This window comes from Salvia miltiorrhiza, chromosome 7 (genome assembly GCF_028751815.1).
Source record: "Salvia miltiorrhiza cultivar Shanhuang (shh) chromosome 7, IMPLAD_Smil_shh, whole genome shotgun sequence".
Classification (NCBI taxonomy): Eukaryota; Viridiplantae; Streptophyta; class Magnoliopsida; order Lamiales; family Lamiaceae; genus Salvia; species Salvia miltiorrhiza.
In genome coordinates this window covers 53371414-53443206 of record NC_080393.1, presented here as the reverse complement: position 1 = coordinate 53443206, position 71793 = coordinate 53371414, and the positions used below count along the sequence as shown (strand labels likewise).

Here is a 71793-nt window from a genome sequence, read left to right as displayed (position 1 = left end):
TGTTTGATTCAATTAATTGAGATTGTTTTTCCTTTTTATGTTCTTGTTTTAATTGTTTGCTTTATTGATTGGCCACCAATTTAGCATAATCATAGGTTTTAATTTGATATCGGGAGATGATAATTATTACCTGAACTAAGAACATAGAACACATTTATTTTAATTCTAAAGGGAATTGATAACTGTGAGGGCGTTAATCCTAGGAACTTTTAGGAGTTACATGTTAGAAGTGCGATCCAGGGATGGTAGTCTTGCATGTAATCAACGGTTTGTATGCCACGGGAGTGGGTATGGACTAGTTTAGAGATTGCCTTAGGAATCGTCTTATTAATTGAATTGAACATGTTAGTTATGAGAATCTGTTGAAACCTTTGCCTTGGGAAATCTTGTCTTATCTGTTTCTCTATTTCGCAGCTTGTTTTATTTGTTTCTTGTTATTTATTTATTTAGTTTTAAAAACAAAACTCTCAATTTTGTTTGTCCAGATAGAGTAAGATAATTTGGGATAGGAATTGATAAATTCAGTCTCTGTGGAATACGACCTTGCTTGCTACTGTACACAATTGCACCCGTATACTTGCGGCGTGTTAAATAAAATAGCGAACAATCTTGCACACGTCCTCACTCAACCTCAAATTCACTGCTTCCCGAAGCGTCTGAAAATTTTCCAAGATTAACAACTCATCTTGTGTGTCGGGATGAGGAACATAAATTCGACGACACTGGATATGCCTAAGTTGTTGCATCTTCCAAATATCAATTGGTGCAACTGTAAAAGGAGAATTCTTAATGATTAAAGCATGCAGATAACATAGCAAGGATAGTGAACTAGGAAGCTCCGACACACCCTACAAAGTAAGGTAGCGCAAGTTAACACTTCTTCAATTGACTCTTTTCAAAGATCACATTACAATATTCTCAGCAATCTATTTTTATGAACTCCTCTTGCCGAAATTCACATTCCATGATACTGCGTGCAAGTGGAAATCTGGCGCTTTCTCTCCTCCACCCATTAGCATTGATAAATACAAGGCGACGTTCTGTGCCTAGTACAGGGCCTTGAGTGATCACATGAACAAACCCTTGTTGCTCTGCTACTTTTAAGCATAGGTCTCTTAGAAGATCATGAATATCACAACATTTCATCTTCCCATTTCTACTTTGGTTCGCAACTAATATCAGATTTCTATAGATAAGTTCTTTCAAGTAATCCTCTGCAATCTCTTCCAAAATTGTATTGCTGAGATACGGTAGCCCAAGCACAGATATCAAAACGTTCGATGATGAGTTGATTAGAATAAATAGTTTTGGCAAGAGTACGTAATCTTACCCATGCCACCCATACCGATGATTGAGATGGTATGCAGATTGTATCGATGACCGGTGAGCTGGTCGAGAAGTTGAATCAACTCATCATGAAATCCCACCATACCACTTTCTTCTCTGGTCTGAGCATACTGAGGTGTTGAATGCGTGGGTGGTTGGTCGTCTCTGAATCTCTCTCCTTCAACTTATTCGCCTCTTTGATGATAGCATCCATGTCTTCAATTATCTGTCGCAGATAATTCAATTGGAGACTTGTTTGGGGAGTTTTTCTTTTCAATTGCCCTTTTTTTTCTCTTCAATGGATTCACAATGAGCTGCATGAAATTGATCCAGCATCCACCTCCAACTGCAGCTGCACTTTTCTCTTCAATTGCCATTTTTTCCTGTAGATACAACGAGAAACTCAAAGCTGCTTGTCGATCATCAGTTGAAAGAGGAAGGAGTTGATTGAAGATGTGTGATTCAATCATATCTTCAGCTGTATGAGCTGCAGATGTGATTTGCCTTTCAAGATCTTGTGCTTCTTGGCTAACTCCAACATAATTATAGGTCTCTATGAAATCGAGCGAGAAAGCAGCCTTTTCCTGAAGAGACTGGATGTGATTGTTGTGGAAAGAAGTGGAAAGAGGAGGATGGGTCATCATCTGCTGAATGGTGTTCAAGAGAGAAACCACAGCTGCATAAGCTGCCATCGCAAGAGTAAGAGGATCTTTTTGGTCGACTTTAGTGTTTGGATTGCTAGTCTATCATCCACGCAATATGCGTGGGAATTGTTTTATTTTCATGATGTTAAATAAATTTGCAGAAAATTTATGTAAGAGTTTGATTAAATAAAAAATCATATGTGCATTAATTAAAGCTATACAAAGAAGGCATTGAAAAAAAATATAATGCTTTCTTATATACATAAAATAAAATAGAACACAAATTGAAAAAATCACAAAGAAAAAAAGATAAAAAAAAATGGAGTGAGACAGAGAATCACGGCGAGTTCAACATAATAGTGGATTAAATGGAGAAAACAATGAGAGAGAGAGAAAAAAAAAACGATAAAAATTTACCGTTAAAACTCTATTTTCATACTCCCTCTGTCCCTGAAATAAGTTCATCTTTTTCCTTTTTGGGACATCCCTCAAATAAGTTACTCTTTCTTTCTTTTCATTTTTGAACAACTACCCCACCACTAATAATACTTTATTTATTCTTACTTTTCACTTTTTCACCACTCCCAATACTAATTACTCCCTCCGTCCCAATAAAAATGGCCACTTTTATTTGGGCACGAAGATTAAGAAGGGATTGTTAGGTTTTAATTAATTGTAGTTTATCAAAATCAATGAGTTAATTCCTTCAACTTAACTTCTTCTTCTTCAACCTAACTTCTCACTTCTCATTGCATCTGGCCGCCGGCGACGTTGGCACTGGCGACGACGACGTCGGCGCCGGCGACAGCGGTCGCCCCTCACCCAAAACCAGACTTCACCTTCCTCTCTCTCTCTCTCAAACCAACCTTCCTCAACCAAATCAAACTTCATCTTCCTCGATCTCTCTCAATCTCAAACCAGACTTCACCTTCCTCACCCAAATCCACAATCACCCCATTAAAAATCAAGCACGAAGGAATCTGGCCGTCAAGAAAGGGCGAGTCGGTGCCACCGTGAATCGACGCCGCCATTAAACCCCCAAATAGCCGCCTGAAAGCCCTAGCCCCAAACCCTCGCCGACCATCCTCAGATCTAGCCGTTGACGCCGCCGAGAGAGGCCAGAGTCCAGAGTCCAGAGGTCTTAAGGCGGCGGCGGATCTGAAGGCCGACGAAAGGGACGCGGCAGCGTGCGTCCTGTTTCGGCAATAAAGAGGGCGAACAGGAAAGAGGGAGCGAGAGAGAGAGAGAGAGAGAGAGAGACGTAAGGACTAAGGAGAGAGGAGATGGAGGCGGCAGACGACAAAGAGCCAGATCGGCGACGCTTATTTTGAGGACGGCGGCGAATTCAGACTGGGAAGAAGAAGACCGGCGCGAATTCAGACTGGGTGTGTGTGAGCGCAACGAGAGAGAGGGAGAGAGCAGAGACGAGTGAGAGGGAGGTCGGGGACGGGGCGGCGGCCGGCACTGCTGTCATTCTCCGGAGAAGAAATGAGACAGATGAAGAAAGCGGGAGGGGGGAGGGGGGCAGGGACCGAGTGTTTGTGTGTGTGTATTTGAGTAGTGTTTAGTTTTAGTTAGAAGCTTTAATTAAATTAAATAATATGACTTAATTAAAGTAAATATTTCCATTTTAGGAAAGTGGCCACTTTTAGTGGGACAAACCAAAATGGAAAGGTGGCCACTTTTATTGGGACGGAGGGAGTATAACACTTTTTCACCTTTTCACCAATCCCAATACTAATTATAACATATTTTTTTCCACTATCAATACACTTTACCACTTTTCTTTAAAACCCGTGCCGTCCCCAAAGAGGAACTTATTTTGGGGACGAAGGGTATATATATAAATATGTGAATATATATATTCTAAATTCATATCAATCTAATTAGAAATCTATGAGTTGTTCTGAATAGATATATATGACTAAAAAATGGTGAGGAAATTTTCAAAATTGAATGACATATTATCAAAATGCTTAACAATCCAATAGTAAGGGTTAAGAGCTGATAAAACTGACTTGGAAATCAACTTAATTGAGCCTATTAACCAAAATTTTCTTCATTATTTCATTTTCAAATTTCATATTTTACCATCACTCATTGACAATATCTCACATTAATATAGTTGATACATGTTCTTTTTAATTGATATGTATTATGAGTCGCATCTAGTTTAAACACAAAAATCAGACAAATGAATTCACACAAAATCATTAAATTTAATCAATTACCAATACAAACGTAATTCTTCAATATCCTATAGTAATAAAAAACTTGACCAGCTGAGTCAAACTTTTGATCAATTAATTTAATCAAAATAATAAATACTTATTAATTGATTTGATAAAAATTTCTCAATATACAAAAGTAAGAAAACTCTGCCATCAACTAACCACAAATTAAAACTAAATATCTACCAGAAAAAGGTTAATGCCCAAGAGCTTAAATATGTTAAAAAAAAAAGTATATAGGACTAGGGGTGTAAGTGAGTCGAGCTAGCTCGTGAGCTACTCGGGATCGACTCGAAAATTACTCGAAATCGACTCGATGTTAGTTGAGTCGAGCTCGAGCTCGAGCTACTCGATTAGGTACCGAGCCCGAGTTCGAGTTTCTTGATACTAGACTCCTTAGGCTCGCGAGCCTAATCGAGCTCAAACAATTATATATATAATATACTCCATCCGTCCGCTAAAAGTATTCCACAATTACTATATTTGGCGTCCGCAAAAAGTATTCCACTTTCCTTTTTAAGCCATGGTCCCACCATCCACCTTTATATTTTATCCTTACAAACACTCTTTATTTACAAAAAACCCACCCCAAATTCAATCTCAACCACACATCTCATAAAGTGGTGGGACCCTATCTCCACTACATCAATATCATCACACATTTTATTAAACTCCGTGCCCGGCCAAAGTGGAATACTTTTGGCGGACGGAGGGAGTATTATATATAAAGCAAAATTAAATATATTTCTGAGCCCACAAAATGACCCAACTCCTAAGCCCATTGTAACCCCTACCCTACTTGATGAGGGGTAATATGTGCAGAGCAGAGAAATGATATAAGCCAGAGGAGCGGGCTTCATCAGAGAAACGGGCTCCCGCAGAGAAGTCAGAGGGATGAGCCTTATCAGAGGAACGGCCTACACCAAAGAAGCCATTCTCACCAGAGCAACGGTCTTCGCCAGAGGAATCACCAGAAGAGCGGGAAAATCTCCCGCCTGAGGGCAATTTTACTATTGTGCCCCTGACCACGCAAGACGCATGCTCCAGCAATGAAGTTACTATTTTACCCTTTACGTGTAATCTATAAATAGCTACCAACGTGTACCCTGTAAACTTACGCTATCTTCATTTATAATACTACAACAATCGGAATTTTGTGCGACCAACTTTACTTTCCTCTCTCGATTCTCAAGCAACACTAGGTATAATTCATAGTTCTACAATAATCCATCGAGAAAATCTATACCCGTTCAATTATACTTCACCATCTGGCGTCGTCTGTGGGAATATGGGCTAAGACGTGAGGTTCGACTGCCTGCGCATGCAGATCCGTAATTATGGTTGGATTCGTGTGCGCAGGTCTCAATTGAGCTGATAATCTAATTACCCAACCAAATCCGGACCGATGCTCGTGTTTTCATGCTGATCCACTTCCAATCCTTTAAGATCGATGGTTTTTTATGTTTTCCTTGCATGTGCATGTGGGGAAGGGTATGGGAATTGAGGATCGAAGGTTGATTTGTGATGATTTTGCACGCGATCATGATAATTGTGTGCGGTTATACTGTTTTCTCGTTTAATTCTTATTTTCCTTATGAATCTAACGTGTTTCGCTAATGATCTGTTGACTGGTGCTCTGTTTTTGTGTTTTTGGGATTTTCATGGTTAAAATTACCGAGTAATACGTCTTCTCTTCGGAATTTGACTCCGAATTTATGGGAAAATCTCCATTGTTCTCTCTGCTTACGTTTTAAACCGTGCTCTGGGTTTATTTCCTAGTGCACAGGGGTGTTCTCTTATGGGATCTCTTAATGGCTTCCGTGCCAGAGTTCGCGATATTCCACATTTTGTATTCCGCCGATAATGAATCACCCGATCTGCTTTTTACTTGAAATATCTTCTCACATTTTTCGTGTGTAGGTATTATGGGTTCTTCGGACGTTCACCGCACTTTGGAAAAGGAATTTGACAGCGTTGGGCTTAACTCCGCTGCTCACACTACTGAGGTTCCTACTTTGCTGTTCAACGGCATGCAGGCTAGCACCGCCTTCACCACGCCGCCAGGCTTTCACGCTATCTCAGCTGGCACAGACAGGGCAGAATGTTAACATCCAGAGATCTGCTCTGGTGACACCGGGTTCCGACATGCCAAGCTTGGTCCCCACATCTGGTGGTGGATCGCTAAACTTTGGACTGGCAGAGCAGATGATGGCTCTGCTCAACTACGCTACTGTGCGCCAGGCCTTGGGGACTCCTTTGCTGTCTACCGTCCCCGCTGCAGCTCCCCTGATGGGTGCGATTAATCCATAGGGCACTGAAGTCCCGTCTCTTGTCGCTCTGGAGGTGAACGACCCGATGGCCAACAAACAGGCTGTGATGCCTCGGGAGATACAGAGGGTTCCTGCTGATAGGGAATTGGAGAGAAGACCTGAGGGGAGCCAAGTTAGGCTCAATAGCATCGTCAGGAAGGAGGGGGTTGACGAGTCTGATAGTCAATCCATCACTCCTATGTTCGAGGAGGAAAGGCCGAGGGAGAATGTGAGGCTAAAAAACCAAGTGTCACAACTAAAAAACCAGCTCAAGGACCTGGAGGACTCGCTAAGGGAGAAGTCCTAGAGGGACGACAGGCGCAGAGGTCAGAGAAGTCCCATCGGGCAGAGAAGTCGTACCGGTCAGAGAGATTACACCGGTCAGAGAAATCACAACAGACAAGGAGGTCAGAGGGACAGGAGCAGGAGTACTCCTCTGGGAAGCAGGACCACAGGGTTCATAAGCGCCATGCCCATGACCCACCAAGGGATAGAATGGAGCACGGGAGGAACAAGGATGACAAACGAGCTAGAATATCGCGGGTCCCCACCACCAGCAAGAGCCCTTTCTCCGCTGCCATTCTGGCGGACACCCTGCCAAGAAGTTACAAACCCATTTCTCTGGACTACGATGGTACCACTGATCCGGAAGTACACCTCAACCGGTTCGAAGGACTGGTTACTCTCCACATGTATACTGAGGGAATCAAGTGCCGCATATTCTCCACCACGTTGACTGGCCCTGCCCAGCTGTGATTTGGGATGCTCGCCCCAAATTCCATCCGTTCGTTTGAAGACTTACAAATGCATTTTCTGAGGCAGTTTGCAAGCTCGCGAAGAGTTGGGAAGTCAGCCCTTTCCCTGATGGATATCAAACAAGATCAGAATGAAACACTGCGGGAATACACTGCCAGGTTTAACCTCGCTGCCCTGGAAGTGCCCGAGGCAGAGTCTCAGATCAAGAATTGCGCCTACGTCAGAGGGCTCAAGCCGGGGCTCTTCTTCGATGAGCTACAAATCAGACCGGCCAGGGACTTCGATGATATCATGGCTAGGTTGCCAGGATATTTACAGTTAGAGGATGCCAGGATGGCACGAAAAGCGGAAAATGACAAACACAAGGCTAAGAAGGCCGAGGATACAACAGAACGGTACAACAGAAACCAGGATCGGGCCCCTTTCAGAGGATTGCCCCCGAGGGTACCCCCTACCCAAGCAGAGGGACCACCGCGCCAACAGCGCACTGTGAATGAGGTCAATCATTTTGATGAATATACCCCCTTGAACAAATCTCCGGAGGAGATATTTCATTTAATTAAAAATCAGCCATTTTTTCGGGCACCCGGCACCTATCGAGATGGGCAGCCACAACAGGGCCCTAATAATAAATTGTGTGAATACCATAATGCTTATGGGCATTATACCAAGCATTGCGGGCACCTTAAGCATCAGTTGGAGTTTCTGGTGCGTCAGGGTAATCTGGATCAATTTATTGCCAGAGGGAATGAAGGCTGAGATCAGAGGCCAGAGCAGACAAATGAGCCCCGACAGGACCAGGGGAACAACCGAGACCGAAGGCCAGAGGAAAATCGAGATAATCGCCGAGGAGGAGCAGAGGGTTGGGTACCTCCCTTCCCATACCGAAGAGAGGTGCACATGATCTTTGGGGAAAATGGGATACCTACATCCAACAGGGCCAAGAAACAGGTTGTACGTGCAGTAAAAACCGGGTATTATTCCAAGCAAGTAATGGAAATTACGAGCGCGACAGAAGTGCCGATCATCAGTTTCGGGGCAGAGGACCTGCGAACGCTTATGTATCCGCACGACGATGCGCTGGTTATTGTTTAGCCCAATTTTGTGATGAATTTGTGGGTGTTTACGTCTTATATTGACCTTTATTTTGGTCTCTTTCACTCAGGAGTTGATTGATTTGAGCTTTTGTGCTAATTTTGTTGTCTCAGGATTTTATGCTCAAATTGATTGATATGTGGACAAAAAATAAAGTCAGAATATAGTTGATTGGTCTCAAGAAGAATCGAAGTTCGTCTCGATACGAGTTCGTAGGCAAAAACGGATCCAAAATCCGACTTGAAACGAGGGAGAACGGACCAAAACAAAAACACTGCGCATTGCAGTCTGCGAAAGGCATAGACGGCGGCGCCGTATCACGGCGGGCGCCGTCCACGGTGCCGCCGTCCGTACGGCGGCCGCCGTCACTGGGCGGCAGTTACGTTTTTTCCATTTTAAAGCCGATTTTTAGGGTTTTTGGAACCATTCTCGACCCCAGCAGCCTCCTAGACGATTTCCACTTGTTTTCCCTTAGTTTTAGAGTAGTTAAACCATCAACAAATATCTTTTGGCTTGTAGATTGAAGATCATGTTAGTTTTCATTACATCGGATTGAAGTTTTGGATTGTTCTCGCTGTAAGAATTCAGTTTATGTTTTCTTTGGATTGAATGCTAGTTTATTTCCTTTGCGTAGATCATTGTTGCTTCGAGTTTACTTGATGAATTATTTGTTCTTTATTCTCGCCTAGATAATCGTTGTTTATGATTGATTGATTTATCTAATGCTTTCTAGATTGCTAGTTAGAACCCTAGGTTTATTAGTTCCCTGCGTTCTTAATCTGCTTCCTATTTTTCGCCTAGATAGATTTATATGCTTTCTGTTGATTCTGCATTAGATAATTTTACAAGCTTTATTTAATTACGCCTAGATTTAAAGAGAGAGTGTCAGGCCCAACTACCTGATTAGAGTGTTTAGGTTTCCTTTCCGTTTCGTGTGAGTAATACAGTTAAAGCCCTGCTAAGCCTTCCGTGTGAGACGACTTGAGTCACCTTACCGCCCTAGGACGACCTCGTATAAATTCGAGTCCATCCGCTAGGTGTTTTTGGATGAGTCAAATTTTGGCGCCGTTGCCGGGGAAGGCTTTAGGCATTTGATTGTGTTGCATTTGTTTTCCGTGTTTATTTTTGTTTTTTTTTAAACTCGGTTATTTTCTCCCTCCGGTGCGTTTGATTTGTTTGTTCGTATTGTGTATGCAAGGACGTAGAAGCTTGAAGAGAAAGCTTGCACCTTACTACGACAACATTCATCGACCTCGTGAGGTTCTTTCAAGCCTGGAGAAGGAGTCCGAGTCCAGTTCGTGAAGCCTTGTGGAATCACAGTTTCGAGAGGAAAATTGTGAAGAGAGAATCGCTTCCAACCCCATTCTGGAAGCCGTTGAGGAAACACTTTCAGTGCATTCTGAAAGAGAAGAAGAAGATCGTCCCAATCCTGACCAAGAAGCCATGGCAGAGCAGAATGTCCAGTACATTGGAGATTTCTCCAGGCCGGTTATTGGGAACACTAGCACGTCAGCGATAGTGCTTCCCACGGCGGTCCGGAATTATAATCTGAAGCCCAACGATTCAAACCTGCTGCCGCTCTTTCATGGGATGCCAAGTGAGAATGCCTTACAGTTCATCCGTGACTTTTGCACTCAAGTGCAGACCTTCCCACTGCTGGAACTCACCGAGGATCAGTTGAGACTCAAGTGCTTACCTTATGCACTCAAGGACCGGGCTAGAATGTGGTTACTGTCCCTGCCGCCGAACTCCATCACCACATGGAGAGAGGCGAGTGAGAAGTTCATGCTCAAGTACTACCCTAATCACAAGACACAGGAGATTAGGAGCCAGATAATGAACTTCATGCAAGGAGCTGACGAGCCTCTCCACGAAGCTTGGGAGAGATTCCAAGAGCTCCTCCGCCAGTGCCCGCAGCACCAGTTAGCACCCGTCATGTTGATGCAGTTCTTCTATGACGGGTTGATTCAGACGGCACAGTTTATGGTGGACAGTACAGCAGGGGGCAACATTGCCCGGAAGACAGCTGATGAGCTCAAGGAGATCTTCGAAACACTTTCCGCGAGTTCTCAACAGAAATCAGTTAGAGAAAGGAGGGTTGAAGCCAATGCAGTAGCTCCCAACAATGAGCTTCAGAAGCAAGTAGCGGACTTGATGAGGCAAGTACAACACCTCAGAATGAACCAAGCAGAGGCCCCACCAGTTCACGCGCCACCAGCAGAAGGATGTGGCATATGTGGCGATTTTGGTCATGGAACCAACGCGTGCCATCGAATGGGGGAATTCACACCTGAAGGAGGAGCAGAGGTATATGCTGCTCAGGGCTATCCGGGGAGGCCTCAATTTGAACAGAGGCTCATCTTTAATCAAGGGCAACAAAGCTCCAACTCGGGTTGGAGAAATGAGCAGAATTCGGGATGGAGGAACCAAGCTCCTGGCCAAGGGTCGGGATCAAACCAAGGCAATCAGCTCCCCCGACCTCCACAGCAATTGGGGTATCAGAACCAGCAGCAGTTCTACCCATCTCAACAACAGCCCTCATTTCCTCAGCAGCAGCATTACCCTCAACCATATCAGCAACAACAGCCACCGCAGCAACTCTACCCACCTCAGCAGCACCAACCTCCAGGCCCCTTATTTGAAGAACAGATGCAAGCTAGCAAACAGGCGATGGAGGCTCAGAGTGCTACCATCAAGCGCCTCGAGACTACAATGGGGCAATTAACTGGAGCCTTGAATCAGCTGCAGCAAGAACAGCCAACGGGGAAGTTCCCAAACCAGGACCAACAGCAGCATCAAGCTCATGCCGTGGCGGTAATCAAGGAGAATGCCCCAATAACCATGGGGAAATGGAGAAGCAAAACCGTGCAAGCAATCAAGGCTACCCAATGCCCCAGTGAGCCACTGCCACCTGTCACTGTTGCACCAGAACAACCACCACCCAAGCGAGGAGATCCAGGTAGCTTTATTTTTTATATTAGCTTAGGTGGGGTTGAAAAGGCTTTAGGAATGCTTGATTTGGGCGCGGCAGTCAATTTGATGCCACTTGATATCTTTGAGAAGTTGGGAAATAAAGAGCTGAAATGCACGAATATTAAGATAGAGCTAGCTGACGGCTCCATTAGCAGCCCACGAGGCCTTGTTAAGGATGTAGAGGTGGTTGTGAGGGGAATTAGTGTTTTGGCTGATTTTGTCGTCCTTGATGTGGGAAAAGGGATTAGAGGGGAGAATGGGCATCTCGTGCTACTTGGCCGACCCTTTATGGCTACCACCCAGACTCGCATCGATGTGAGTACAGGAACTGTGAGTATGGCAGGGGCAGGTAGAGCGGTAACATTCTCAACTTTCGATAAAAAACCTACTACCCCCACTTCCTTAATTCAAAGCTGCTCTTATGTTGAAACTTTTGATGCTTTGGAGGAGATCTGTATTGTGCAGGAACTCTTTAATAAGCTGCAGGAGGAGGACGTGATCGTGGAGAGATTTCTTGCTAACTTGCAGGATGAGGCTGACATTGAGCATGAATTTTTGGAAAAGCTGCAAAAGGAAGAGGATATAGAGCAAGGCCTTCTGTGTGCCTTGCTATTGGAAGAGAAGCTTGATGAGGTTGGGTCACTCATTTTCGTTGGATGTGTGGATAGAGGGCCATCCCAGGATATGAGCATGGAGGACTCATTTGGAGGAACCGCAGCTGCAATTCAAGAAAATGTGTTTACAAGGGTGCTAAGGCAGCTGGAGCTTCAATCGGATTTTGGTTAAGGGTTTCTCTTAGTCGGGCTGGTGACTTAAAAACTAGCGCTGCATGGGAGGCAACCCATGTTTTCTTGCTTTTTCTTGTTTCGTTTTTCTTTTGTTTTGTTTGTGTTGTGTTTTGTTGCTTCTGTTGTTTGGAGCAGGTTGTTGCGTTGGAGACTGCTTGTTCTTTGGACGAGAGAGAGGCAGACATCGTGGGACACTACAGACTCACCACTGGATTGGTATTTAAGGAAGTTTCCTCTTTCACCCTTCTTTTTGTTGCACTGAGGACAGTGCCAGATTTTAAGTGTGGGGGGGGGTGCTTGTTGGTATTTGTAAATCCTGTGGGTGTCTTCTTGTTGTGTTCTTGGGCTTTCCTGTGTTGGGGCGAATGGTCCCCTCGTCTTACTTTCTTGCTTATTTTTAAGTGCATCGCATGTTGATGGTGGTTCGCTAGCGATTCTGGGTAGTGCTTCGTGTTGTTTGTTGTCCTTGTCCTTTGTGATTGAATTGTTCCCAATTTGGTGTAATTAGCTTAATGTTTGGATGCAACACCCTGATGAGCAACTCTTGATGTGATTTGTCCGATAGAAGCTAGGGGGAGTGTTTTCATTGCAATTTCCTAATATCTTTCTCTGTGTTGAAATGTATGGTTGGTTGTTGAGTTTCTGATAGCTCTGGGTCTCTGCTCCTCCGATGACATCATTATGAGCATGGGAAACCACACGAGAATGTTTTGGACCACCTCCAAAAATGTCAATCTCGCGAAATATGGCTTATCTATTAAGAGCGAAAATAACTTGACCCAAAAAAAAAGGATGAAAGAAGGTGAAAAAGGAATGAGATATGATTATAAAGGAAATTGCATTAGGAAATTCACCCCTAGAGGAGAATTGGGTCTGATCGGATTGAGTGGTATCATCTTGTTGTTGCATTTTAAACCTTAACTTTGAACACTTGATTGGGGACATTGATATCTTGAAGGACTTGGATTGGTTAGTGTTTGTTTGGTGAGAAGAATCGCTTGTGGATTTTCTGTCGATGTTGTGACTGTTGCTTGAGGACAAGCAAAGGATCAGTTATCACGGCAGACATAGCCGGTTGCATTGTTCATCGTGTCTTCATAGATTCGGGCAGTGCAGTAAATATATTATATCTGGAGTGCCTCCAAAACATGGGAGTTGAAACCCACATTGAAGCAATAAACGCCCCTTTATTCGGGTTCGGGGGAGAAATGGTCATGCCAATAGGTTTCGTGGAGTTGTCGTTAAGTCTCGGCAATGCGGACGCTAGCAAGACCAGGGTAATACGATTCCTGGTAGTAGATATGCCAAAACCATCCTACAATGTGATACTCGGCCGACCTGCCTTGACGACGTTCAGGGCAATCATCTCCATGTTCCACCTGCAGATGAAATTCCCCATCGGAGGGGGAAGAGTGGGAGAAGTATGGGGTGACCAAAAAATGTCAAAAGCATGCCATGTACAGATGCTTACACACTCCTCAGGGCAGAAGAGTGAGAGAATAACAGAGGGACCGGATACCCAGAAAAAGGAAAATGTGGGTGAAATCACCGCTCCAGTAGAGGAGCGACAGGAGCTGGCGGGATTATTGAAAGATCGGGACAGTGCAGAGAAGTCCGCCCTGGTTTCCACTAGTGACATGTGCAATATGATAGAATTATTCCCCGGGCGAGAGGGTTTTCAAACCAAGATTGGGTCTTCCATAGACGAACAGACTACAGAGGAATTAATTAATTGCCTCCGAAGAAACGCGGATGTGTTTGCCTTCAGCACAACCGATTTGAAGGGAATAGACAGGGGGTTGGCAGAGCATTGCCTCAACGTGGATCCTAAGGTCAAGCCAGTAAAACAAAGAATGAGATACTTTGGGGCCGAGAAAGACGCCGCAATCAGGGAACAGGTCCAAGGGCTGCTGGACGCAGGGCACATTGAGGAAGTACAATACCCAGAGTGGATTTCGAACGCGGTAATGGTGGCCAAGAAAACAAATACCTGGCGGATGTGCGTAGACTACAGAGACTTGAACGCTGCTTGCCCGAAAGACCACTATCCTCTGCCGAGGATTGATCAGCTAGTAGACTCTACCTCTGGTTACGCGCTTTTGTCAATGCTGGATGCGTACCAGGGTTATCATCAGGTGAAGATGCATAGGGGGGACATTGCTAAAACGGCTTTCGCCGTCTGTTGTGGGGTTTATGGCTGGAAGAGCATGCCATTTGGCTTAAAGAACGCATGAGCTACATTTCAAAGGATGATGGAAAGAATCTTCAAAGAACAACTTTTAAGGAACATATCAGTTTATGTAGACGATATGTTGGTGCGCAGTGTCAGAGCAGAGGATCACGTCTCTGACCTGGAAGAGGTCTTCACAGTCATTAGAAACCATCGACTTATGCTCAACCCGGCGAAGTGCACCTTTGGGGTCACCACGGGAAAATTCTTGGGATACAAGGTTACTCCCGCAGGGATTGAGGTCAATACAGAAAAGGTTAAGGCTATCATGGATATGACACCACCCAGAGGGATCAAGGAAGTGCAGACTTTGAACGGGCGTATTACTGCTCTGAGCAGGTTCATCTCGTGGTCGGCAGAGCGCAACATGCCATTCTTCAAAATCTTAAGGAAGGGAACCAAGTTTCTATGGATAGCGGAATGTCGGACGGCATTTGAGGATCTCAAAGCATATCTAGCAGAGCTCCCAACTCTAACCAAGCCAGTCCCGGGGGAAACATTATACTTATACATAGCAGTAGGCGACAAGTCAGTTAGCTCTGTGCTTATCAGAGAAGAAGGAAATCACCAGAAGCCAATCTACTTCGTCAGCAGAATCATTCAGGGCCCCGAGTTAAACTACACGGAAATCGAAAAGGCCTCTTTGGCGGTCATGGTCACGGCAAGAAAGTTGAGGCCTTATTTCTTATCACATCGGGTAGTGGTGCGAACTGCTCTACCTTTCAGGCAGGTGCTGGGGCGACCGGATTTGTCGGGGAGGATGGTTAAGTAGGCTGAGGAATTGGGGGAATATGACGTAGAGTATGAACCGAGAACGGCCATCAAAGCGCAAGCTCTTGCGGACTTCATCCAAGAAACTACTCGACGACCTGTGCAGGAATTTTGGATTGCCTTCATTGATGGGTCGGTGACGAAGGAGGGGTGCGGTATTGGGGTGTACATCATCTTACCAAGCTATGGGATATACCAATTTGCCATCAAATTTACTTGCCGGATGTCCAATAACGAGGTCGAGTACGAGGCCGTGGTCAGAGGGGCACATATTTTATCAGAGTTATGGGCTGAATGTGTTATCATCAGGATCGACTCCCAACTAGTGGCTCAACAATTGTCGGGGGCATATCATGTCAAAGACCATCGAATGAAAGCATATCACTGCAAAATCAACGAAATGAAACAAAAATTCATGGAATTTAAAATTAAGCAGATTTCCCGGGAAGAAAACACAAAGGCGGACTTACTGGCGCGCATGGCTAGCGCAGTAGAACTAACGTGGAATAATGAGATCATATTGCTCTGTGATACCAGAGAAATGGGGACTTCACAGGTTTTTTCAGTAGAAATCAGGGATGACTGACGGGCCCCAATTATGCATTTTCTCAAGACAGGGGAGCAGTTGAGCAAAGAATCCAATCAGAGGGCTCGCTACGAGAATTATTGCTTGATCAATGATCAACTTTACAAGCGATCCTTTACTCAGCCCTTATTAAAATGCTTATCTCCTGAAGAGGCTAACTTTGCTTTAAAAGAAATTCATGCAGGTTGCTGTGGGGGGCACACGGGATTTCGAGATCTTGTCCGAAAAACCATTCGGGCAGGGTTCTATTGGCCTAACATCAACAAAGATGCCAGGGAATTCGTCCGCAAATGCGAGGCTTGCTAGAGACACGCTGGGAGAATCAATGTCCCGGGGGAAACCATGGGAGTCATGTATGCTGCATGCCCATTTGACAAGTGGGGCATAGACATCGTCGGAAAACTACCTACAGCACCAGGGGGAAAATGTTTCCTCATTGTGGCAGTGGATTACTTCTCCAAGTGGGTGGAAGCCGAGGCCGTGGGAAAGATTGATGAGGTAACAGTGGAACGCTTCATTTGGCGAAACATATGCTGCAGATTCGGCATCCCTAGGATCATTGTGTAAGACAATGGAACCCAATTTACAGGGCAGAGAATTGCTGACTTCTGTGACCGAATGGACATCACCCAACGTTTCGTGTCCGTGGCTCATCCTCAAGTAAATGGGCAAGTTGAGCTAGCGAACAGATCGATCTGTGAGGGAATCAAAAAGCGGCTGAATCAGAGCAGAGGGAAATGGGTCGAGGAGTTGGACACCGTCCTTTGGGCCTACCGAACTAGCCCAAAGACAGCAATCGGTGAGGCGCCTTTCACCCTGGTATACGGATCCAATGCAGTGATACCAGCGGAGGCCAGATTGGAGTCATATCGCATTACTACCTACGACGCAGAGCACAATTCCGAACTCCGAATAATAGAGCTCGATCTCGTTGAAGCGCAGAGGGACGAAGCTCAAGTCAGAGCAGCGAAGTACAAGAGCATCATTAAGGCGGGATACGACAAGAGGGTCAGAGCAAGGAAGCTAGCTAAGGGCGACCTAGTCCTCAAGAGAGCCAACACACTGAAGCCTGTGGGCAAGTTCGAACCCAACTAGGAGGGTCCCTTCATCATCACCGAGGTCCTGGGCGGAGGAGCGTACACTTTGTCAGATCCAAACGGCAGAGCCCTCCCTAGACCATGGAACATCAATACTCTGAAAAAGTTCTATGTGTAATGTTGATTCGTTGACATGACAAATTGTAGACCGAATACTCTTTTTCCCCACAGGGGTTTTAACGAGGTTCGGGGCCATGATATCAATAAAATCGGATACGTGGTTCTAGGGAATTCCCTGGTGTTGACTCATTTATTTTAATTATCGCTTTTCAAATTACATATTCTACTTAACATGTTCATGCAGAGCATTGCACATGTCACCAGAGGGGGGAGTAGGGTGTATACCCATAGTCCACAATTTACAAATTCAAAATTGCTGCTTAGCAAATCAAGGGAAAACAAAGGCAAAATTGCTTCTTAGCAAGTCAAGGGAAAGGCAAACATCAAAGGCAGATCAGAGGAATCATTTTAACCGTAAGCCACGAAAGTTGGTTGTACCCCCAGGGTCTTCCATGCTCCGTGCAGGGGGTTACTGTTGAACCGTAAGCCACAAAAGTTGGTTGCACCCCCAGGGTCTTCCATGCTCCGTGTATGGGGTTACCGTTGAACCGTAAGCCACGAAAGTTGGTTGCACCCCCAGGGTCTTCCATGCTCCGTGCAGGGTGTTACTGTTGAACCGTAAGCCACGAAAGTTGGTTGCACCCCCCAGGTCTTCCATGCTCCGTGCAGGGTGTTATTGTTGAACCGTAAGCCACGAAAGTTGGTTGCACCCCTCGAGTCTTCCATGCTCCGTGCAGGGTGTTACTGTTGAATCGTAAGCCGCGAAAGTTGGTTGCACCCCCTGGGTCTACCATGCTCCGCGCAGAGGGTTACTGTTCAATCGTAAGCCGCGAAAGTTGGTTGCACCCCCCCGGGTCTTCCATGCTCCGCGCAGAGTGTTCCAGCTAACGGGGAGGGAAGCAGCGAGGGAAAGTAGCAAAGGAAAGCAACAAAGGGAGCAGCGAAGGGATGGTCCAGAGGCAGGTCAGAGAAATCCTCACAGCAGGAATCAGAAAAATCCTCACAGCAGGAGTCAGAGAAATCCTCACAGCAGGAGTCAGAGAAATCCTCACAGCAGGAATCAGAGAAATCCTCACAACAGGAGTTAGAGAAATCCTCACAGTAGGAGTCAGAGAAACCCCCGAAGGAGAAGTCAGAGCAATCCTCGAAGCAGGGGTCAGAGAAATCCTCGAAGCAGGAATCACAGAAATTCTCGAAGCAGGACTCAGAACAATCCCGGGATGAGGAGTCAGAGAAACACCTAGATAGAGGAGACAGAGCAACCACAAAGGGGCGAACCAGAGACATTCCCGAAAGGGGAAATCAGAAGAATCACTCAGAAAGATCATCCAGAAGCATCAAAACGGAAATCATAGCCAGGAAAGCTGCTCAAAGGAAAGTTGACCAGAGGAATCACAAACACTTCAACGAAAAATAAGAATCCTACTCTACTCAACAAAAACATACATCACAGCTCAAGATCCTGGAATGCAAGTTCAACTACAATGAACAACAAAACAACATGAAGGATGAATAAAGGCAGAGCTAGCACAAAAATTAAAAGAAGGGACAAGTCATGAGGAAATTTCATTCATAATGCCAAAACGGCAGGACTTTACATCAAGAGCAAAACAAATACTAAATATTTACAAGTTCGAGATTACAAAAATTTTTGATTAAGTCAGAAGAAGGGATAGCAGGGCAGTCAGGAGGGAGGAGCAGGGACAGCTGAATCTGGAGCAGGGACAGCAGAGTCCGGAGCAGGGGCAGAGGAGACCGGAGCAGGGACAACAGCTGCAGGGGCCTGGCCAGAGGACCCTCCTGCCTCAAGCACGGGCAACGTGCCAGTATCTTTCGCCTCGGGGAGACGCACTTCCACGTCCAGCAGCTTCAAAGCCTCTTGCACATATGTTGTCTCATCTCTGTACAGGGCAAAGAGCTGATCCATCGCGGCGGAGGAAGAAGCAGGATCCTCGAAGGCTAAGGCCTGGAAGCCGAAAGGCAGGGGAGGCTCCATACTGAACTGCGAAAACCCCAGGGTGCTGTCACCAGCTGGTTCACGAAGTTCACCAAGGAGGCGCAGAAGTGAGGCTTGTATACCGGAGCAGCAGGCACTGATTTAGAGCCGACCCCAAAAGAGAAATAGGGAAGGGCCTTCTCCAAAACTGGATACCACCACTTCGGCTTCTTTGGGGACCCGACCGTGATCCCCAGCAACCGGTTCAGATCTTCATCCTTGATGTTGTCCATCAAGGCCGTCATGTTCAGGGCTGCGATCTGCTCCGGGGACGCGCCCACCATCTCCAACGCCTTCGTAGCAGTCTGCTTTATTACATAGGTGAAGATGGACCCGAAGCCTTCCAGGTAATCCAGAGTCCGCTGAAAGGCCGCCAAAGTACCCTCCAGCATCATACCCAGGAAATGTTGGCCTTGAGGGGACAGGAAGAACTCCAGACGCTGGTCCCGAGCCCCCAGAACGTAGCCGCGGTTCTGGGCACCGGTACAGGCCCTTTTCCAGCTACGCTTGGCCTCCTTGTACTCCTCCTCATACCTCGCCTTGAATTTGGCGAGGCTTTCATAGCCCTCTTTCTTGGCTCTCTCCAATTCAGAGGCCAAGGAGGCCTTTTCCACCTCCGCCTGAGCCAGCTTGGCCTGTAGCTCGGCCACGTCTGCTTCCGCCTTGCTGTACCGTTCCACGGTACCAGCAACCTCCTCGTCGCGATCTGCCGTCCGCTTTCTCTCTGCCTCCAGATCACTCTCCAGTACACCGAAATCATCGATACACTGGACCACTGCCCCAACAAGGGACTCCAACTACAGAGAAACGAAGGGAAAGTGTCAGAACAAAGAAACCAAGAGGTTAGTAATAACATCATTTAAAAAGGGTGAACTGTGCAGGGTACCTGAAGAACCAACTGGCTGAGTTGGTTAGCCAGCACCTCCTTCTTCACCTTACTGGTTGTTTCCCTATCCTTGGGATGGACGTGGGAGAGCAAGGTGTGGACAAAATCCCGCCCTTTCAGAGCCGAGATTGGCTTGGAGCTAGAAGCCCCTGACCCCCCTGCGGGCAAGGCCAATGCCCTGCCCCCCTCAGCATCCACGGAGGTCACCTCCGCTTCACCTGCCGACCCAGCCTCGGGGTCCACGAACTTGCTGCCCTTCTCCAAGCTTTCCTTGCGCCTCTTCTGGGCAAGGGCCAGTGTGGCAGCCTTCCTTTTCTTTTGGACTAAAAGGGAGTCGGGAGTAGGGATGGTGTGGAGTACTTGGGAGAAGGGCACATCGTCTTCAATATCCACCACTAGAATGGCGGATTTCCCTCTGGTCTGGCCAGAGCCAAAGCCCCCTGCCCTCTGGCTGCCCGGGCTGAACATAGACAGCACCTCCATGTCCTTCCCCTTACCAGGGGGGAAGTGCTGCACATGAGTGGTCTCCTCGGGAACCACAGGTACCAGCCGGGAGATGTCCTCCCCGGGGTCCATGGGCTACCCAGAGCCCTGTCCCTCCTCGCCAGAGGGACGGTCAGATGAGAGATCGGCCCTGCACTTGTTTCTCCACGACATCCCTGCAAATAAATAAGGCTTTATCAACAAAGGTCAGGTAATAAATAATTTTTACATATCTGCTAATGCCTATTTTACCTATAGATCCAGGAGGATACACGGGAAATAGTCCCGTGGCAGCTAAGGCCGAGTTATCCTCGGTTAGCTTCTTACAGGGGAAGGGAGCATCTTCATTGAGGGAATTAAGAAAATTTATTACATTTAGGTCAAAATCAGAGGGTTTTCCTGGAGCGGGAGGCTTATACGCGGTTCAGGATTCATGCCACTGCAGCTCTTGGGCATCATACTGACGACAGAAGCCTTGGTTGGTTTTCACATAACAATAATGGGATATGAATCCCTTGTCATGAGAGTTGAGGGAGCTAATGAAGGTAGTGGGGTAGGTTTTGCGGGCGGAAAAACTGTATAAGGGGTGACCCTACCTAATGGTTTGGGTCTGAAGAAACAATTTAGCGGTGTCTGGGACACCGTGGGCCGTGCAAAGAATGTGGAATGCGAATAACCTCCGAAGAGCGGAGGGAGCCACTTGAAAAAAGGGGATATGGAAATGATTACAGACTTGTACTAAGAGGGGAGGAGGGGGAAGCCTCAAGCCAGCATCCACCTGGGCTTGGAAAATGGGGATCTTGTTCATATGGAGTTTGGTGAAAGGCTCCGAAGCCTTGGAATAAGGCTCAAAAGTCAGGCCTTCTGGGCGCTTACATCTATCGAACATTTTCTGCATCGCCGCCACACCCAGGCGGGATGGAGGAATGGTCTTGGGAGATTTTGGGGTGGAAGGTTGAGGCTCGGATGAGGCTGGGGAATCCTGGGGGGAACCAGGGTTGGAAGGAGGGGGAGAGTTAGTCGGAGAAGCTATAGGAGAGGGAGAAGGGGAATGGGATAAGTCAGGCTGGGCGACGTAGGTAGAGGCCATGATCGTAAAAGACTAGAAGAAGTGCTAGGGTTTCACGCTCAGTCAAAGCACCAACAAATCCAGAAAAGAACTATACACTAAAACAAATATCGGGAGGGGAGGATACGCGATTTACCTAAGACAAGACTGGAACGGAAGGATTGTGAGAAATACGCCGGAATCGAGAACGGGGAATCACCGAAAATCACAGTCGAAAGGATTCGGAGAAAGTTGGAGAAGATGAATAGTGGAGAGTAAAAGTTTGAAACGCCTAAGTATAACGTACGCGGGCAACTACCAACACGCGGGATGAATGACACGTGGCATTAGGGAAACAATCAAGGGTCAAGGATTCCTACGGAGAGACGAAAAGATGCGAAGGTTAAAAAGTAACCTCGAAAAGCGGAAAAGTACACTGTAAAAAGGGCGGGCATTTAATGCGGATGACGTCAGCCACGCGGGCGAACACTCTGACTAGGTTACTCTGCTCCAGAGCGAACTAGTCAGACCAGAAGGGGGAGTAGCTGATGAGGAGTAATATGTGCAGAGCAGAGAAATGATATAAGCCAGAGGAGCGGGCTTCATCAGAGAAACGGGCTCCCGCAGAGAAGTCAGATGGATGAGCCTTATCAGAGGAACGACCTACACCAAAGAAGCCATTCTCGCCAGAGCAACGGTCTTCGCCAGAGAAATCACCAGCCTGAGGGCAATTTTACTATTGTGCCCCTGACCACACAAGACGCATGCTCCAGCAATGAAGGTACTATTTTACCCTTTACGTGTAATCTATAAATAGCTACCAACGTGTACCCTGTAAACTTACGCTATCTTCATTTATAATACTACAGCAATCGGAATTTTGTGCGACCAACTTTACTTTCCTCTCTCGATTCTCAAGCAACACTAGGTATAATTCATAGTTCTACAATAATCCATCGAGAAAATCTATACCCGTTCAATTATACTTCACCACTACTAGTGAATTTGAATTACACAAATGACAAACCCTAAGTCCCTGAGTCAGCAGCCGCCCCCCAATCTATCATCTCTCTCTCTCTCTCTCGGCTGTCGGCGACCGGTGACACACACTCTGGCGCGACGGCGGCTCGTCTTTCCGGTGAAGGTCCGACGAGCCTAACAGCAGCAGCAGTGCAGCACGGTCCGGCATGACATTAGCATTATCTGCCACCACCGGTGACCGGGCACCGACTGCCCTTTCCCAGCCCGGCGCGACAGCAGCAGCGATGCCGCGACGACTCTTTTCTCCTCGGCGCGACAGCAGCAGCAGTGCAGCACGGTCTGCCCATTTAAGGTTCTGTTTTCTATGAAATTTTGCTGAAATCTTGCATAAAAATCTTGCTGAAATCTTAGTCGGCATCCCTTAGTCTGCATCTTCTTGAATATTTTTCAAATATATATGAAATATGTTTATAGTATGATGATTTGGTGAAATCTTGCTGTCTATAGTTGCCTCTAAACAGAAAGCATAAAAATCTTGCTGAAATGGAAGTATGTTTATAGTTTGTTGTTATATTGTTGATTTTGATGAACAATAGCTTCGAAATCTTGCTGAAATGGTTCAGTTATATTGATTAATTGCCTCTTGATTTTGAATCTTGTTGAACAATAGCTTGAAATAGTGAGGATTTTTGGCTTCTCTGTTATTGTTTTTGACACTTTTGTTTCCATTTAAGTTTATCATGATCTATTGATCTGTGCATTCTTACCTTAGTTTTATGCGGCATTGTTACAATTCTGGTGTGTTTAATTCTCAGAGAAGGTGGATAGTGGTGAGCAATCCTAGTTTATGCTCTCTCATCTCAAAATGGTTGGGAACAGAAGCATGGATCTGCAATGTTAGAGCATAAAAAGAAGCTGCAAATTTGCTTTTTTATGTTGTATTTCATTCAAAACTTGTTACTTTTTGAATTTTTGATGCATTTAGACTATTTGAAAGACTTTTCGTGATGAAATGATTTGTAATTTTATTCAATTTGTTGAAGCACAAATGAGACGAGCTTAAATGAGCTCGAGCTTACCGAGTTCCCATGAGTTCGAGCTCAACGAGCTTAAACGAGCTCGAGCTCGAGCTCAAACTCGAGTAAGACTCCACAATCGAGCTTAACCGAGTCGAGCTCGAGCTCATGAATATCGTATCGAGTCGAGCTCGAGCTCAAAAAAATCAAGCTCGGCTGAGTCGAACTCGAGCTCGAGCTTGAGCTTCATGAAAATAGGCGAGTTCGAGTTTGAGCATAGCAATACTCGACTCGACTCGGCTCATTTACACCCCTATATAGGACACAGGAACACCTTATAACAAAATAAAATTTTAGATAATGATCGTTACAACCATTAAATAAATTGTAAGTTCCTATAGTATTTTCAGTTATAATATTTACAACTTATGAATCGTAGTCAGCATGCCAAAGTGAAGACTTTGAAAATAAAATGATAATGAATAATCCACATTAATTATAAATTATATATGTGAAGAGTTTCGTATTATGTTATTTATTATAACATGGTACAATTGATAAATTTAAATATTAAATTCAAATAAACTTGAATTTTTACAAACAATATAGATTCTATATTATGTAATTTTGAATTAAAGGTGACTCAACATCTAGTAGCTCATATTCAGAGGTAATAGAGCTAAATATTATATAAAACTTGTTTTAGCCACAAGCTATGTGTTCCAACCGAATATTTGGAAAATGGTTAATTAATTATATTTTATGTACTAACCTTTGGTTGGAGCAAACATAGTTTGATCTTTGAAAAATTGTAAAAATATTTCAATTTTGGGTTCAGAGTTACAAATATGGCTAGAATTTATAATTTTTTGGCTTCCGACATGGAAGACTTGAATTCAACGTAAATATTATGATTTGTTTTATAAATTACACGCAAATATATTTTCCACTTAATTGCATCAAAATGTTATCATTTGATATTCAAATACAACATATATTCTTGAAAAATATAATTTTGGGATGAGAACATGAATATGAAAAAAAATAAAATTATACGTACAAGTTGATTACATATAATTTTGAGATGACAACATGAATATGAAAAAATGAAACAAACCATGACTCCTACATGGCTACACAACAGATAACTCTTCTTCGAAATTCCCCAAGAGAGAAAAAGTGTGTTCTGAAATTCGAAAATTGTGTCATTGTAGAAGAAAATAATGTTATTTCAAAAGAAAAAAAATCAACACTGAATTTAATTGAACAAAACTAAATATGCAATGCCGATTATGAGTGGGAAAAAAAATAGAATGGAAGAAAGATAGAAAAAATGAAATTAAAGAAACAACATAAAAGAGGATAAAAAATCTAGCTAGAGGAGGCCTTAACTTTTGTCTTTTACTGGAAAAATATAATTCTTTTTTTTTTGATGAAATTACATTATAAATAATACAAACCACACACACACCCCACCTAGTGGTTATTGTGGCCGAGAGTACTCGAACCTGTGACCTCTTGGAGGACAGAAAAAAAAAAAAAAAAAATGAAGAAGCATGCGCGTTCAAGCGATAAAATTATGTATTGCAAGTGTACAATAATACAAGCACAGAATATGAAACAGGAGATAAAAGCTATCATGAAAAATTATTAAAAACAGGAAAACGAAAGAGTGAATTTGTAAAATGTCCACTTTCATATTGTAAAGATAAAAAATGTCCACTAAAATAAAAAACTTAAAAAATGTCCACTGTTACCAAAATGCCCTTCACATTAAAAATTAAAAAAATGTCCACTTCATTTTACCTTTAAACACTACCCCTTTAAAAAATCCCGCATTTCACAACCAGTCGAATTCACAACCAAAATTTGGTTGTGAATTAGACTGAATTCACAACTAGTCAAATTCACAATTTTAATTTAATTCACAATCAGAATTTATTGGTTGTGAATTCATAACCACTTAAATTCACAACCAAAATTTAATTCACATACAGAATTTTTTGATTGTGAATTCATAACTAATCAAATTCACAACCAAAATTTAATTCACAATCAGAATTTTTTTTGTTGTGAATTCGACTGGGTGTGAATTCACAATCAAAATTTAATTCACAACCAAATTTTTTTGGTTGTGAATTCAAAACTAGTCGAATTTACAACCAAAATTTAATTCACAATCAGAATTTATTTTGGTTGTGATTCACAACCAGTCGAATTCACAACCAGAATTTAATTCACAACAAGAATTTATTTTGGTTGTGAATTCAAGTAGCTGTGAATTTAAATTTTTAAAGTATGAATTCACGACTAAAAATAGAATTTATTTTGGTTGTGAATTCATAGATTTGATTGTGAATTCAACAATATTAAATTGTGAATTAATCGAGCTGGTTGTGAATTCAAGAACATTAAGTTGTGAATTAATCGAGCTGGTTGTGAATTCATAGATTTAGTGCTGAATTCAAAAACATAAAGTTGTGAATTCATAAATCTAATTGTGAATTCATTGATTTGGTTGTAAAATCAAATTAAAATGGAGAAATAAGAAGAAGATGGCAAAATAATTTTTCAAGAATTGAATTGAATCTTTTAAGGCAAAATAACTCCAAACTTGGACCAAACTCACCCGAATCCCTTTTCAAGAATAGCAAAATCCATCAAGAAACAAATTATCATTTCCAAGCAACACCCAGAAAGTACAAAACTACCAAAATTTATGCACAAAGTGGAATATTCCACAAAGCAGAAAAAATAAATAATACGCCTACTTAATCTGTAAAGGATGAAACTTTACCAAACTTTCACAATGAAGAAGAATAAGAAGCTCCAGCACTCCAAAAATCTTTTCGACCCACAATAAGAAATAACTGTCTCGACAATCCACAGTTCCTAGTTCTCCACAGATACACAACTATCTAGACGTATGCTTTGAAATCAAATCACACAGAAACTTCAACTGAATAAGTAATTGTCCACAAACGGCGCAAGTCTTTGGGAGAAAAAGAAAAGAAAAGAAAAGAAAAAATATCGTATGGTGGGATCCGAACAACTTCAACTTCGATCCGAACAACAACAGCCGATTAATCGACTTCGAGAATTTGCAGTCGCCGCCGCCGCCACTCCGATCGTCGGCGATCGAGTCAATTAGGGCGAGCCCGATCGATTTTTTGGCAGCGGCGAAGTCGTGGTGGGTATTGGTGGCGGACGGAGGCTAAAGTCACGGCGGGGCGTGAAGCAGGAGATGGCGGAGGCGACGAGGCCGGGGCAGAGACGACGAGGTCGGGGCGGCGGCACTTCGCGGCGGGGGGTGAAGCAGAAGATGGCAGAGGCGACGAGGCCGGGGCAGAAACGACGAGGCCGGGGGCGAACCAGGAGATGGCGGAGGCGACGAGGCCGAGGCGGCGGCGCTTCGCCGGCGATCTGAGCTCGAAGGGAGGGAGGGAGGGAGGGAGAGAGAGAGAGAGAAGGGGGAAGGAGTGTACCGTGAGAAGAGAGAGAGAGAGAGTGGAGAGAGAGAAGAGAATGAGAGAGGAAGAAGATGCTAACCTAGAGAGAGTACATATTTTTTAAAGGAGGGTATTTCTGTCTTTTCAATCAAAAAGTGGACAAATTTTATTATTTTTATCTTAGTGGATAATTTTTATCTTTACAATATGAAAGTGGATAGTTTTATATATTAACTCAAAACAAAATGCCTAAGGATTTATATTAAATTGAACATTATTGAGCGTGCGGCCCTCTGTTTCCACATATTGTAAGGTAATTTCAAACTTAATTTTCATATTTTAAAGAAACCTTGTAGTATTTAAATTAATCTTCACTATCTATATTTAAAAGAAAATTTATTATTAATTCAAATATCAAACAAAAATCTTATCTAGTATATTTTTCTATTGTAATTTTATCCGTCATCTTGCACATTTTTCAATAATTTATTGAAATATCGAAATTACTTTTAAAAATTATATTTAATTAATATAAAATAATTTCATCAAACTTCCACGAGCTACACAATCCTATGTACACAGGCATTGTTATAGAGAAAAATGAGGAACATAATTTATTGTAATGTTTTTCTTTATTATTATTATTTATCTTATAATTGCATGTTTTCCAACACAACCACCTACTTAAAAATCCAAGTCATGATCACTTTGTTAATTTCAACTTCAATTTGGCATGCAAGCTGGGATCTACGGTGAGCAGAAATCGAATCAAAACGTAAAATCGAATTGAATCGAACCGTTTCGGTGCAGTTCGGTCCGGCCTAATGGTAAAAATAGGACTGTAACTTTTAATATTTTTAGAAAGATGACTATATGTTACGAAGTTTGAAAATAAGTACTATATGTTAGGAAATTTGAAAATAAGGGCAATAACTTTCATTTTTTACATTTACAGTCCTATTTAACACATCAAAATAAGGACTATAGCTTTCATCACGCCCGAAATAGGAGTATAAGTGTAAAAAATAAAAGTTATTTTCTTCATTTTCAAATTCCATAACATTGTTAGTTAAAATAGCTACTGCATGAGCTACTATTATAGCTCATGCCAATCTCAAAGGCATTTATGGCAAATAGCCTCAATTTCCAACTTTGCTGCCATTCCATTCAACTATTGCGGCAAACACCATCTTACATTTGCCTATAAATTGAGCCTCACAACAGCACACCACCAAAAACAGAAGTGTTCTTTCTGTTAGAGAGAGAGAAAAATTTTGTGAGAGAGAACTTCAATGTTGAAGTTATACACGAGTGATAAAAGTGAGTTGAGAGATAGCCTCTGCGTAGACAGATACAAAATACGGTGTGATATTTTTTGTTGTACTCCTTCTTTTGAGATTATCTAATATATTGGTGTGAGTCCGTGGACGTAGGCAGTTAGGCCGAACCACGTTAAAAATATCGGTATCATTTTTTTGTCGTTTCATATCGGTTGGTATTTAAAATATTGCGTCACACTAGATCCAGGGCGGAATTAATTGCGTCTAATTTCCCAACAAACATATAGTCCTTATTTTCAAATTTCGTAACATATAATCATTTTTCTAAAAATATTGAAAGTTACAGTCCTGTTGTTATCATTAGGTCGTGTTCTTAGTTTGTGAATGTTTTAGTTTGCAAGCAAGAATTATTCTTTACTGCTCAGATTTAGTGCATGTTGATTACAGATTGTGGAAGAGATGCGTTTTGCTGCAATTAATCTGAATGAATTATATATATGATACTTCCATCTCATATATATCAAGCTTGATATATATATATTTACCTATGTCAAGCTTTATTTACCTATATCACGTTTTTTTTCTTTGAGTGTCGAAATGCAGGAGAGCTGGTTGAGCAGTTGGCTTTATTTATTGATTTTTCATAAAAGATGTCTCATAGTTAGTTACTTACTAACATTTGCATCTCGTGCAATGCACGGATTTTTTTTTTTCAATATTAATATAAAATCGATACCAACTCAATTATCATATATATAAATGTAATAAAAAATGACAATTTTAATTGAATATATTTAATCTGAATATTGAAAAAATAAAAATTAAAGAGAATTCACAACATTAAAAACAGATATTATAAAAAGGAAAAAATTATAAGTTAAAAAAATAAAAATAAAGAAATTAAAAAATATATTTATTCAAAAAAATGAGAGAGGAGAGAATTTTTTTTAAAATTAATCTTTAGATAAATATAAATTTTACATTTTAAATTAAATATTTATATAAAATATATCAAATTAAAGCTGTTATCGTGATCTTTAATTTGATATGCATATTAAATATTTTATAATTAGTCGTATATTAAAATTTTATAAATAAATAAAACAAAAAAATAAGAAGATAAAGAAAAATGAAATAAAAAAATATATAATTTACAAATAAACCTTCAATTTTATTATAACTACGGCCACACAATTTTGAAATTGATTTCAAATTGGGAGTTGCCTTTTTAATATATAAGATGCTTTGAATGCTACATGAAATTTTTATAACGTTGGATTGAAATTTAAACATTCATTATTTTCTTCTAATATGTTTATTTGCAAACTAAAGTGACATAGTAGTGTCAGATTCATATTTCACAAAAAAATTAGTTACTTTTTTTTGTTTGGAAACTATTTTTTACTTATATTTAAACTTTATTCACATTCAATATTTTTAAAAATCTAATCTTCTCGATTAATCTCCAAAACTTGATTATCCACAAATATATGATCATTGACTATCTGTAATCAATGATGTGCACATGGCCTCAATGTCGACGCATCTGTCTAGATCAGTACAATTTAAATGAGTCATTAAGTGATAGTTAAAAACTTAAATCTAATATCGATTGGATAAATCAATGATATTTTTGGAGGGAAATTTTTGCAACCAAAAAGCTTGCTTTAATATAGGAGTTTAAATTTATTTAAATCAATTATCTTAGGGCTATTTGCAAAAATAGGCCACTATTTTTCGGACTTGTAAAAATAAGCCAATTATTTTAGTTTTTGGTATTTTTAGGCCACATGTGTACCCAATCAGGCTATTTTGGGCCACATTTTGACTCCAAAAAATGGCCTATAAATGCTGAATTGAGCTCAAATATGGCCTAAAAATGCCAAAAACTAAAATAATTGGCCTATTTTTGCAAGTCCGGAAAATAGTAGCCTATTTTTGCAAATAGCCCTAAGATAATGGCCTTAAATAATTTTAAACTCTTTAATATAGATATATATAGATATAGCAGCTGAATATATGGCGTTAATGGTGGTAGTATAATCAATGAATACATGTGTAGAGCTGACTCTCATTTTAACAATTCTAAATCCTTTCCTTCCACCACCTACTGCCGTTGCCATACCACCACCACCATCATATTTTCAAACATTAATTTGTTTCTCGCTCCTATAATTATTCTTCCACACGTTAATTTGCCTTCAAAATCATCAATACATCCATTTTACCATTTGCATTATACACATCTCTTCAAATCTTTTACTCAAATTCTTGAATGTTTCTGAAATTGTATCAAAACCAGCTGCCGCCGCCGTTGACTTGCGCCAACTCCACCGCGAGATCAGGTACAGCAGCAGAGAGCTAAAGATGTATCATTAATTTGTTTCATCTCCATTTGCTTATTAGTATAACTCTTCTTCTCCGTTTCTTTCTTATAGGCGATTTCTACCACACAGTTTTGGAGGAAATTCAATTTCTGAGCTAAGTTTGTGGAAGCAATTTTGTTTCAACGATCAGCAGATTATTTGGATATGGCGGCTTATGGTGCGGCGGATTCTCTCAAGAATACGATTCAGCGTATTCTACAATCGTCTCGCATTTCTCTCGTTTCCCGATCTCCACAAATCTTACTACCTGCCTACGATGAGATGGATCGATTGCAGAAACTTCTGCTAAAATTGGACGACACCAGCTGCAGCAAGATCAGGACGAAGGTGAATGGTGTGGATGAACGAATCAAAGAGGTAGTTTGGGAATTTGAAGATTTACTCGAATCACATGTCTTACATCAGGTTCTTCCACAACTCGAAAGCGAGAGAGACAGCTCATTCCCTGTAGAGCTGCAGAGTCTGCAACACCATGTTGATTGCTTCGTCGAGAAGATAAAGATGATGGAGGAGGAATACACTTATGAAATGGATAATATGGCTGAAGAAGAAGGCGAGCCTATTTCTTCAAGAATTGATTTTGGCGGAATCAACTCAAAGATGGTTGGATTATCTCACCATTTTGAAAAAGCCAGAGATTATCTTCTTGAAGAAAATAACAAGCAACCCTATTCGATTGTTGGGATGGCGGGCGTTGGAAAGACAACTCTTGCTAAGCATATTTTTGAATATCCATCAATTCGGAGCCATTTTGAGTTTCGAGCATGGGTCAAAGTGGGCAGAACATGTGAATTTAATGAACTATTACGATGCCTTCTATCTCAAGTGGATCCCAACGCTTACCAAATACTTATCCAAGGAGATGATGATGAGGCAAAATTAGTCCGAATTCTGAAAGAAAGATTAAAAAACAAGAAATGTCTCATCGTGTTGGATGATGTTTGGGAGATGCAAGCAGCAGATCGCTTTAGAAATTTCTTGCGAGAAGGGAATATTGTTGGGAGGATTCAATTCTTACTTACAAGTAGACAAGCAATAGTATGCGCGGAGGATGGGTACCAAAGAGTGCGCTTGTTGAATGAAGAAGAAAGTAAGAAATTACTTGGTGAGAAGGTTTTTGGTGAAGAGGGTTTCCCTCCTCAACTTGAGAAACTCGGAGAAAAGATTGCCAAAAAATGTGAAGGCCTTCCTCTTATGATAGTCACAGTTGCAGAGCTCCTATCAAAAGCTGACAAGACCCCAGAATACTGGACTGAGGTACTCATCAAACAGCGTAGTTCAGTCTTTGTGGATGCATATAATCAAATATCAGAGGTACTTTTCCCAAGCTATGATTACTTACCCCAATATTTAAAAATGTTATTTCTCTACATGGGAGCTTTCCGTCCATATTTGAATATTGAGCTAATGGCGCTCGGTGCTATGTTGAGAACCGATGTGTTTCTTGAACCGACTGGAGATGAAAGTTTTGAACATTTTTGGAAGACATGCTCGGAAAAGCTTTCGATGTGGTATCATCTTCTTCTCGACACATCACAGGAGGATGAACATTTGTTTTGGGATAGAAAGTATCGTGTGCATTCTTGTTGGCAGCACGTGTGTAGGGTAGAAGCTAGTAGGATCAAGTTTTTGCATGTCTTACAAAGTTGTGATGATATTATAAAAGACCAGCGCCGCTTGTGTGCCCATTGGAACAGTTTATTATGCTTCAAACAAGTGTGTGATTCTATAAAAAGTGATTGTGCATCCATTGTCCGTTCTCTCCTTTGTTATGGTCCTTATCACCCATATCCACTGCCAATACATGCCATGGGTTTCAAGTTGCTCAGGGTACTATATGCTTCTCGTGTCCGATTTTTTCATATCCCAATTGAAATTTTCAAACTAGTTTGTCTACGATATCTTGCCATAACTTACAACGGTGACCCCCCTGCTTACATATCCAACCTTTTTCAGCTTCAATTCTTGGTTATTTCTAGACATATGTTCATTAAAAAGCGTGGAGTTCAGCCATACATGCCTGTGCAAATTTGGGACATGCAAGAACTAGAGCTTATTAAGATTTGGGGAAGTGACCTACCAACCCCTAATACTAATGATGCTACCTTGAACAAACTCTTCTCACTTCTTGGTGTGAGTGCAAACAGTTGTACAAGAGAAGTTCTTAAAAGAATTCCTAATTTAGTGGAGTTGGGGATTGGAGTGGAGTTGAAGCCTTATGATGATGATGAAACCAACCCATTGAGTTCTTTGAGTTATATATCAGAACTCCAGAATTTGGAAATGCTTACATATCAAATCGCGAATCCGGAGATAAAGCTTGAGTTTCCTACTATTCTTCATCTTTCAATGTTCCCATCAAGTCTCACAGTGTTAAATTTGAGTGGGTTGGGATATCCTTGGGGGTCTCTAAATGACATTGGTTCACTGCTGCCAAAACTCGAGTTTCTCGAATTAAAATGCTATGCCTTTCGAGGCCTATTGTGGGAAATAAAACCAGGAAGTTTCTTGAAACTTATTGAACTTCGAATTGAAGATAGCGATTTGGTGCAATGGAGACCTCAACGTGGAAGCCTCCCGAGGCTTCGTACACTAAGGATGAAACACTGCTACAAATTGCAACAACTCGATTTGTCGGATGATCAGTCTTCGATCAAGACCATTGAATTAGTGGAGTGCAATCCTTTAGCTGTGGCTTGTGCCAATCAATTAAAAGATAAGTTTTCCTTCAAACTTATTGTCGATTCTTCTTTCTGAGCTCAAGTGACTCTGCAACTTGCCTGACAGGTTAGTCTCACTACTTTGCAATATATATCACGTCTTAAATATATATCTTCGTTATAGTCACATTTCTATAAATTTTCAGGCAAATGGGAGAGCTGAAGGTGTCAGACGCTGCATTATCCCACAATGTAGATTGTATCACGTTGTCGTCTGAATTTAAGGATTGTAACTTGACATTTTCAGATTCTGGCAATATACTAATTAAACAAGCTGTTAGAATCAGAGCAGAGCAGTTGAGTTTCTTGTCTTTGTTGTCTATGAGCAAAATTCTTGTAGTGTCTGAGATGAATTCATAAAATTGGCTCTCTTGATTTGTTGGTTACCAATTGCGATTACATATTTATATACCAATCTATTGCAAGAAGCATTTCAGCAGCACATAAATATGATCATGGTGACAAACCAAGAATCTCAGCTACCAATCTATTGCGAAAATATTAGCATTTTGTTACTAATGCCGTCTGTCCAAAAAAATTACTACTAATTTTTTTTAATATTAGTTTTTATATTTTAAATCTTATTCATATTCTGTTATGAAAATAAGACAAGTAGAAGGATAAGAAGTAGTAAACTAAAGAACACCGATTTACGTGGAAACCCGAAACGGGAGAAAACCACGGGCAGAGGAGAAGTATTCACTATGTCAAAAGAGAGGTTACAAACTTGGGGAGGAAGACAAAATTTCTTCTATCTATATTACAAGACGCAGCATCAACAATAACAAAAGGCTCCAGTTGGGCCCAGCCTTATTGGGCCCCAAGCCTCAAGCCCAAAATCGTGTCACTAACGCTAACAATCTCCACCTTGACACGAAGAACCCACAAACTAACCTCCAAAAACAACATCGACATCACCAACAAAACTCCACCTCTTCCATAAAACCCCTTGGGGATTAACTCATCATCTAAGGCCAACTAAGTTTAAGCAATGCTCAAACTTAGCAACGGGAAGTGCCTTTGTCATCATATCAGCAGGATTATCATGAGTACTGATTTTGCTCACAACAATATCACCGCGAGCAATAACGTCATGTACAAAGTGATAACGCACATCAATGTGCTTAGTCCTCTCATGAAACATTTGGTCTTTTGTAAGACAAATAGCACTTTGGCTATCACAAAAGATTGTGGTAATCTGCAAATCCTTCCTCAACTCAGCAAATAAACTCTTCAGCCAAATTGCCTTCTTAACTGCTTCGGTAATGGCCATATACTCAGCCTCGGTAGTGGATAATACAACTGTGTTCTGCAAAGTAGCCTTCCAACTAATAGCACAACCGCCTATGCTAAAGACATAGCCGGTAAGAGATCTTCTTCTATCAAGATCTCCCGCAAAATCTGAGTCTACATAACCAACAACTCCATCTCTAGTATTCCCAAACTACAAACAAACATCAGTTGAACCTTTCAAATATCGAAAGATCCATTGGATCCTTACCTGGATTTGCCAGGTAGCGACTAACAACACTCACTGCATGAGCTAAGTCTGGACGTGAACACACCATGGCATACATGAGAGATCCAACTGCATTAGAATATGGAACTCGAGACATATATTCAATTTCCTCATTTGACTGCGGCGAAAAAGTGGAAGAAAGTTTGAAATGAGTTGCCAAATGAGTGCTAACCGGTTTAGCATTCTGCATGTTAAAACGATAGAGAATTTTCTTGATATACCCTTTTTGACTTAGGTATATCTTTTCAGCTTTTCTATCTCTTATGATCTCCATTCCAAGTATCTTCTTTGTAGATCCTAAATCCTTCATATCAAATTCAAGACTGAGTTGTTTCTTCACCTTTGCTATCTCGGAGTTGCTATTCGCAGCTATCAACATGTCATCAACATAGAGTAAGAGATATACAAAAAATCCATCATTGTTAACTCGATAAAATACACAACTATCTGCATCACTCATCTTGAAGGCATGAGTAGTCATAAATTGGTCAAATGTTTTATACCATTGCCTCGGCGACTGCTTTAAACCATAGAGAGATTTCTGCAGGTAACAAACGTAGTCCTCCTTTCCTGGAACTACAAAACCCTCAGGCTGCTCCATGTAAATATCTTCTTCTAAGTCTCCATGCAAAAAAGCAGTCTTCACATCAAGCTGCTCAAGCTCCAAATCATGCATTGCAACAATGCCAAGCAAAGCTCGTATTGAGCTATGCTTCACGACAGGGGAGAATATATCATTGTAGTCCACACCTGGAATCTGACTATATCCTTTTGCTACAAGTCTCGCCTTATATCTCGAGTCCTTCTTCTTCTTAAACACCCATTTGCACCGAACAGCTTTCTTGCCTTTTGGCAGCCTCACTAGCACCCAAGTGTGATTTTTCAAAAGTGATTCTAGCTCTTCTTCCATAGCAGCTATCCATCTTGCAGAGTCAACGCAAGCAATAGCCTCTTTGTATGAGGCGGGCTCATTGCATGACTCGATCTCCTCAGCCACATTCAAAGCATAAGCTACCATGTTAGAAGATTCAATCGATTTTTCAGCTACCAAACTAGAAGACTCAATGAGTCTTTCAGGAGGTATTATCTAATGCCTAGGTCGGTTTCTTGCAATGCAATGTTGTGGAGTTGTAGCTGGTGGTTCATAAACTGAGCTACTTGGCTCTTCTGATGTAGCTTCAGGTTTGATTGAAGGTGCAGTTCCTGATCCATCTTCAACCTCTATCTGCATATTCGGACTATGATGATCACCAATACAAGAGCCTTGAGAAGCAGCATTATGAATCATAGAAGTCTCATCAAAGACAACATCTTTACTCACTATGACCTTCTTAGTTTCAGGACACCAAATCTTGTATCCTTTCACACCAGACTTATAGCCTAGAAAAATGCACTTGATGGAGCGAGCATCTAACTTTCCCTGTACATCATGAACATACGCAGGGCAACCAAAGATTCTCAAGTTAGAATAATTTGGAGGAGAGCCAGACCAAACCTCTTGAGGAGTTTTCTTGTTGAGCAGGATAGATGGAGAGAGATTGATTAAATGACACGCCAAAGCTGCTGCTTCGGCCCAAAAACTCTTCGGCAAGCCAGAATTGAGAAGCATACATCGCACCTTATCTAATATGGTTCTATTCATTCTCTCAGCTACGCCATTCTGCTGTGGAGTGTAACGAACAGTGTGATGGCGAACAATTCCCTCAACCTTGCATAGGGACTTAAACTCTTTTGAACAGAATTCCAAACCATTATCGGTACGAAGAAGCTTAATTGATCTTCCAGTCTGCTTTTCTATCATAATTTTCCACTCTTTGAAAGTAGAAAACACATCACTCTTTTCCTTCAGAAAGAAGGCCCACACCTTTCTGGAAAAATCATCAATAATTGTCAACATCCAACGAGCTCCTCCTTTGGACGTCACTCTAGCCGGACCCCATACATCAGAATGTATATAATTCAAAATCCCGGCTGTGTTGTGAGTTCCTTTAGAGAACTTCACTCTCTTCTGCTTGCCCATAACACAATGTTCATAAAAATTCAGATTGTTAATTTTCTGCCCATCAAGTAGTCCTCTTTTGCTCAACTCAATCGTTCCATTCTCACTCATGTGGCCAAGTCTCAAATGCCACAATCAAGTAACCTGATTATCAGACGATGATGAGGCGGCTACAGCTGCAGCTCCCGTAAGTGTAGTGCCTTGCAAAACATATAATTTTCCAATCTTTCTTATTCCCTTCATCACAATGAGGGAGCCTTTACTGACCTTCATGACTCCACCGTCACCAGAATACTTGTACCCATTTTTGTCAAGAGTACCAAGTGAGATAAGATTTCTCTTCAATTCAGGAACATACCTTACTTCTCCAAGCGTGCGAATCATTCCGTCGAACATCTTGATTCTAACTGTTCCAATACCCTCAACTTTACAAGATGAATCATTCCCCATAAGCACATCACCTCTTTCAGCTTCATATGACGAGAACAATTCGCGGTTTGGAGTCATATGGAAGGAACAACCTGAATCCATAATCCATTCGTCATGAGGCCTTGTGCTAGAATCAGAAGCAATAAGGAGTTCACCATCACTGCAATCTTCATTAACAAAATCAGCCTCGCCTATTTCATTTCCCTTATAGCATGTTCCATTTCTCTTTTGTTTCTGATTCCCAAAAGCATTACTGCTAGCCTTCTTGTTTTTCTTCTCCAATTTCGGACATTCATTCTTGTAATGTCCAGGCTGTTTGCAGTAGTTACAACTTTTTTTTTTTTGATCGGACAAAGTCATGTTAGATGTTAGTAATTAGTTCCCCATCCACTCCAAGAACCACCTTAGTTACAACTATACTCAGGGTTTCGAGATTTCGATCTCGCTTTCCATTTTCCTTTCCCTTTCTTCCTATCACTGTGACTCCTATCTTGTGGCATTCCACGAGCAAACAAACCCTCTGCCGAGGTATCAGCCCCACTAACAAGCTGCTTTATCTTTTCTTTAGAAAATAAAGCATCAAAAACCTCATCAAGAGTAACAGTATCACGGCTATACAGGATAGTATCACGAAACGTATTATAAGACGCAGGCAGCGAACATAATAACATTAAAGCCAAATCCTCCTCATCGTACTTAACATCCAAAGCTTCTAAATCACCAACAGTTTCCTTAAAACCTGTAATATGCTCTTCTAGAGATGTACCTTCTGCCATATGATGAGAGTATAGACGTTTCTTCAGATGCAACTTACTGGTAAGGCTCTTATTCATACAAAGTTGCTCCAACTTCAGCCAGAGACCGGCAGCAGTGGTCTCCTTCAAAACATCCTACAGTATCTGATTCGATAGATGCAGATGTATATGGGACAGAGCTTTATGATCCTTCCTCCTCTTCTCCTCGTCTGTCCACGAACTGGGCATCTTATCAAGCCCTAGCAGAGTCTCGTCCAAGTCCCTATGGGCGAGCACAGCGCGCATCTTCACCTGCCATAGCGAAAATCTGGTGTTGAGATCCAACAGCGGAATATCGTACTTCATACTCGTCATCTTAGCCCTAGGCCGAAAACATAAGAAGCAGTAAACTAAAGAACACCGATTTACGTGGAAACCCAAAACGGGAGAAAACCACGGGCAGAGGAGAAGTATTCACTATGTCAAAAGAGAGGTTACAAACTTGGGGAGGAAGATAGAATTTCTTCTATCTATATTACAAGACGCAACAACAACAATAACAAAAGGCTCCAGTTGGGCCCAGCCTTATTGGGCCCTAAGCCTCAAGCCCAAAATCGTATCACTAACGCTAACATATTCAATATTTATAAAAATTTAATCATGTTAAATCATTTATGAAAAATCGTTCCCCTCAAACCACACTAATTACTTGTTCAAACTTTTCGATTAATCTCCAAATCTTGATTATCCACATATGACCATTGATCATCTTTAATCCTTCTTTTATTTTATTTTTTGAGAAAATTGATCATCTTTAATCAATGATGTGTATATGGCCTCAATTTCAAAGCATAGCAGCGTAGTATTTCCGCGTGTGAAGAGCTGACTTTGTGGAGAGGCTCTCAACCACTCTCATTTTCACAATTCCACCTTCAAAATCCTTATCCTTCCATCACCACCACCTACCGCCATCGCCAACTTCTCCGGCTTCACACCTTCCACCACCACAATCATATTTCAATCAAGTCATGGCGGCTTATGGTGCAGCCACTTCTCTCAAGAATACGATTATGTGTATTCTACAATCGTCTCGCATTTCTCTCGTTTTTCCCACTCTTCACAAATCTTACAACCTGCCTACAAAGAGATGGATCGATTGCAGAGTGTTATGCTAAAATTAGACGACACCAGCTGCAGCAAGATCAGGACGAAGGTGAATGCTGCGGATGAACGAATCAAAGAGGTAGTTTGGGAATTCGAAGATTTACTCGAATCCCATGTCTTACATCAGATTCTTCCACAGCTCGAAAGCGAGAGAGACAACTTGTCATTCTCTGTAGATCTGCAGAGTCTGCAACACCGTGTTGATTGCTTCATCGAGATGGTGAAGATGATGGAGGAAGAGTACATCATTGAAATGGAGAATATGGCTAAAGAAGAAGGCGAGCCTATTTCCTCAAGAATCGATTTTGGTGGAATCAAGCCAAAGATGGTTGGATTATCTGATGAATTTCAAAAAGCCAGAGATGATCTTCTTGAAGATAAAAATTACTCGATTATGGGGATGGCGGGCGTTGGAAAGACAACTCTTGCTAGGCATATTTTTAAGGATCCATCAACTCAGAGCCATTTCGAGTTTCGAGCATGGGTCAGAGTGGGTAGAAAATGGGAATCCAATGAACTATTACGATACGTTCTAGCTCAAGTGGATTCCAACGCTTACCAAAACCTTACCCAAGGAGATGATTATGAGGCAGAATTAGTTAGAATCTTGAAAGAAAGTTTGAAGGATAAGAAATGTCTCATTGTGTTGGATGATGTTTGGGACGCAGAAGTAGCATATGGCTTGACAAATTGCTTCCAAGATAAGAATATTGTTGGAAGGATTCGATTCTTACTTACAAGTAGACAAAGTATAGGAGACCCGAAGGGTGGGTCCAAAAGAGTGCGCTTTTTAAATGAAGAAGAAAGTAGGGAATTACTCGGTGAGAAAGTGTTTGGCGAAGAGGGTTTCCCTCCTCAACTTGAGGAACTGGGAGAGAACATTGCCAAGAAATGTGAAGGTCTTCCTCTTATGATAGTCACGGTTGCAGAGCTCCTATCAAAAGCTGACAAGACCCCGGAATACTGGAATAAGGTACTCGTTAAACAACGTAGTTCAGTCTTCGTGGATGCATTTAATCAAATATCAGAGGTATTAATTTTTCCCAAGCTATGACTACCTACCCCAATATGTTTTTTTCTCTATAGTGGCGATTTCCCTCCATATAATGATTTCAATATATTCACGCTCAACATTATGTTGAGCGCTGATGGGTTTCTTGAACCGATTGGAGAAGAAAGTTTATTCAAGACCTTCTTGGAAAATCTTTCTTCGTGGTATCATCTTGTTCTCGACACATCACATGAGGATGAATATTGGTTTTGGGATAGAAGCTATCCCGTGCATTCTTGTTGGCAGCACGTATGTGAGGAAGAAGCTAGTAGGATCAAGTATTTGCATGTCTTACAAAGTTGTGATGATGTTATAAAAGACCAGCGCCGTTTGTGTGAGCGTCGTTTGTGTGCCCATTGGAATAGTTTATTTTGCTTCAAACAAGTGTGTGATTCGATAAGAAGTGATTGTGCATCCACCGCACGTTCTCTCATTTGTTTCGGTCCTCATCACCAATATCCACTCTGTTCGCTAATATTTTCACCATGCCGCAAATATACGGGTAATTGCAATATATGGAAGCAAGGTCGTATCCCACAAGGATTAGTAGTTTAATGTAGTGATTATCCTAATTCATTTTACTAAGACTATTTAGACTAAACAATGAGGTGAGTGGTTTGATTATCTAACTAATTACTTAGCAAGTTCAAAGACAAAGTAAATCAAACAAACAATGAGAATTAAACAAGTGATGAAGGTGATTTATGGACTAGCATCAATGGACAAGTAATGGACTTCAATTAGCTCAATATTAATCTTGATGTTCCTAATTATCAAGAGTGATCTCCCAACTAGTTCTAGCCCCCTCCCGGACGACTAAAACGGTAGATTACGGGTCATAGTTGCCGTCCCCGGTCAACTTCTAACCTATAACTCCCAAAAGCACACAAAGATCGACAAACTCTTATCCAACTCTCAACCTACCGGTTTATTGAGTTAATATGTTTCAAGCTCCTAATCTATTATGATTATCCTCTCCCGATTCAAATCATAAATTAGAAATGCATAGAAAGTGGCCAACAATCCATACAAGATATAAAACTAGGGCTAGAAAAGATAATAGCAATAGAAACAAACAAGATATATATTGAGCATAATAAACAATCCAATACAACATCCATCTAGCCTAATCCCCAAATCAAAGGGGGATTTAGCCTATCATGCTTACAAATAACATACCTAAATCAAATGGGTACATAAATGAAAGAGAGAGTAAGAGGTGACAAATCTTATTTAATAAGCTTCCTTCAATCTTCTCTCTTCTTTAATGTCCTTCCAATCTTGGTGGTTGAATGTAGTAATGGAGGCTAGGGTTTAGTGTGTGGAGGATTGGGAGTGATGGGGTTGGTGTGTGTAATGAATGATATGAAAAATAGGGGGAAAGGGGGTTTTGGGGCAAAAATCGCGTCTGGGCCCACCAAAGGGAGCAATCCCGCCTTTTTCCCGCGACCACGGCATCAACTGCGGTCGAGAACGCGGCCGGAAGGAGAGGAGGCCGCGGTCAGGGACCGCAACCGCGGCTCGGACCGCGGGTGCTGGAAAAAATCATTCTGTACTCCGGGCGCAGGGAGCCGCGGTCATCCCCACGGCCGCGGGTGGGACCGCGGTCCATTCTTCTTTAGCCACGGCCGGTTGCCGCGGCCGTGGGGTCCTGCGCAGCCGGCTTTGTGAAATACAACCGAGGAGTTTCTTGAAACTTATTGAACTTGTAATTGAAGATACTGATTTGGTGCAATGGAGACCTCAACGTGGAAGCCTCCCGAGCCTTCGTAGACTAAGGATGAAGCACTGCTACAAATTGCAACAACTCGATTTGTCAGATGATCAGTCTTCGATCACGACCATTGAATTAAAGGAGTGCAATCCTTTAGCTGTCGTTTGTACCAATCAATTGGAAGGCGAGTTTTCCATCAAACTTGTGGTCTCTTCTTCTTTTGAGCTCAAGTGACTCTGCAACTTGTCTGATAGGTTAGTCTCACTACTTTGCAATATATATCTCGTCTTAATGTTTCTTACTTGCTTTTGATTTTGTTGGGGATTATGAAACCTGGGTGATGAATTGTGTATGTAGTTTGTAACTGAAATTGTTGTAAGTTGGATTTGTGTGAAAGCATTACTTGTTGTATATGATTTCACTTAGTTTTGATATTGTGTGTAATCAGTTGATGTGTTTTTTAAATAGCTTAAAATTCTCAAATTCTGGCAATATAATAATTAATTTCTGATTACTTTTATGATATGCTTTCATCCTTCATTCTGGATACATGATTCATTTGCAACTCATGATGAAACTTAGTGCGTTACTGAGACTAGCTAGTAAGTTGTGATCAAGAGTCTCATATATGTAACAAAATATAAAAATATTTTTCGTGCATTGCACAAGTGCAAATACTAGTAATTTTAAAGGTCATAAGTAAAATTTCAAAAAAAAATGTTAGCTCTTAGTAATTAATAGTAGCAATTATATAAGACTATAAATGTTTTACAATTAACTCTCAACATGTGTTAAGAATAATCGTCACCACCGAATAAACCTCGGCGCCGGCTCAGTCCAATCTCCTCTCATAGAGGTACACTTGAGATATGTTTAATCTCAATTTGCTTATTAAAATTCCTCCTCCTCCGTTTCTTTATTGGAATGAGATTCAGTGTACCACATTTTATGTCCCACTTTCAATTTTACTTATTTTCTTATATTTTTTTTTTTCAATTTCAACTTTATATGCTTTAGTTTAATTTTGTGATTATTAACTAGGGTTTATTCCATCAATCTAGGGTATATAATTAGTTTTTATCATTTAATTTCACTTTTATTAGTTAATAATAGGTTGATAAATTCAAAGTTATGGTATATTTTTTAAAAATTTTAATTTTTTAAAAGAAAAATTAAATATAATTCATAGTATCATAATAAATTTTATTTTTATAAAAAGATATTTTTAAAATAATCTATCTATACCTATTATAAAAGTGCCTTGTTTTACAAAATTTGACTTGCCTAATATGTCCCTATTTTTTAATCTATTTTAACGACAATAGTGTAGTATCATATTATCATTAAGTTGATTATTATATTTATGTATGAACATAAAAGAATTAAACTCCAATCACAATTCTAAACAAGTTCAATTTTATCTATTTACACATGCATCACATAAATCTATTATTTGAATCCAAGACTTATTATTTTTTGAATATATAACGACCGTGTAACAATGTTTGCTAACTGTTTAAATTTAAAACTTTAATTAATTTTAATATAAATTTGTAATATACCTAAATATTACTTTCTTTTTAAATCTTTTTGGGATAGGAGTAGGGACTCGTATAGACGATCAAATTTTAATCAATTACCAGCTTATTCACAATTTCACATATAAGGCGATCAACTTTGCACCAAAGATTTTTTACTAACTCCATCATTTGATGGAGATAGCGTTATCTGATTTATGAGTATTTTTTACTGAAAATTTTTCTTTGTGAAAATTAATATAACAGATAACTACTTGAACTAAAATATTATCACTGATAAAACAAATATTCTCGATCAATTAAACCGATATCTTTTATCTTTAAATATAACTTGTAAAGCTGTTGTTTACACTTCATCCATCAAATTAACCTAGTTTTTGGAATAGGGTGAGTTGACTAAAAAAATTTGAGAATAGTGTACAGCTTGGCCCTCAAGACTCTTAAATTTTATATATGCAGCGGCACAAGACTCTCCATTCCAATAAGGTAACAGTAATCGAATCCCAATTCAAATAGGAAGCATCTCCATTATACCACAATATCTATATATATACATCCTCCATCCTACTCTCTACGTACACTATTAACATCGTGAATTCAACGAGAAAGATATATACACAGAGAGAGATGGGGTCTGCAGAATTACCGTCGGAGTTGATATTCGAAATTCTGAGCCGAACGTCGTTGGAAACCCTAGAACGATGCAAGGCGGTTTCAAAGAGTTGGAAGCACATTATTTACGAGCCTTCTTTTCTCCCTCTCCACTCCCAAAGAACCAATTCCCTCTTCGGCTATTTCTTCCAAGACGTCAGACGCATTGCTAAATTTCCGTCCGCGTTCGTATCCTCCGCCCCCGGCGCCGCCGCTGCCGCAGCCATCAAAGTAACTTGGCCGTGCGACGACATGGAGATCCTAGCCTCGTGCGATCAAGGGATTCTTTGCTGCCAGAGACGAATATGCTACAACAAGCGATTCTACGCTTGCAAGCCCGCCACCAGCCAGTGGCAGGCTCTGCCCAATCCCAAGCTCCGCTACGAGACCGACGCCGTCGCCATCGTCGTCGTCCGATCCACCCCTCTCCGCTACATCATTGCTCGATTGTACCACTCCGAGACGATGCAGCATCACTGTGAGATATTCGATTCGGAGACGTGGGCGTGGGAGAAGATCGAGTGCGCGGCTCCCTACGGGGAGATCATAGAATATTGCCGCCGCGCCGTCACCACGGCCGGCCGATTTTTCCACTGGCTCACCGTCAACGGCAACGTGCTGACGCTGGACGTGAAGAGGAGGAGCTTCCGGTGTTCCCCGCTGCTGCAGTGCGACCCCGCCTGCAAGTGGAAGGAGCTAGTGGAGTACGAGGGAGAGCTAGGGTTTGCGCGCATGGTCGAGGACGGAGACAGGAGAGAGATGGAGGTGTGGGTGGGGGAGGAGAGGAAGGTGGTGGTGGATATGAGATGCGTCGAAAGAGCGGTGAAGCATGCGCAGCCGGTGGAGTTCTGCAGCAGCATTGTAGTTTTCACGAGGTCAGCGGATGGAGGAGGGTTTTATAATGTTGAAAACGGCAATTTTAGTAGAGTTGAGGTACCATATGAGCTCAGAAATTCGAAACAAGTTTTTCGATTTAGATCGGATTGGGAGATTGTTGATCTTAAAGGTGGTCGAAGCCGACGATGCACGTTCGAACCGAATAGTCCAACACCTGATAAGATTATTTCGAGTGGGTTGATTAGAATGACATTGCTAGCTATGTTATTTTTGTTCTTAGGTGTAATTTTTTTCCTAGCTATGTTTCAGCTGTAACTTGGTATAAGTAGTTGAGGTCTTTAGTTTTATAGTATTTTTTATATTTCTAAATTGGCATGGGTTATTGTTATAGGTTTTTCAACCATTAGTCAACTTTTTTTGAGAGGACGTACAAAAGAAACTAACTTAATTTTGTGTATATGCGAAAACTTTATAAAAGGAAAAAATAAACATGATAAAGAGTTTATGGAACAAGGCGCAAAGGAAACAAGCTCATGAACGATCGATGATAGCCAAAGAGATTATGGCTTAATTTATTTTGATGACACCAAATACCCTATCGTCATTTAATTTCTATCTGGAACTAATCAACTTAACACTAACATATGCTAGCTAGACATCATGTTTTGATTATTCCATAACCCTTTTATATATATATACTTGTTTTGATTATTCGTGCATATATATATGAATTTATTCTAATATCTATCTATACTTATTATAAAAGAGCCTTGTTTTACAAAATTTGACTTACCTAATATGTCCCTATTTTTTAATTTATTTTAAGGACAATAGTATCATATTATCATTAATTATTTTAATATTTTTTATTTAGTTGATTATTATCATAATTAATGTATGAACATAAAAGAATTAAACTCCAATCACAATTCTAAACAAGTTCAGTTTTATCTAATTATAACATCACATATAAATCTATATTATTTGAATCCAAGACTTATTAATTTTTTGAATACAAATTAAATTATTATATAAATTCAATAAATATTAGCCACATGCAGCTTCGACAAATCTGAGAGAGCACCATGTGCCGACTGATGGGATTTGCTAGGAGTTATTTTGTGCCCAATGATGAAGATGTGGAAATTCTCGAAGTCGTAGCCAATGTTGGAGTGGGCTGTGTTGGAAATATAGATGTTATATATATGTGGGAGGATTTACAATGATGGAGGATTTGCTTTTGAAAATGTGTAAAGTGGGGTGGACGTGTATTTCAAAGAAAAATAAAGAAGTTGATTTGAAAGCTATCAACTTAATTTTTTATTTCTCCACTAACTTTTCTTCACACCTTAATTTGCATACAAACTACAAACATATTTATAGCCTACAAAGGTCGGTTACTAAACCGACTTAGTTGTTGCTTAGAATAATCTAGTGGCTAAGCAATATTATATTAGTTCTAGAATTCTCTAATATGTTCTCATATTTTCTTTTGTTTTCTTTTACTATTTAATATTTTATTTCTTTCTTTTAGTTTCTTGTTAATTCTAGAATACTCTACATAAATCAAGTTTATTATTTTTCCAACACTCCCCCTTAAACTTGATTTGTCATTCCCAGCAAACTTCTGAACTTGATAAAGTCTTCGTATTTGAGCGGCTTTGTGAAGATGTCGGCAACTTGATCTTTTGATTTTACATATTCCACTTGAACCTCCTTCTTTGCAATGCATTCTCTGATGTAGTGGAAGCGGGTGTCTATGTGCTTGCTTCGATTATGAAAAACCGGATTCTTTGAGAGCGCGATTGCTGACTTATTATCCACGCAAATCGTTGTTGGCTCCTTTTGTGGCCATCCAAGCTCTTCCAGTAAACTTCGTAGCCAAACTGCATGACAAACACTGGATGTGGCAGCCACATATTCAGCTTCACATGTTGACAGCGTGACTATGGGTTGCTTCTTCGACATCCAGGTGAAAGCAGTATCTCCCATGAAAAATACGAATCCGCTTGTACTTTTTCGATCGTCATTGTCTCCGGCCCAGTCACTATCACTATACCCGACAAGCTTATAATCATCAGTACATGAATAGAACAGGCCATAGTTGAGCGTACCTTTGAGGTAGCGAAGAATTCTCTTTGCCGCCTTAAAATGCGTAGTGGTTGGATTCTCCATATAGCGACTCACGAGTCATGTCGCATAAAGAATGTCCGGCCTTGTGCAAGTTAAGTACCGTAAACTTCCAACCAAGCTCTTGAATAATGTCGGGTCCACTTTTTTTTCTCCATCATTCTTGGATAATTTTATCCCGCATTCCACTGGCGTGTTGATTGCTTTGCAGCCCTCCATCTTGAACTTCTTGAGAATTTCCTTGGCATATGCTTCTTGTGTGATGAAGATCCCATCTTCGAGTTGCTTGACTTCCACACCGAGATAGTACGCCATCAGCCCAATGTCGGTCATCTCAAACTCCTTTGACATGGCCTTCTTGAACTCCTCAATCATCTTTGGATTATTTCCTGTGAAGATCAAATCATCTACATACAAGCACACAATTAATATATCCTCTCCATTGACTTTAACGTAGAGGGCATGCTCGTGAGGGCATTTGGTGAAGCCATTCTCCTCCAAGTACTTATCGATCCTGCTATTCCATGCCCTTGGTGCTTGCTTTAATCCGTATAGGGCCTTCTTTAACTTCAAGACTTTATCTTCTTGCCCTTTCACCTCGTAGCCCATTGACTGCTTGATATAGACTTCTTTGTCTATATACCCATTCAAGAAGGCTGACTTGACATCCATTTGATAAATCTTCCATCTATTTTGGGCTGCAAGAGAGAGTATTAGTCTGATAGTTTCTAAGCGAGCAACGGGAGCAAATACCTCATCATAATCAATTCCAGCTCTTTGGCTATATCCTTTTGCGACGAGCCTCGCTTTATATCTTTCCACTTCACCCTTGGAATTCTTCTTAACTTTATACACCCACTTGACTCCAATGACCTTGTGCCCTTTTGGTAGTGTCACGAGCTCCCACGTATCATTCTTCTTTATGGCCTTGATCTCTTCATCCATCGCGACTCGCCAATTTTCACTATCTGCTGCTTCTTCAAAGCTAACAGGCTCACAATCAGCAAATAGGCAAAATAAGGTAAGATCTTCTAACCTTTCATTATCATCATATATCTCGCCCAAACTCCTTGCTCGTGGTGTAGCTCTTTCATTTAAGAAAGATGGTGGCGAGTCTTCAGTGACTGGCACTGGTGAAGCTGGTGGAGTCACTGGCTCTTGTTGGACTTCTCCAACTTGCTCTTCTGCTCTTTGTTCTTCTAACTGTGGGATGTAGGTGAAGTCACCGTTGGAGCTGAAATCCCAGACTCCTTCTTCGTCGAACTCCACATCTCGACTTATCACTGTTTTCTTGGTCTCTGGGTTATATAACTTATAGCCTTTGGAGTTAGAGTCGTACCCGATAAAGATGAATGCTTCACTTTTGTCATCGAGCTTCTTCCTTCTCTCATCTGGTACATGCACGTAGGCTTTGCTCCCAAATACCTTTAGGTGAGAAATTCCTGGCTTTCTCCCGCTCCAGGCTTCTTGTGGAGTCATTCCCCACACGCTCCTTGTCGGCGATCGGTTGGATAGATACACCGCGCACGCCACAGCTTCGGCCCAAAACTCTTTAGGCAGATTCTTCGTCTTTAGCATGCTTCTCGCCATCTCCATAATTGTTCTGTTTTTTCTTTCCGCCACTCCATTTTGTTGGGGGGATCTCGGAACTGTCAGGGGCCGCCGAATTCCATTTGCTTCGCAAAATTCTAGAAACTCCCTTGACGTGAATTCTCCGCCTCGATCGGACCTCATGGCCTTGATTTGTCGTCCGCTCTCCTTCTCGACGGCAGCTTTGAATTTCTTGAAAGCATCAAATACTTCTGACTTCTGCTTCAAGAAATATACCCACGTTTTTCTAGAAAAATCATCAATGAAGAGCAGAAAATAATTATTTTTACCGAGGGAGCTTGGATTTATCGGCCCACACACATCAGCATGAATCAACTCCAGTGGCTTTTGAGCTTTTGAGCTTGACTCCTTTGGGAATGGCTTTCTGAACTGCTTCCCGAGTAGACAACTTTCGCAGAGTTGATCGGGATGTTTGATGGATGGTAGTCCTCTCACCATCTCTTTCTTTGACAGCAACTCCAAACCGCCAAAATTTAAATGCCCAAACCGAAGATGCCACAACCAAGACTTATCTTGGTAACACGCTTTCAGGCATTTTGCCACGTCATTTCGAATATTCAATAAGAACATTCTATTTTTAGACATTGGCACCTTGGCAATAAGATTATTTTTGCCATCTCTTATTGAAAGGTTATAATCTCTCATGTGAATATCATAACCTTTCTCTAAGAGTTGTCCCAAACTCAAGATATTATTTTTCATATTGGGCACGTAATAAACGTTGGAAATAAATTCATGATTTCCATTCTTCAAGCGAATTAAAATTTTCCCTTTTCCTTTAACTGGAATTTTAGATTCATCACCAAAGGAGACGTTGCCACTTACCGACTCATCGAGCTCCACGAACATGCTTCTCTTCCCGCACATGTGGTTGCTTGCACCGGTGTCGAGGTACCACGTGTCATCTCTTCCAGCTTCTCCTTTATATGCCAGAAGCACACTACCATTTGCTTCACTCGTGTTCTCGGCATAATTGGCCATTTCTTCAATCCTTACTTTTTCACTTTTGCACTCGGAAGCATAGTGCCCAAATTTATGGCAATTATAACACTTTATTGAAGACTTATCGTACCTCGACTGCGGGTTGCTCCTCCCCCGACCACTTGTAAACTCATTTCTTTCACCACTGTTGACGAAGCCTCCTCGTCCTCGTCCACGTCCACGGCCTCGGCCTCTGCCTCGATCTTGCCCTTGGCCACGTCCTCTCCCGGACTTTCCATAGCCATTGCTCGGACCTTCTTCTTTCTCTTTCGGGCTTACGTGCAACTTTAAAAGTTGCTCTGAAATTTCTTGCTTCTTCTTTTGCTTTTCCTCATATGCTTGCAGCGACCCCAACAAGAGATCGATCGTCATCTCCTCCAAATTTTTAGTTTCTTCAATCGTCACCACAATATGCTCAAACTTTGGGGTTAGTGAGCGCAATATTTTCTCCATAATTCTTACATCCTCCAATTTTTCACCATTTCTTTTCATTTGATTAGACACCGCCAAGACTCTTGAAAAATAATCCGAAATTGATTCGGACTCTTTCATATGCAAAGACTCAAACTCTCCTCTTAAAGTTTGAAGTCGTACCTTTTTTACTTGCTCTGCTCCTTTGCACGCGTTCTGGAGCTTCTCCCACGCTTCTTTGGCGGTGCTCGCGTTCGAGATTTTCTCGAAATCGTCGTCCCCCAGCGCTTGATAAATGAGACAGAGAGCCTTCTTGTCTCTCTTTCTCGCGTCTCGCAATCTATCCTTTTGTTGTTGGGATAGTGCTGCCTCGTCCTGCGGCTCCTCGTAGCCGTTCTCCACGATCTCCCAAACGTCGTGGGCTCCCAATAGCGCCTTCATCTTGATACTCCAATTGTCGAAGTTGCTCTTGTTGAGCATGGGGACTTGAAACGATTGTAAATTCGCCATACCACAAGCAGAATCTTGTGGCTCTGATACCACTTTGTTGGAAATATAGATGTTATATATATGTGGGAGGATTTACAATGATGGAGGATTTGCTTTTGAAAATGTGTAAAGTGGGGTGGACGTGTATTTCAAAGAAAAATAAAGAAGTTGATTTGAAAGCTATCAACTTAATTTTTTATTTCTCCACTAACTTTTCTTCACACTTTTCTTCACACCTTAATTTGCATACAAACTACAAACATATTTATAGCCTACAAAGGTCGGTTACTAAACCGACTTAGTTGTTGCTTAGAATAATCTAGTGGCTAAGCAATATTATATTAGTTCTAGAATTCTCTAATATGTTCTCATATTTTCTTTTGTTTTCTTTTACTATTTAATATTTTATTTCTTTCTTTTAGTTTCTTGTTAATTCTAGAATACTCTACATAAATCAAGTTTATTATTTTTCCAACAGGCTGATGGCCTTAGCTTGCTTGATATTGCTATGGCATCTATATATACAAAAAGATTCGAAAAATACATAAACACATTGAGGAAATATATCTTAGTAAGATAAATAATACTCCCTCCGTCCACTAATTGTTGGCCTAGGAGGCAAAACACGGATTTTAAGAAAAAGTGTAGTGAGTGGAGAAAGGGACCCACAAAATATATTGTTTATTAGTTGAGTGGAGAAAGGGACCCACAAAGTGTATTGTTCATTAGTTGAGTGGAGAAAAAATGTATTGTTTATTTGGACCCACCAATTAAAAAATTATTAAGACTTACTATAAATGGATAGGATATAAATTGGTGGACGGACCAAAAAGAAAAGTAGGCCAACAATTAGTGGACGGAGGGAGTACTATAAAATAGTATTCTTATCCTTCTACGAAATTAAAAAATTAGTAAAGTTAAATTACATAAAATTTTTGATTGGATAAATATATAAATGTTAAAAATCAATATAATGGATATTTCACTTAAAACTATTCATCTAATTAATTCGCAATTTCTATCTGAAATTTTTATAACATAGTACCACATACCAAACAAGTATTGTTGAATTCTTAAGTTATCTTACTGATTTTCTAGACTGTTAATTTAAGTTGTATTTTTTCTCATACTAAAATTCTATTTATCATTACTATAGATATTATTTTAATTTTATACATTATTATATATTAAAAATTTTGAATACGACCGCATTACTATATATATATTAAAAGAAAAAATAATTTAATGCTCAAAATAAAGATTGAATAATTTAAGGGTATGATGATTATAGGATAACATATCTTCAGAATGCACTTAAAAATTATTATGAATGAATAGTATAACACACAACTTTATGCGATATTTCTCTAATTTTCACAAAGAAGCTAATTATTATTGGAACAAGATATGGGAAAAAATTGATTTTGGTTATCAAATTTGTTCATTGAATTGATGTATATCAGAAGAATGCTGATCATTAACATCATGTCAAACTCAACTCAAGTAATGAATACAATTAATCGGATCTTGATTAATTAGTACTTTGATATTGTTTTAAGATCATATTTTAATTTATATATTATAGAAGAGATGGAGTTTCTTTTCGAGAGGTGCTGACGGGGGAGAAGTCTACGAAAGGCGGAGAACAAGTTTTTGGGGATGAAACAGTTTTTCAGACTTCACAGGAGGAGGTTGCATGGCTTCGGGGAGCATTCACAGCCTTTATTAAGAACGAACACAGTTGGGACGACATTAAAGAAGAAATAAACAGTGAATGCGCGGGAAGAATGAAGGTGACAACGATGGGTGGAAATCTCGTTTTGGTCCAGAGTTCGTGCGGCGAGGAGTTGGAGGAGGTACTCAAAACCTTTGATGAGTGGAGTGAGTTTTGGTTTCAATGGATCCGACCGTGGAAGAACATTGACGTGAACCCTCAGCGTATCGTCTGGACAAGATGGACCGGAATACCGTTGCATGCTTGGAATTTAAGGTTCTTCGAATTGGTGAGCTCGAAGTTTGGGCGCGTCCTCAAGCTCGAACAAGGAACAAGGAATAAGGACAGACTCGACGAAGCTAGAGTCCAGATTTCTACAGGTTTCCCTTCGGTGGATAGAATCTCAGCGTGCAAAATCGATGGTTTGAGCTTCAAATTCAGGATAGAAGAATACAGAGAGTGGAAAGATGTGCCTTCAGAGGTGGACTACAAGGTGTTGGACTCGGAAACGGAGTCCGATTGGCCTTGGTCGGAGCTCTCAGCGGAGCCGGCAGAGGCAATCATCGGAGACGACGGCGCTATCGTCGATCAAGGGGAAGACGGTTCGGTTGTTTTCGAGGGAGACGCTTCGGTTCCCGCAAAATCAAATCATGAGGACACAGGTTGCGAGGTGTGCATGGATAGGGCGTCGGTTGAGAGTTCCCCAAAGTTAACGGTCTCCGATAATCCAATTTTGAATTCTGGAGGGCCGAATTTGCTAAGTGGGCCGAACCCTATTAGAATTTTGAGCCCAATTAGAGAACTTTCTCTTCAACAAACCTTGGCCCATTGTGATGTGGAGCAGGCGGCCCAGTTGCCCTTTTCCCTTACGGAGGATTCTCCTAACAAAATTGAAATCCAGGAAACCCTTTTGGCGGAGGAAATTGGGAGGACCGAGGGATTACTGGGGGAAAGTCAGGGACCGATACCGGAGGATTGTCGAGGAACCGAGGATGAAGAGGGTTTGGATCTGCTCGCTCAAAAAACGGCAGGTACTGGAGAGGACGGCGGGAGGAAGGGTGACGAATTGCGGGAATCTCTCTGCAAAGGAAAGTCGAAGGGCGGGCGGATTCCATCAAAGAATCGAAAGGGGAAGAAGAAGAAAGTCTTCTCAAAAGCTTGCCAAATGAAGGAATGGAAGGAATTTATTGCGCCAATGGGACGTGAGAGCTGCGAGGAGGGCGAAGTAGACGGATCCCGATTGACCTCCGAAGGTTTTTTTGTGACAGAGGATGGCAACAAAATTTGGGAGTTGGGCAAAGAACTTGGCCTGACAAGTCAGTGCAATGACTCCACCATGGCTGCGCAATTCCAGCTTCAACGACAGTCGAAGGAAGTTCTGGGCGTGGAGGTTAGTTCCTTATGATTTTTATGTCCTACAATATTCGAGGCTTGGGGAGTGTGGCGAAGAAACGGGATGTACTGGATAATATTAGAATGCAGCGGGTTGATTTCTGCTTTCTCCAAGAAACTAAATTGGAGGTTTTTGAGGAGCACGTTTGCTCCGGTTGGTGGGGAAGACACAATTTTGATGTTGCGGTTCGGAATGCAGAGGGTAGAGCGGGCGGTATTCTGAGCGCTTGGAATACAGCTTCCTTCACGGCTTCAAGTAAATGGGATATTCCAGGGGCGGTGGTCGTTAATGGATTTCGGCAAGATGATGGGAGGGCTTTTTGTCTTGTTAATGTCTATGCTCCCTGCGATTCCTCTGGAAAGTCGGAATTGTGGGACAAGCTGAAGCTTGTGGCAGATCAAAATTCGGAGAGATGTGTGTGCTTTTTGGGTGATTTCAACGCAATTAGGGACGAAAGTGAAAGGGTGGGACGAGGTGAACAGTTTGGGAGAGCTGATATGAGGAGATTCGACTCATTTCTCAGAGATTGTGGCCTGACCGAAGTCCGAACGCAGGGGAGGAGGTTTACCTGGTACCAGGCCAGCGGCGGTTGCAAGACCAAACTTGATAGATTTTTTGTGAACGATACTTGGCTTGAAGCTTGGCCGGAAACAGTGGGGAGATGTCTGAAGAGATCGGTGTCAGACCATTGTCCGATACTCCTTTCTACCAAGAAGGTGGAATGGGGGCCAAAACCTTTTCGCTTCGTGAATGCATGGACAACTCACCCGGAGTTTAAGGGATTGGTGAGAAGAGTGTGGGAGGAAACGACAGTGGAGGGCTGGGGATGCTTCGTGCTCAAAGAAAAATTGAAGGCGTTGAGAACCGCTTTGAAGGAGTGGAATAGAACCTCTTTCGGTCACTTTGATGACGAGATTAAGAAGGGGAAGGCCGAGCTCCAACAGTGGGACGAGGTCGACGAAACTGCAGGCCTTGATGAACAAGGTGTTCTTAAAAGAAACGAAGCGATGGCTAGGATTGCGCTCCACACCAGAAACAAGAACGCTTTCCTCGCTCAAAAATCTAAAACGAGGTGGCTGAGGGAGGCGATGCCAACTCAAGCTTCTACCATAAATTCATCGTTGGTCAGAGAAAGAGAAATGAAATAGCAGGGCTTTGGTTTGAAGGGAAATGGGTTGACAAACCAGATGAGCTGAAGAGCAGGGTAGCGGATCATTTTGCGAGATTCTTTAAAAAGAATAGGAGGCTGATGCCTATTCTTCCAGATGACTTTATGCCGCGAAGACTGACCCAAGGCGATAAGGAGTGGCTCACGCGACCGTTTTCCGAAGAAGAAATCAAGAATGCAGTTTGGAGTTGTGAAGCATCTAAAAGTCCGGGACCGGATGGGTTTAACTTCTTCTTTTGGAAATCAGAATGGGAGACTGTTAAAAGGGATGTCATACGTCTTTTGGAGGAGTTTCAAAGGAACGGCAAGATTGCGAGAGGATGTAATTCCTCCTTCATTGTTCTTATTCCAAAAAAAGAGGAGGCGGGGTCACTGGAAGACTTTCGACCAATTTCCCTTATTGGCAGTATTTATAAGATAATCGCAAAGGTGTTGGCGGAGAGGATGAAAAGAGTGATGAACTCTGTCATTTCGAAAAATCAAAGCGCGTTCCTTCAAGGGAGATTCATTCTTGACGGAGTTATTATTCTTAATGAAGCTATCCACGAAGCAAAGAAGTCCGGCAAAGGTAGAGTGCTTTTTAAAATCGACTTTGCAAAAGCATATGACTCGGTGGAATGGGATTTCCTTGATGTTTTGATGGAGAGAATGAACTTTTGCCCTACGTGGAGGAGATGGATCAGTGGATGTGTGACTTCGGCCTCCGCCAATGTGCTCGTTAACGGATCCCCGTCAGGGGAATTTTTCCTGGAAAGGGGCCTCCGGCAGGGAGACCCTTTGTCCCCGTTCCTGTTCCTGATTGCTGCAGAAGGCCTACATGCGCTGGTGTCGAGAGCGGTGCAAGCAGGACGTCTGATCCCGGCGGAAATCGGAACGGATAAGGTGAAGGTCTCACACCTCCAATATGCCGACGACACAATTTTCATCTTTGAAGATAAGGTTGAAAACGTTGAGGTTGTGAAGAAAATTTTACGACTCTTTGAACTGATGTCCGGGCTTAAGGTGAACTTTGGGAAGAGCAGTGTGATGGGTGTTGGCGTGGAGGAAGGAAGGCTGGAACGTATGGCTCATTTGCTCCAATGCAGAGTGGATTCCATGCCTTTTAAATTCCTTGGCGTTAAGATCGGAGGAAAGGCTAGAAGCATCGTTGATTGGCAATACTTGGTGGAGAAAATCAAAAAGAGAATTGACAGCTGGAAGCATTTGAAGCTGTCAATGGCAGGTAGAATCACCCTGGTAAAATCCGTTCTTCAAGCAATCCCTGTCTTTCAGCTGTCGTTCTCCCATATTCCTAAATCTACAGTGAATTCTATTCACTCTTTGTGCCGTAATTTTCTGTGGGGAGGGGCCAGGGATGGGGGTCACATACCTTGGGTGAAATGGAGCGAGCTGTGTTTGGGTAAAAAGGAGGGGGGGCTAGGTTTTAGAAACTTAGAGTGGGTTAATTCGGCTTTGGTGGTTAAATGGATTTGGAGATATTGGGATAGGAATGACCTTCTTTGGGCAAGGGTTGTCAGATCCTTGTACGGGGAGATTCAGTGGGAGGGAGGACGATTTTCACTTGAGGGTAGAAGGGGGACGAAATCAGGTTGGTGGACGAAAATTATTCAGGAGGGAGGGAGGGGAAGTGATGGGTGGTTCAGGGAGAATATTCGCCGAAAACTGGGAAATGGGAGAGGAACCTTGTTTTGGGATCATCCTTGGGCGGGACCGGAACCGCTGAAACACAAGTTCCCGCGACTTTTCAGATTGTGCTTCAGGAGGGATGTTAAGGTTGAGGAGTGTGGGAGATGGGAGGAGGGGAGATGGATTTGGGAGCTCAAATGGCGCCGGACGCTGAGGGAGACGGAGATGGAGACCGTGAATCTTTTAATCTCTTTTATTTCCTCGTTTGTGTTGGATGCAGATGCGGAAGACAGATGGATGTGGAGTGCATCTGCTGATGGTTCATTTTCTACATCTTCGGCGTATGACGTCATCAGAGAAAGGAGATATCAAGATGCTGCTCCAAGTTCAGAAATGATGGCTGCAGCGTCGGTCTGGCAGACGCCTGCGCCTCAAAAAGCTATCGTCAACGCTTGGAGAATTTTGAGGAAACGACTTCCGACCTGTGACGAACTGAGAAAGCGAAATATCAACCTTGGTGAAGGAGAAGATCGATGTAAGCAGTGCGGATCACACACTGAATCGATCTGCCACGTTTTCACATTATGCTCAACAACACAAGAAGTGTGGAATCAAATTCAGCAGTGGACTGGAATCCAAACAGTTCAGCCGGCCTCGCCGATTGACCACTGGCGGAGTTTCTGTTACATTCGCAAGGGCAAGAAGATCGAGAAGCTGTTGAAAGCGATCTGGGTTGGATGTTGTTGGCTGTTATGGCAAAGACGGAATGGCAAAAGGTTCGAGGACAAGGACTGGGAGCCGAAGAATCTGGTGCTGGAGCTTAAAGCTAGATTGTGGAGCTGGAATAGATGCTTTGGTATTTTAAACAATGAGATGGAGTTCTCCTTATGGAGCTCCAATGATTTGTTCTCCCGAATCTTGTAAGTTTGGTACCGCTGGTACCTCCTTTGAATAAAATGCTTTTCTTACCAAAAAAAATATATATATATATATATTATAGATTATATAGATGTTAATTATAACCGTACCCCTTGCAATATCCATTTATTCTAAGAATGTGAAATGGGTTAGATTTATTATATGTGTAATGCATTAAGTGAGTATGAATAGCTAGGAGTTTTCTAAATTTTATGTTTAGGAGGCCCTTGCTACCTTATATATAGATCCACCAAATTATAAGAATATGCATAACATTAGTTAGGAATAAGATTTTACAAAAATATGCATGACATTGATTTAGAAGAAGACATTAATAGATAAAAATAGCATAGCATAGATCAACCCATTATTTATTAAGACGAATTCAAATTTTGAGATATCTCAAGGCTCTTTATAGTTTCTATGATTTAAGATAATCTGTTTGATTCTCCAATTGAAAGGGATTGGAGAAATCATATTAATATGGATAAAAATTCTTAACCATGTATATTTTCAATCATGAAAAGTAAATGACTCATAAATTATATATTATGCTTATTATTTATATAAATTTTTAAGATAGATTGATATTGGTCCATTATCGTGTAACTTCATTAAATATATTCAAGATAACAATGACAAAAAAAATCCACATTGTACATGTAGCTAGATTTATGCAAAAATCTCAAGAAACTCATCCATATATAGAGCTTTGTCTCTCGCTCAAAAAGGAATAGAGCATAAGTTGTTGCTCTTGTTATTAATGGTTCTTGTCACGAAGAAAGATTTATATAACCAGCGCTGGTTATATAAGATGGGAGCAAAACAACTTTTTTGCTTTGTAATTATAAAAATATAATATGTACATTTTCTTCCTCTAATCTTACTTAATCAGATTAATTATATATATTATCATTATAACTACAATACAATTTTGGTGGTCAAAATTATACACACATATAAGATTTTATTTTATTTTTTATTTCCTTCTTTACACCTACTTGCAAACATTTATTAAAGTTAATAATCAACAATTAATAGTATTATAATATTTTTATCTTTAAATATATTATTATTTTGAATAAATAATTTATGTTAAACAAGAGGTAATACGTGCAACGCACGTAAACTCTGCTAGTAGATATAAGATTGGGACACAGTGGCACACATAAAATTGTGGGACACTGGATCTCATCCCTTCTTTATTAGGTGATTTCTGCCATCGAATTTTTCCGGGGCTAATTAGGTTTGTCGCACTGCAGTTGATTTTAGTTCATTTTAAGCTTCATGTAGCAGCTGATTTTAGAGCTCATTTTAAGCTACATGTTGCTTTGCTGTTGATTTTAGTTCATTTTAGAGAATCGTATTCTCAGCTGTTCTGCCTTGAAAATTAGGGTATGGCGGCTTATGGTGCAGCGACTTCTCTGAAGAATACGATTCAGCTCTTTCCCGATCTCCACAAATCTTACTACCTGCCTACGATTAGATGGATCGATTGCAGAAACTTGTGCTAAAATTGGACGACACCAGCTGCAGCAAGATCAGGACGAAGGTGAATGGTGTGGATGAACGAATCAAAGAGGTAGTTTGGGAATTTGAAGATTTAGTCGAATCCCATGTCTTACATCAGATTCTTCCACAACTCGACAGCTTGTCATTCCCTGTAGAGCTGCAGAGTCTGCAACACCATGTTGATTGATGCAGGAGGAATACACTTATGAAATGGAGAATATGCCTGAAGAAGAAGCCTATGTACATAGGCATTGTTATAGAGAAAAACGAGGAACATAATTTATTGTAATGTTTTTCTTTATTATTATCTATTTATCTTATAATTGCATGTTTTCCAACACAGCCACCTACTTAACCTACTTAAAAATCCAAGTCATGATCACTTTGTTAATTTCAACTTCAATTTGGCATGTAAGCTGGGATAAGCAGAAACCGAACCGAAACACAACATCGAACTGAACCGAACCGTTTCAGTGCGGTTCGATCCTGATTCCACTGGTTCGGTTCCAAAAATTAAAAACCGATAAGTTTCTGTTCGGTTTAGGTTTTCAGTTTTTGGTTCGGTTTTAAATCGAGTCGAACCGATAAATATTAATATTTATATTTTATAATATATAATTAATTATATAATATTTTATTTATTATTTATAAGACTTGTTATGTTGCTATTTGTTAAACTTTGAAACTTGAATTTGTGTTTTTGTGATGTTTTAAATCCTTGAAACTAGTACTCTTGTAAACTAAGTATTATTATGTTTGGATTTGGCATTTTAAATTTGTGCTTTTTTACATTATTTAATTTACAGGTTTTAATTGGTTGTTTCGAAGAAAAAAAAAATAAAAATTGCATCGGTTCGGCAAACCCCTCTGCCTAACGGAGAGTTAACACAGTTAACTATTTTTTTTTAATTGGTGGTGGGACCCACACCTTCACCAAGCTCGCCGGAAACACGCTGGAAGCCTAATTCACCTCTTCATCCTTCTCCCTCACAGCCCGCCGGTCGCCAACAAACATCTCACTCTCTCTCTAAATGCATCGGTCCTCCCTCTCCCTCACATCTCTCCCTTGCAGCCGCCTCCTCTTCAAATCTGGCGAGTAGTACTCGCCGGCGGATTTACCATTTCAATTTACAATTTTAACGCGACTTTTAAAGTATGCCAAATTAAATCATCACCATTTCAATTTTTACAATTTTATCCCCCGATTTTAATCGATCGTCGAATTATTCAGTTGAAGTTTAAGTGAACTAATTCGCTACATAATATTTATATTACGATGTTGTTTTCTATAAAATTGTTGAATATTGAAAATTATGGTGCAAACACGATATACAATCTCTTCATAATTTGGAGATATTTTAATTGAAATTGTACGAAACGACGTCGTTTAAACCTCACAAAAACGGCGTCATCTTATTAATCCACGAATGCTCCAATCAAACACTCTGGCGACCGAAAAAAATTGGAATGATGGAATTGCAAAAAATGAAAAGATAATGATTTAATTTGCCACACCTCAAAAGTCATGTTATAATTGCAAACTCGAAATAATTGACCAACTTTTTGTTCTTGACATTCTTCATAAAACCTGCACAAAACACAAATCTCCCCATGATATCCATATCAAAACAGATCTCGACAATCACCTAATAAACTTCACGATATTCAACTAACAAAAAATTAATAAGTGCTCCTCAAGTCTGTGAACATTAGCACGATTCAAACAAATAAACAAACAATACAAGCAGAACTAAACCACTAATGTAAAGGATCTCCTTGGGGAGGTGCCTCCAGTCAGCAAAACAAGTTTGTATTAAATTGAATATTATTAAGTGTGAGGCCCTCTGTTTCCACCATTGCCATGAAGCTCTGCACTTCATGTTTACCCATATCAACTTGGATTTGAAGTTCATCATTGCCATAGCACTCAAGCTGGTCCTCTTTTATTTTGATAGCTGAAATCACAGTTGAGTTACTACAGAAATCCACATGAATAAGTTTGAGTGTTGATATCTCACCAATACCCCATGGGATCTCTTTCAAGTACCACATATCATGAAGAACAAGCTTTTCCAGAATCGGGAAATGACAACTATCTGCATCCCAACATGTCAGATTACAGTTATCAATTTTCAAGAACTTGAGGCGTTGAAATTGCCCTTCAACAGGACTCCATGTCCTGCCCTTCCTGACATAGTTAGATCGTAGCTGGAGAACTTCCAGTAGGGGCAACGAACCAATCGTTGTCAGATCTTCCCAATCAAACTGGAAACAATTCAAGGTCAACTTGTTTAGCGAACTGGGAAATGTGAGTATCTCATTCAGCTTATAATCCCACCAACCACTGTCGCATCTCACTTTGAGTGATTCAAGTTTATGCAAGCGATCAAGATTACACAAACACCCTTTCAAACTATCATCGTATCCTCGCAACTTACCATCATAAAGTAGATGCAATATCTTGATGTTGGGAATGATCTTGCACACATCCTCACTCAACCTGAAATTCAATGCATTCCCAAGAGTCAGAAAATTTTCCAAAATTAACAAGTCATCTTGTCCATCGGGTTGAGGAACGTAAATTTGATTACATTTGATATGCCTAAGATTTCGCATCTTCCAAATTTCAATTGGTGCAACAACTCTCAAATGATCTATGAAAGATTTATGAAAGATCAAAGAATGCAAATTCCACACCAAGGATAATGAACTAGGAAGCTCCAACCTACCCAGTTCATTCGGGTTCCACAAAGCAAGGTAGCGCAAGTTAACACACCCTAGTGATTTTTTAACTGACCCTTTATCCAAAATTCTCAACAATCTATTTTTTGAAGTGTCCTCCTCGTCAAACCGATATTTCAAGATAGAGCGTGCGAGTGGAAACCTGGTGGTTCGCCACCAAGGATCATTGTCATATACGAGGCGGCGTTCTGTGCCTAGTACAGGGCATCGAGTGATCACATGAAAAAACCCTTGTTGCTCCGCTACTTTTAAGCATAAGTCTCTCAAAAGATCATGAATATCACAACATTTCATCTTCCCATTTCTACTTCGCTTCACAACTAATATCATATTTCTATCAATAAGTTCCTTCAAGTAATCCTCTGCAATCCCTTCCAAAACTTGGCCTCCATTTGATTTCAAAAATCCCTCAGCAACCCAAAGTTGGATGATGCTCGAGATTTGGAGCTTCTCATAATTAATAAGTTTAAGAACTCCAATATGAAGAAAACAAGGCTTTAGATGAGGAGGCAAGTGGTTATAACTTGAAAACAATACATCTAAGCTTTCTTCTTTCTCTTTTGAATTGGGACTTGATTCTATATCTTTGGCAACACTCTTCCAATATCCTACTGACCTAGGAGACTTTAGAAGACTCCCACCAATCACAACAATGGACAATGCTAGTCCTTTGCATAATCTAACAATCTCCCTTCCGACTTTCTCAAGTTCAGTAGGGCAATCTTCATTTTGGAATGCCTTTTTACAGAATAATTCCCAACTTTCATTCTCATCTAGAAGATTCTTCGCAAAGCACGAAGAGCCGCAATTGTTAGCCACCTCTGACAACCTAGTAGTTAGAACAATGCGGCTTCCATTTCCATTGTCGGGAAAGAAACGCCTCACTTCATCCCAAGCTTCAACACTCCATATGTCATCTAATATGATCAAATATCTTCTACCAAATAAAGTTTTATGCAATTGTTCCCCTAATTTATCTACATCTTTATCGGAGGAGTTGGCTTTGTCAGAAAGAAGTTGTTGAAGAATTTGTTTAGCATTGTATTGCTGAGATACGGTCGCCCAAGCACGAATATCAAAGCGATGGATGATGAGTTTATTAGTATAAACATTTTTGGCAAGAGTAGTCTTACCCATCCCGCCCATACCCACGATTGAGATGATATGTAGATTGGATTGATGACCGGTGAGCTCCTCGAGAAGCTGAATCAACTCATCACCAAATCCCACCATAGCAGTTTCGTCTCCGGTCTGAGTAAGAGGAGGTGTTGAATGCGTGGGGGGTTGGTCCTCTCTCAACCTCTGTTTCTCCTTCAACTCATTGGCCTTTTCGATCATAGCAACCATGTCTTTAATTATCTGCCGCAGATAGTTCATGCATTCATCTCCAGCCACATGAGGTGCAGGCTCTTCAATTGCTTGGTTGGATCCACCATGAAATTGATCCACATCTCCAACTGCAGCTGCATTTTTCTCTTCAATTGCCCTTTTTTTCTGTAGATACAACGAAATACTCAAAGTTGTTTCCTCATCATCACCTGATAGAGGAAGGAGTTGATTGGCGATATATGATTCAATCATATCTTCAGCCGTATGAGCTGCAGATGCGATTAGGCTTTCCAGATCTTGTGCTTCTTCGCAACCTCCACCACCATAATTATAGGTCTCTATGAAATTGAGCAACAAAGCAGCCTTTTCCTCAAGAGCTCGGATCTGATTGTTGTGGAAAGAAGTGGAGAGACGAGGATGGGTCATCATGTGGTGAATGGTGTTCAAGAGAGAAGCGAGAGCTGCATAAGCTGCCATCTCAAACTAATCCTTCAATTAGATTAAACTGCAGATTGCTCGAAACTGAAAGAGTGTTTGGTTGAGAGAGAAAGAGTGTTTTAATCTTTCCGGATGAGTGTTTGGAAGAGATACGACTTAGAGAAGAAGATGAAAATCGGCTGCTGCAAGGAAGGAAAATCACAGTGGAGGCTGCTGTGAATAAACGACAGCGTTCAACCTTCAAATGCAACATTTTCTCTGAGAAATGCAATAAAATTGTATTAATTCCTCATATTAAACCATTTTTAATGTATCTAATGAATTAATAATTTTGAAAATGTTTGTCTCATAGTTGGAGCGCACGCATGAAAATATCCGGGGGGGGGGGGGGCAGCCTCTGTCCTAATTCAAATATCTTATTTTGTCCCACTTCAAATATTTTAGACTTTTATATAAGAAATTATTCTCAAAAAGTAGAATTTTTGGGGTTCATATCATCTTTTCGACTCTACATCGCACCTCTTAATAATGTAACATTTTTTAAAATTATTGTGCCGAAAAGAAACAGAACATTTGACGTGGGACGGAGAAAGTAATTTTGAGATCAAGATTTCTGAAACACATTTTTCTTACGATTTGATTTAATGATGAGGTTACTGATTTGATTTAATGATGAGGTTACTGAAAATGACGATGAAGTGCAGTCTGTTGATAATATGATTCTTCTACAATTAATATATTAGGGATTCGAGTCACCTAAAATATTAGATTGTGAGTATATTTATTTTTATTAAAAAGAAATGAGGCTACTGTAAATAATTCTCACAAAATTTCGATAATTTGATAATTTTAAATAAAAAGTTTGGTGGGGGCTTAAGGCCCCTAGGTCATATGTGGGTCTGCCAATGATAGCCATGACAAAGTTTATTGTTGAGTTGAATTTTAATCCCAACAATATGGGAAATAGGGATGACAACGGGCCGGATTTGGATCGGATCTCATCAATATCAGATCCAGATCTGTTTTAATCTATCAGATCCAAATCTGAATTCAGATCCGCGGATCTGAAAATTTTGGATTCAGATTCAGATCAGTCAGATCCACGGATCCGCGGGTTCAGATCCATGGATCTACTATTTTTAAATTAAATTAAAAAAAAGTCACAAAATGAACATCTAATTTTAATCACGAAAAATATTGCACAAAATACATTCATGCAATACAAAAATTGTCACGACCGCACTTGCTAAGGATAGCAAATTCGGGGAAAACGCGACTAGGGGAGGGGAATTAGGAGCGGGATTAGAAAAGGGGCATGTTTAGCTTCTTGATGACTCGACTTGTATAAGGGAAACAATTGAAATTAACTAGAATTTAACGAAGGCCACAAGGGGACCGTACATAATATTATCCAAAGAGGTACTCAACGAGTTTGAGTACATTGTTAAATAATACATATTGTTTGACAAATGACATAATATCATAACGAAATCAGTGTTCGCAGCGGAATAACAGTTTGAGTATATGTATGAAGACATATACTCTACTCTGAGGTAATCATCCTAGATTGACAAAAGCTCCGCTTGCACACTACATCCTCGATCACAGCTCAACCTGCACATTTATAAATACGTACAGGGCTAAGTACGAGAGTACTTAGTGGACACTTGCCGAAATTTACATACATGCATAATATTTTATTGTCAAGCCTTTAACAGTAGTAAGATACGAGGGTTTTCCTTTAAAGACTCGTATTTACCAAACATAATATCATTTCTTTCATCAATAACCCGCGCAGGCATTTTAATATCATTAATCACCATATCAGTAACTCGTGCCGAGAGGGAGGCCTCCTTCTACGGACACTATGATCGGCCAACCCGCTAGATGACTCACGATCACAAGGGTGTACACTAATTCCGAAGGGATTTGCGGTCCCATCCAGAATCCGAATTCGATTAACATCAGATAGGCAATTAATAACAAAACATAAAGCATTTAGGCATTGACAATATCATTCAAAATCATAAGCATAAAGTCTTAACAATTCTACTATATGGTTTTAGTTTATACGTAAGAAAGCCCACCTGGTAGTAGAGACTCACGACTAAGCCTTAAACTCTTGTGCTTGACCTTTAATACGAGAAAATAAACAAGATTTTAATTCGAGGAAATTCTCAAATAAATGAGGATGCGTAATGTAATTATGCATGACTCATATTCCTTTTTAATTAAGCAAATCCTAGTTAAGAAATTAAAGCTCGTCTTATGAGGTCGGATTATTAATCTTTAATAATCTACTCATCTTAAAATAATCTAATTCACTTACTAATTAATAATTAGTAAGTCTTAAAATCTTCTCTAATTAAACTTAATAGAATAATTATGAAGGCCCAATTAAAATAAAATAATCAAGGCCCAAAAGGAAATTAATTCGAGCCCAAATGAACAAATTCGAAGCCCAAAGCATAAATAACATTAGGCCCAACATCAATTAAAAGGTGAGGCCCAAAATAAATTAAAAGAAAAGCCCATACTGAAAATAATCAAAGCCCATCCTCCCACTAATTCTCGGTTATCTCTTTCTCTCCAAGCAGGACACGTTCTCTCTCTCCTTTTTCAACTCAAAGACCGAATCTCTCTCTTTTTTTTTCTCAAAACAGTCGGTTCTCTCTCTAAATTCTCGGTTCTCTCTTTTTTTTTCATTAAAGCAGAACACACTCTCTCTCTCTTAATTATCAAGACTGAATCTCTCTCTAAATTCTCAAGAAACGAACGCTGCTCAACATCTCTCTCTTTCTCGCTCGATCCAGTTGTCGCCGCCCCGCGTCCTGGCCGTTCCAGTCGCCAGCGAGGCCGGCGTTAATCTGTCGACCACGCCGCCTGCTCCCTCATCTCCTCTCCCTCGATTTGCCTTCGGTCGAGCCTTCTGCTGCCACAATTCTGCAGTCGTCGCAGCGAGACCGGCGAGCAGCATCATCGTCCTCGCGTTCCTCTGACGCCGGCGTAGTTCTGCAATTCGGTAGGAGCCTAGCCGTCGTCACTAGAGTTCTTCCTCGTTCTGAATTTGCTGAAGGAAATGAAGAGGAGCCCAAATTCTTCTCTCGCCTCTGGTCTCGATCCGCCGCTGCCTTTACTTCGGTGGGTCGCCATTCGTTCTCCTCCATCTCTAGTCGTCTCTCTCACTCTCGACTTAACAGATCGTGGAGCACCAAGGCGAGCTTCTCGCCTGAAACTGCTGCCAAGCACCGAGCTGCTGCTGTAGGGAGGCCGGCGAACAGCCGGGGTCTCGATCCGCTGCGATTAGCTCGGGCGAGCCTGGCTGTTGTCGCCTCTGAAATTAGTGAGGCCATCGCCGCTCCCTGCTCTCACGCACACGTTTGTGCCGACACGACGAAGGCAAGGGTCGAGCCCTGACCTCTCAGCTCTGGCGAAATCGACGCTCAGGTTCGACGCTGCCCAGGTTTGTTCGATGTGCAGTTATGCCGTCGGCTTTGGCTCCGCGAAGCGCCCCTCTTCTTCTCCTTCGCAGTCAGCCATCGTCAAAGCTTTCTCCCCCACTCAAGAAAGAAACGGTTACAAAAAAAAAAAAAAAAAAAAAAAGCCCCTCCCTCTAAAATGCTAAGTTCGGTCATACTATGCAAATCGTCTTTCTTGAGCAAGGGAACTATCAAATACTAGCATTCTATTTTTACAACATATCATAGCTCATTATGTATCACAGAAACGAATGGTTTGCTATATCTTTCTGTAATATTTCTCATCCTATGTTTCGAATTTCTTTTATATGAAGTGAGGGAAGTGAAATGCATATATGAAGATAGTGAACTGAAAAAAATACCTTGAATGTTTGCTATGGTTGAAGGTTGCAGTTGAGATACAAGGCAGCAGGTGTTCTGAAAATAATGTAATTGGTCCTTGCATTAATGCAGGTGGAATCATGGAAGAAGGTAGAGCATTGAAGTCAAGCTTACCTTGAGAATGCTTGGCAGAGAAGGAGTGCAGATTCCTGCCGTTGCTGCTAAGTGTTGAATGGAGAGAGTGGTGGTTTGAGGAGTGAAGTGTGGAGTTTAAACTAGAAGGCTGTATTGTTGGAGTGTGAGAAGTGCAGCAGGCTCAAGAGAAGGGGAAAATAGGGGAGTGTGCAGCTGCTGCAGCACATGTCTCCACACCCTTTTCCTTTTTCCCATTTTCTTAAACTTGGGTGTTGTGGCAGGGGTGAAGTGTTTACTGCCGCTACAGTTGCTGCAGAAAAAGGGGAGGGGACGCAGCTGATCTTATTCTCCCCTCTCTCCTTATATTATTTCTTTTGTTGCAGGTGGTAGAATAGAGTTGTAGTATACATGTAGGGTTGTAAGGTTGTAATGGTAAGGGATTAAAAGTTGTGAAGTGATTTAACTAAAATCCTTCAGTGTTGGTCGTTCTGTATTAGAATTTTGGTATCGAGTTTTTCTAATGTCGAGCACTTGTATTCAGATACAGATTAATCGAATAATTCTTGTATCTGATATCTATATTGTCTTGTAAAAATCTAAATAAAAACTGTAGATTGCTAAATTAAATCCATAGATTTAATTCGATCATCATTAAATTAAATCCATAGATTTAATTAGCTACAAGGTCGGAAATAATTCACGACTTAAGGAACAATATGAATAATTATAAATAACCTCCATCTTGATTAATAGATAACACAACTTTGCTAAGTTGGTTATAACCTTGAATAATAATTATTCATTGATTCAAAGATTAACGTCGCGATTTTAAACACGCGAAGATAAATAAATGCATACTGCTAGTGTAGCGACTCTGTTTCCAAATTACGTAATTCAGAATCATAGTTGGAATTCATAAAGCGTTTCATTTACTAAAAAAAGATTTAATAAACACGCAATACTGGACTTAAATAAATATAAAAGAGCGGGTTGTTACATACTACCCCTCTTAACAAAAATTTCGTCCCGAAATTTGCATACCTATGTAAAAAGGTCTGGGTATTTTTCTTTCATCTGGTCCTCAAGTTCCCACGTTGCTTCTTCAGGTCCATGGTGTCTCCACAGTATTTTGACTGACGCGATCGATTTATTCCTCAATTCTTGCACCTTTCGGTCCAAAATAGCTTCAGGTTTTTCCTCGTACGTCAAGTCTGGATTAAGAATCATTTCCTCTTGGTGAATCACGTGTTTGGGGTCAAACACGTACCGTCTCAGCTGTGACACGTGGAACACATTGTGGACGTTTCCAAAGCTAGGTGGCAGCGCCAACCTATACGCTACGGGACCTATTCTTTCAAGGATCTCATAAGGTCCTACAAAACGGGGTCTCAACTTACCCTTAACACCGAATCTAACGATCCCTTTCGAGGGTGACACTTTCAGGAAAACCTTGTCTCCGATTTGAAATTGTAGTTCGGTTCGTCGGGTATCAGCATAAGACTTTTGTCTGTCCTGGGCCTCTTTAATTCTTGCTCTAATCTGGCGGATGGTCTCGATCATCTCGCTTACTGCATCTGGCCCAATGATTTTTCTTTCACCCACCTCATCCCAGTAAAGTGGTGATCTACACTTCCTTCCATACAGCGCCTCATAGGGTGCCATATCAATGGTCGCCTGGTAACTGTTGTTGTAGGCGAATTCGATCAACGGTAGCACTGATTCCCAACTTCCTCCTCGGTCTAGCACCACTGTCCTCAACATATCTTCAAGGGTCTGAATTGTCCTTTCTGATTGTCCATCTGTTTGAGGATGAAAGGCGGTGCTAAAGTTTAATCTTATTCCCAACTCTTTCTGCAAACTGATCCAAAATCTAGAAGTAAATTTTGAATCTCTGTCTGAAGTAATGGATATTGGTATTCCATGTAGCCGTACAATCTCACGGATGTACAGTTGGGCTAGTTTCTCCGATCCATGGGTAATTGGAATCGGTATAAAATGAGCGCTCTTCGTGAGACGGTCTACTATTACCCAAATAGCTGTGTTGCCCCTATTTGTCTTGGGTAGACCCGTCACAAAATCCATTGCTATGTGCTCCCACTTCCATTTTGGGATTTCCAATGGCTGCAATTTCCCATATGGTCTTTGATGTAAAGCTTTCACTTGCTGGCATGCAAGGCAACGCTCTACAAACGAGGCTATATCTCGTTTCATCCCGTCCCACCAAAACTTCTGTTTCAGATCTTGGTACATTTTGGTACTCCCGGGATGAGCGGTATAGGGCGTGTCATGAGCTTCACTCATGATCTCATTTCTGAGTTCCTTGTTATGGGGAACACACAATCTTCCTTCAAAAAGAACGGCGTTATCCGTTGCCTCTTGGTAGCCTCCTGGCGTGCCTGTTCAGATCTTGAGACGAACTTTTTCCAAGCTCTCATCCGCTCTCTGGGCACTGACGATCCTTTCTCTGAGGTCTGGGACGGCTACCAGAGTTGCAATAATTGCTCTTGTCGTTGCCGGTGGCTGAACCACTTCTATCTTCAATTTGTCAAAATCCCTTACAAGCGCGTCCTCTTGAGTGAGAAGAAGTCCTAACTCGGATTGAGTTTTACGACTTAAAGCATCAGCTACTACATTAGCTTTTCCCGGGTGGTAATTGATACCGCAATCGTAATCCTTCACGAGCTCGAGCCGTCTCCTTTGTCTCATGTTCAAGTCTTTCTGCTCGAAAAAGTACTTAAGGCTTTTGTGATCAGTGAAGATTTCACATCTAACTCCATATAGATGGTGTCTCCAAATTTTCAAAGCATGCACAATTGCTGCCAGTTCCAGATCATGAGTGGGGTAGTTCAATTCGTGTGGCCTTAGTTGTCGTGAGGCGTAGGCGATGACCTTTCCTTCTTGCATCAACACACAACCTAGCCCATTTTTGGACGCGTCCGTGAAAATCACGTATTCTTTATCGGCTGCTGGAACTGCTAGCACTGGTGCAGTTGTCAATTTCTTCTTCAGCTCTTGGAAGCTGGCTTCACACTCTTCGTTCCACTTATACTTGATCCCTTTACGAAGTAATTGCGTCATTGGTCTCGCTATTTTAGAGAATCCTTCGATGAATCTCCGGTAGTATCCCGCCAAACCTAAGAAACTCCAGATTTCATTAGGTGTGGTTGGTGATTTCCACTCGCGCACTGCTTGCACCTTGGCGGGGTCCACCTTAATTCCATCTATTGATACGATGTGTCCTAGAAACATTACTTCTTTCAGCCAAAATTCGCACTTGCTGAATTTGGCGAACAACTTCTCCGTCTTTAATGTCTCCAGGATGATTCTCAAGTGATTTTCATGCTCTTGGTCATTCTTAGAATAGATGAGGATATCATCTATAAACACTAAGACAAATTTGTCTAAGTATGGATGGAAAACTCGATTCATGAGGTCCATGAATACTGCCGGTGCATTGGTTAGACCAAAAGGCATGACAACGAATTCATAGTGACCATATCTTGTGCGGAAAGCGGTCTTGGGTATATCCTCTGGTCTGATCTTCAGCTGGTGATACCCAGACCTTAAATCTATTTTTGAGAATACACTGGCTCCCTTGAGTTGATCGAACAAATCATCTATCCTTGGAAGGGGGGTATTTGTTTTTAAGCGTCAGTTTGTTCAATTCTCGATAATCAATGCACATCCTCATGGTTCCATCTTTCTTCTTGACAAAGAGTACAGGCGCTCCCCAAGGCGAGACACTGGGCCTGATGAAACCCAAGTCCAAGAGTTCCTGTAGTTGCACCTTCAATTCTTGTAGTTCCTTTGGGGCCATCCTGTATGGTGCCTTTGATACTGGGGCAGATCCAGGTTCTAGATCAATGGTGAAATCTAGTTGCCTGTCTGGAGGTAGTCCCGGCAATATTTCAGGAAAAACTTCTGGAAAGTCTCGTACTATTGCCACATCTTCCACCTTCTTGTCTTCACTAGCTTCCCCGTTTAGGTAGACGAGATAAGTTGTGCTTCCTTCCTTCATCATCTCCTTTCTGGCTTGTAATGCGGATATCACCGGTACTCTTTTCTTCATACCTATGCCGTGAAATTCCGTCGGTTCCTTTCCAGGTGGTCGAAGAGAAATTTTTCGTTCACTACAAAGGATGGTGGCGTGATTCTCAGCTAGCCAGTCCATTCCTAAGATCATATCTACGTCCCACATGAGCAGAATATTAAGATTGTTCGCTACCATCTTAAGTTCTCCTATTTCAAATTCTACGTTCGAGCAAACATGTGTGGTGGTAGATCTTCCTCCTGAGGGTGTAGTAATTCTTAAGGCACACTTAGCTCGTTCTGATTCGATTTCTAAGGTATCTACGCAAGGGGCAGATATAAAAGAATGCGAGGCACCAGTATCGAACAGAATCATAATGGAAAAACCTTTAAGCTTGCCCATACCTGCCAGGTTTCCCTGGTTTTTCTCGGGCTGGTTTTGGGTGAGAGCAAAGGCTCTCGCCTGCTGCGGCAATGGTTGCTGCCGCCTCTGTTGCTGTTGGCGCTGTTGGTGCTGGTGTTGGTATTGCTGCTGGTATGGCTGTTGTTGGCGGGGCTGGTGTTGCCCTTGAACTGCTCGCAGGGGCTGGGCATAAGTGGCCCTGATTGTCGCGCCCTG

The 71793-nt window shown here is 41.3% G+C and overlaps 6 protein-coding genes across 9 annotated transcripts; 4 read left to right on the top strand and 2 right to left on the bottom strand.

The window, feature by feature from the left end:
- The first annotated feature begins 30141 nt into the window (after positions 1–30141).
- On the top strand, positions 30142–33513 carry LOC130994812 (putative late blight resistance protein homolog R1B-17). The gene is made up of 3 exons (XM_057919881.1): positions 30142–30350; positions 30444–33179; positions 33259–33513. Exon 2 carries the CDS (start codon positions 30537–30539, stop codon positions 33147–33149), a length of 2613 nt encoding a protein of 870 aa, XP_057775864.1. The 5' UTR covers positions 30142–30350; positions 30444–30536; the 3' UTR covers positions 33150–33179; positions 33259–33513.
- A 5427-nt stretch (positions 33514–38940) lies between these two features.
- LOC130994401 (putative late blight resistance protein homolog R1A-10) lies at positions 38941–40011 on the top strand. The gene has a single exon (XM_057919444.1). The coding sequence runs from the start codon at positions 38941–38943 to the stop codon at positions 40009–40011; it is 1071 nt and encodes a 356-aa protein (XP_057775427.1).
- A 3876-nt stretch (positions 40012–43887) lies between these two features.
- On the top strand, positions 43888–45155 carry LOC130994400 (F-box protein At5g41720-like). The gene is made up of 2 exons (XM_057919443.1): positions 43888–44786; positions 45140–45155. Exons 1-2 carry the CDS (start codon positions 43888–43890, stop codon positions 45153–45155), a joined length of 915 nt encoding a protein of 304 aa, XP_057775426.1.
- A 1189-nt stretch (positions 45156–46344) lies between these two features.
- Positions 46345–46923, bottom strand: LOC130994399 (secreted RxLR effector protein 161-like). Its single transcript, XM_057919442.1, has one exon. The coding sequence runs from the start codon at positions 46921–46923 to the stop codon at positions 46345–46347; it is 579 nt and encodes a 192-aa protein (XP_057775425.1).
- A 6571-nt stretch (positions 46924–53494) lies between these two features.
- On the top strand, positions 53495–54625 carry LOC130994398 (uncharacterized). The gene has a single exon (XM_057919441.1). It carries the CDS (start codon positions 53495–53497, stop codon positions 54623–54625), a length of 1131 nt encoding a protein of 376 aa, XP_057775424.1.
- A 5624-nt stretch (positions 54626–60249) lies between these two features.
- Positions 60250–63494, bottom strand: LOC130994807 (putative late blight resistance protein homolog R1A-4). 4 transcript variants are annotated; one of them, XM_057919876.1, is made up of 3 exons: positions 60913–63494; positions 60720–60800; positions 60519–60656 (listed from the first exon to the last, which is right to left on the bottom strand). In XM_057919876.1, exons 1-2 carry the CDS (start codon positions 63247–63249, stop codon positions 60741–60743), a joined length of 2397 nt encoding a protein of 798 aa, XP_057775859.1. In that variant the 5' UTR covers positions 63250–63494; the 3' UTR covers positions 60519–60656; positions 60720–60740. The 4 variants fall into 4 exon arrangements, 3 of the variants coding, with proteins under 3 accessions (XP_057775858.1, XP_057775859.1, XP_057775860.1); XM_057919877.1 differs by lacking the exon at positions 60519–60656 and having other exon boundaries at positions 60913–60966; positions 61140–63494; XR_009091938.1 differs by lacking the exons at positions 60519–60656; positions 60720–60800 and having other exon boundaries at positions 60905–60966; positions 61140–61201; positions 61431–63493.
- Positions 63495–71793: the final 8299 nt, after the last annotated feature.

Coding starts and splice junctions, on each gene's coding strand:
- LOC130994807 (XM_057919875.1), bottom strand. CDS start 63,249: ATGGCAGCTTATGCAGCTCTCGCTTCTCTCTTGAACACCATTCACCAC. Junction 60,657..60,719: donor AGAGATCCCATGGGGTATTG/GTGAGATATCAA, acceptor CTGTGATTTCAG/CTATCAAAATAAAAGAGGAC.
- LOC130994401 (XM_057919444.1), top strand. CDS start 38,941: ATGGATCGATTGCAGAGTGTTATGCTAAAATTAGACGACACCAGCTGC.
- LOC130994399 (XM_057919442.1), bottom strand. CDS start 46,923: ATGGAGAATCCAACCACTACGCATTTTAAGGCGGCAAAGAGAATTCTT.
- LOC130994398 (XM_057919441.1), top strand. CDS start 53,495: ATGTCCTACAATATTCGAGGCTTGGGGAGTGTGGCGAAGAAACGGGAT.
- LOC130994812 (XM_057919881.1), top strand. CDS start 30,537: ATGGCGGCTTATGGTGCGGCGGATTCTCTCAAGAATACGATTCAGCGT.
- LOC130994400 (XM_057919443.1), top strand. CDS start 43,888: ATGGGGTCTGCAGAATTACCGTCGGAGTTGATATTCGAAATTCTGAGC.